The sequence below is a fragment of the Oryzias latipes genome, chromosome 23 (assembly GCF_053564925.1).
Source record: "Oryzias latipes strain Hd-rR chromosome 23, Olatipes_Hd-rR_3.1".
Classification (NCBI taxonomy): Eukaryota; Metazoa; Chordata; class Actinopteri; order Beloniformes; family Adrianichthyidae; genus Oryzias; species Oryzias latipes.
In genome coordinates this window covers 1025845-1096819 of record NC_136259.1, presented here as the reverse complement: position 1 = coordinate 1096819, position 70975 = coordinate 1025845, and the positions used below count along the sequence as shown (strand labels likewise).

General features: G+C 42.9%; 2 protein-coding genes and 2 long non-coding RNA genes across 6 annotated transcripts in view; 1 reads left to right on the top strand and 3 right to left on the bottom strand.

Moving 5' to 3' along the window:
- Positions 1–14955: 14955 nt before the first annotated feature.
- On the top strand, positions 14956–28421 carry LOC105357803 (uncharacterized). Of its 3 annotated transcripts, XR_002872834.2 has the most exons (7): positions 14956–15091; positions 15236–15367; positions 15493–15586; positions 15764–15863; positions 15968–16226; positions 16299–16485; positions 16720–16849. XR_002872834.2 is itself a non-coding variant. In XM_078941891.1 (5 exons), the coding sequence occupies exons 1-5, from the start codon at positions 16155–16157 to the stop codon at positions 28271–28273; spliced, it is 534 nt and encodes a 177-aa protein (XP_078798017.1). In that variant the 5' UTR covers positions 16008–16154; the 3' UTR covers positions 28274–28421. The 3 variants fall into 3 exon arrangements, 2 of the variants coding, with proteins under 2 accessions (XP_078798017.1, XP_078798016.1); XM_078941891.1 differs by lacking the exons at positions 14956–15091; positions 15236–15367; positions 15493–15586; positions 15764–15863 and adding exons at positions 17040–17173; positions 28261–28421 and having other exon boundaries at positions 16008–16226; positions 16720–16847; XM_078941890.1 differs by lacking the exons at positions 14956–15091; positions 15236–15367; positions 15493–15586; positions 15764–15863 and adding an exon at positions 17040–17495 and having other exon boundaries at positions 16008–16226; positions 16720–16847.
- Positions 27420–53777, bottom strand: LOC101175052 (mucin-19). The gene is made up of 29 exons (XM_023952629.2): positions 53608–53777; positions 53284–53328; positions 52180–52408; positions 51331–51460; positions 51170–51233; positions 50365–50432; positions 48001–48199; positions 47733–47852; positions 47510–47630; positions 44241–44376; positions 44083–44160; positions 43924–43993; positions 43702–43839; positions 43417–43584; positions 43150–43241; positions 42924–43056; positions 40249–40492; positions 40124–40164; positions 39905–39993; positions 38714–38868; positions 38488–38626; positions 34559–34651; positions 33629–33823; positions 33486–33558; positions 33238–33407; positions 30660–30816; positions 29622–29732; positions 27578–27707; positions 27420–27500 (listed from the first exon to the last, which is right to left on the bottom strand). The coding sequence occupies exons 1-29, from the start codon at positions 53654–53656 to the stop codon at positions 27437–27439; spliced, it is 3501 nt and encodes a 1166-aa protein (XP_023808397.1). The 5' UTR covers positions 53657–53777; the 3' UTR covers positions 27420–27436.
- Positions 53778–67825: 14048 nt separating this feature from the next.
- On the bottom strand, positions 67826–70069 carry LOC144989434 (uncharacterized). The gene is made up of 4 exons (XR_013653606.1): positions 70016–70069; positions 69873–69934; positions 68197–68237; positions 67826–68120 (listed from the first exon to the last, which is right to left on the bottom strand). It is a non-coding gene; the product is annotated as an uncharacterized LOC144989434 (long non-coding RNA).
- A 50-nt stretch (positions 70070–70119) lies between these two features.
- Positions 70120–70975, bottom strand: part of LOC144989435 (uncharacterized) — a 5303-nt gene continuing 4447 nt past the window's right edge. Inside the window, exons 2-3 of the long non-coding RNA XR_013653607.1 lie at positions 70353–70393; positions 70120–70257 (exon numbers count right to left, since the gene is read on the bottom strand). This is a non-coding gene — a long non-coding RNA (uncharacterized LOC144989435). The remainder of the gene's footprint in view (positions 70258–70352; positions 70394–70975) is intronic.

Genomic DNA, 70975 nt, shown 5'->3' with positions numbered 1-70975 from the left:
GTAAACAGTGTCAAGGAACGAAGACTTGGACACAAGATGCAGGACGACAGAAGTTGTGAAACACAAGGATTTTAATCCTGAGGAAGGCTCTGAGACTCGTACACTAGTAACAGTCATAAGAGAACGATCCGGTGATAAGTGAGGAGGAACACAAGGTATATATACACACAACAGTGATTGACAACAGGTGAGTAAACAGGTGTTGGCGATGAAGAAGTCAAGTCCACAGAAGCACAACAGAACACCGAACCAGAACCTAACAAAATAAAAGCCCCAACCCGGAAGTGAAGGTGAACCTAACCGCCCTGGCCCCCGGTACCCGACAGTACCCCTCCCTCAAGGGGCGCCTCTGGGCACACCACCGGGCCTGTCAGGGTGGCGGCGGTGGAACTCCCGGAGCATGTCTTTGTCCAGCATCCTTGATGTCGGCTCCCAGGACCTCTCCTCGGGCCCGTACCCCTTCCAGTCCACCAGGTACTGCAGACCCCGACCCCGCCGTCTGACGTCCATGATGCGTCTGATGGTCCATGCAGGCTGACCGTCGATGATACGAGGCGGTGGCGGTTGGGAGGGAGAAGGCTGGAGAGGACTCGTAACGTGTGGCTTGAGCTGAGAGTACGAGGAAGGCGCAGTCGGACCGCCACAGGGTTGATGACCCTCTCCACCTCGAAAGGCCCGATGTACTTGGGAGACAGCTTCCTCGACTCCGTCCGCAGCTTGATGTTAGCTGTAGATAGGAGAACCAACTGACCTGGTGTGTAGGTAGGTGCAGGTAACCTATGCCGGTCGGCCAGTCTCTTGTTAGCTGCGGACGAGCAAAGGAGAGCAGCGCGTGCCTCCCTCCAGATGCGCCTGCAGCGGCGGTAGAGGTGTTGAACCGACGGGACCGTCGCCTCCTTCTCCTGCTCCGGAAACAATGGAGGTTGGTAGCCCAGGGAACTCTCAAAGGGGGACATACCTGAAGCAAATGATGTCATAGAGTTGTGGGCATACTCAACCCACGGCAGCAGGGTGCTCCAAGAGGTCTGGTTACGGGAACAGATGCATCGGAGAGCCACCTCAAGGTCCTGATTGGTCCTCTCGGCCTGCCCGTTGGACTGTGGATGGAACCCCGAAGAGAGACTGACCGTGGGACCAAAGGCTGCACAGAAAGTCTTTCATAATTGTGAAATGAACTGAGGGCCGCGTTCAGAGACAATATCCACCGGAATACCGTGCAGCCGGAACACGTGTTCAATGATGAGTTTGGCGGTCTCAACGGCCGAAGGCAGCTTCCTCAGGGGCACGAAGTGGGCTGCCTTGGAAAACCGGTCCACGATCGTCATGATTGCAGTCTTCCCAGAGGAGGATGGCAGACCGGTCACAAAGTCCAGGGCGTTGTTGGACCACGGGCGGCTTGGAACAGGTAAGGGGTGTAACAGACGTGCTGGTGGTCGATTGCTGACCTTGTTCTGGGCGCAGATCGTGCAGGCCGAAACAAACTCTCGGGTGTCCTTCGCCAAGCTGGGCCACCAGAGACAGCGACGCAGGAAGGAGACAGTTCTGTGTACACCGGGGTGACAAGTGAGGCGAGTAGCGTGAGCCCATTGAAGGACCTGACTCCTTACGGCCCTGGGTACATAGAGTCTGTTAGGTGGCCCACTACCAGGGTCAGGTTCCCGGGTCTGGGCAGCTTTGATATCCCTCTCCAGCTGCCAGGAGAGGGCACCCAGAACACAGGAGGCAGGTATCACAGTCTTAGGTTGCTGACTCTCCACCACCGGTTCCTGTTGCCGAGAAAGAGCGTCTGGTTTGACGTTCTTGGAGCCAGGGCGGTAAGACACCACAAAATCAAAACGAGCAAAAAACAGTGACCACCGTGCCTGTCTAGAGTTAAGCCATTTTGCGGTCCGGATATAGGACAAGTTCTTATGATCAGTCCAGACCACAAAAGGCTGACCCGCCCCCTCCAACCAGTGCCTCCACTCCTCCAACGCCAACTTGATGGCCAGAAGCTCCTTGTCACCCACATCATAGTTCGTCTCTGCCGGATTCAGCCGGCGGGAGAAGAAGGCGCAAGGATGAAGCTTGCTGTCCGCACCCTTACGTTGGGACAACACAGCTCCAACCCCAGTGTCAGGTTGGACAAGGACCGGCGCCGTGGTGAAAAAGCGTTTGAGGTCCCAAAAAGCGCCCTCAGCGGCCTCCGTCCAAATAAAAGGCGAGGAGGTGGAGGTCAGACCCGTAAGGGGGGCTGCTACTGAGCTGTAAATCCGGATGAAGCGGCGTAGATAGTTGGCAATCCCCAAAAACCGTTGGAGCTGTTTGCGAGTGGCTGGGGTGGGCCAATCCACCACCGCACTGACCTTAGCCGGATCAGGTCGCACCTCCCCTCCTGTGATTACAAAACCCAAAAACGATACACTAGAGGAGTGGAAATCACATTTCTCGGCCTTCACAAACAATTTATTCTCCAGGAGCCGTTGGAGAACCAGACGAACATGCCGCTTATGTTCGCTGGGGGTCCTGGAGAAGATGAGAATATCATCCAAGTACACAAACACGAAATGATGGATGTAATCTCGTAGCACATCATTAATCATGCCCTGAAAAACAGCTGGAGCGTTGGACAAACCAAACGGCATCACCAGATACTCATAGTGTCCAAGATGTGTGTTGAAGGCGGTCTTCCACTCGTCACCCTCCCTCATACGCACCAAGTGGTACGCATTCCTTAAGTCCAATTTAGTGAAGATCCGGGCCTCCTGCAAAGACTCAAATGCAGTGTTCATTAGGGGAAGAGGATAACGGTTCTTAATAATGATGGCGTTTAACCCACGAAAATCAATGCATGGCCGTAAAGAACCGTCCTCCTTCCCTACAAAGAAAAACCCCGCTCCCACAGGGGACGAAGAGGGTCTGATAAGGCCCGCCCGAAGAGAGTCAGTAACATACTGCTCCATGGCCTCCCTCTCAGGCTTAGACAGACTGTAAAGATGAGTCCTGGGGAGTGTAGCACCGGGCTGCAACTCTATGGAGCAGTCATAAGGCCTGTGAGGAGGTAATGAGAGAGCCCGGGATTTCGAAAACACCTCCCCCAGATCGTGGTATTCAGAGGGCACCTTGGAGAGGTCGGGTGAGAACGGCTGTCCTACTGGGTCAAAGGAATCAGCCCCTGGATGCCGAGCTGAGCGTAAGCAGACCTCGTGACAGTGATTACTCCAACTGTTTATATGGTTGTTAGGCCATCCAATGATTGGATTATGGGCCAAGAGCCAAGGAAACCCCAGAACCACCGGATTATGTGGTGAGTCAAACAGAAAAAAACGAGTATGCTCATGATGGTTCCCAGACAGTATGAGGTGAACGGGCTCAGTAATCTGGTCAATAGTGGCGACAGCCTCTCCATTAAGGGAGATAACCTGCCAAGAACGGGGAAGTAACTCTGTCTTTAATTCAATTCAATTCAATTTTATTTGTATAGCCCAAAATCACAACAACAGTCGTCTCGATGGGCTTCGAAGTAAAACATGAACTTAAAAGGATCACGAATACAAAGAGTTCAATAGGAAAATACTAAAATGAACTAACAAACTGACTAAGCTCTTTAGTCCGACCCGTTTGGCTAGCTCGGCATCCATGAGGTTCTGTTCAGCCCCTGAGTCCAATAAGGCCTGAACAGGAAACCCCCCACCCCTAGACATGACATGACCCTCCAGAAAACAGGAGGTGGATTTTGAACAGGTGGGCGCATGCCCTCCGTTCGTCAGTGTGCCCACTCTTAATGACGAACGTAGACATTTGGGCAGTGCTTACAGAAATGTCCCTGCTGACCACAGTAAAGACACTCACCCGCCGCTATCCGTCGTCTGCGCTCAGAGGGGGATAAACGACCATGACCCAGTTGTATGGGTTCCTCCAACGGAACTACAGGAGAGTCTGTGGAAGCAACCGAAGAAGGATGAGAAGAGGGCGGGTCGTAGTAGTCAGTGTGTCCCCGGGAAAAGGAAGCGTTCGACCGGCGCCCCCGTCGGCGATCCTGCAGTCGATTGTCAATCCTGATGACTAGAGCGATTAGAGGCTCCGGAGACGACGGCAACTCCAATGGAGCTAGGTGGTCTTTCAGCACCTCGGACAGCCCCTTCAGGAAAGCGTCTACGAGCGCGGCGGGATTCCATCCGCTCTCAGCAGCGAGAGTCCGGAACTTGATAGCGTAGTCTGTCACCCGATGATTTCCCTGCGTCAACCGCATCAGCGCCCGGGCTGCCTCTCGACCGGGTTTCGTGTGCTGAAAAACTTTAGTGAAGGCGTCGAGAAAAACAGAAAGAGAAGCACAGGTTGCTCCCCCACATTGCCACTCCGCGGTGGCCCACGCTCCGGCTCTGCCGGTGAGGTGAGAAATAATAAACGCCACTTTGGCACGATCCGTGGGAAAACTGGCAGCCTGCAGCTCGAAATGGAGTTCACACTGTGTGACAAACGCCCGGCAGTCCCCAGAGTCACCAGAAAACCTCTCCGGTCGGGCCAGCTGAACCGCTGGGGCGGGAGACGTCTGGACTGGAACCATCGGTGCGGATTCGGAAGAGGAGGGATGGAGCGGATGAGGTGTTAGCGGCTGCTGAACCTGTCTTGCCAGGGTGTCGATGCGATCGCAGATCGCACACAGTAAATTTTGCAGTGTTAAATATGCAGTGTTAAAGTTCATTTACTCTTTTAGAAATGTTCCAACAATGTAATGAGTAAAACGCCACCTAGTGTTGGTGACAAAATCTGGTGTTAAAAGACGTAGAGTTAACGTAACTCCAGAAGCGCCGCCCACCGCTTCACATTTGAACCAAACCATTCCTGGACTCTGTGGTCAACGTTTCATTTGCCATCGAAAACTACGGTAAGAATATTTATTCTGTATTAACTTTTTTTCCTATTTTAAAAATATATGATGTCAAATAAACAGTGTTGTTGGTTGTTCCCCGCAGTATTTTAGCTAGTTTGGCACCAATCACTAGACGGCTGACGTGGTCGAGTGAAAAAGTAGCTTAAAATGGGCGCCAACTCCGTCAAACTTGAATAAGTTTTTAAATATATATATATTAATGGGGATTTATAGCTTTATTTAATAAATCTAACTTAAAAAATATGGTTAACTCTGGGTCTGTCGTGGATTGAGGAATACAATCCCTGTGTTTGTGAAACAGCGGATAAAATTGACCTATTTGCCTATTGCCTATTTGCCTATTTGACCTATGTGCCTTGTGGCTGTGCGTAATGTCACCCCCTCGCCCCCAATGTTGATCGTATATAGTTTTACTCAATTTTGAGTGCTATCTTGCCGCTATCATAGACTCCTAGACTGCACTAATGGTCATTTTTTTTGTTTTAATTTTTAATTTTTTACTGACTCATCTAATTGAGCCGTTTTGTTACAGAGGTAGGTTATGTCCGTTTTCAGGGAATTGTGGGACGCGACGTCACGATCTCGTTTTGATTGGTCGTATGAGTTCCGGTTCTCATTCTGGTTGTCTTGTAAGAGGTGTAAAGATCTTGGCAGATTCTTTAGTTCTTGGCGCCGATGTTGTGATACTGAGTTACTGGCCATGTGAGTGATTGTTCAGTTTATTTTATTTTGTTGTGGGCTTTGGTCTTCACGTGGTGGGGGATGAGTGTAGCCGATTTTGCTAACTCAGCTGTCGTTCTCCTGCGGTTGCGGAAGATTTGCCGGTATTGCATTTGAATTGAACCAGGCTGGCCACGGTAGAATCGCGTTCAAGCAGCCACTTTCATTGAAAACTCTATGCAAACGCATGACAACCCGAATTCCGGGCTTCCGCGTTCAGATCTCCCGTTCACGCGTCGCTATGCACGTTTTTTGGATCCGGTCGCGGGCTTCACCGGCTGAATGCGCGTTTATGAAACCTCTGCCTACACGGTCGGTGATTGAATGCAGCATCAGAACCCTTTTGGTTTTTGACCATCGATGTTTCACCGGAAAAATGTCGGTAGTTATACTGCACGGTTAAAAAAAATTGGGAAGGATTTAAAAGACAAATACGTCGACTGTGTTTTTAAAAGATTTTTCCAACTTTAGGAAAACTCCCGATAACTTATTTTCGTTCGAAGGGAGACTGTCGCTGCAGCTGCGCGCACATCCATAAAGGAACATATGTACTACGTTAGTTTATGCAATTCGCTATTCATTTAGTGAGGAGAAACAAAGCGTGCATTATAATATTGGTACATTTTCTTTAGTCAGGTGATGGGATTTTTGTTGGCCAGCAGATGTCGCTGTTGTGGTTCTCTTGATGTGAGCTTTGTTTAGAAGTTTTTTGATACATTTTTTGAACATATGATATTCTTCCAGCAGCTATGCTCTATTGTAAAGGACATGTTTGCTCTTTGTATAATTTCCATAACATTGTACCATTTTAACTATGAGAAATTATGTGCTGCAGGAACCATGTTGATTAAGACCAGACTTGGTGATGTCCAAAAATATGTGAGAGTAACGGAGCTTGATCTAAAAGAGTTTTTGATTGCAGGTAACAAATTGATATTACACAACATTTAATTTAAAGCTTTGAATTATAATTGATAGTGTTTTTTTCTCCTTAGTCTTGTTCACGTTGAGTAACTGAGCGTGTGTTTTGGGTAAAAAAACGATTAAGTAAACCTTCATGAGTTGATTTATGAATGTTTGTTGTCCCTGACTTCTTAAATATGTTGGTATTTGAAGAATATTATTTCATAAATCTGATTTAAACAATCATGTTGTTTTTTTTCTTGCAGCATTCGCAAAATTTGGTGTGCCTGCTGTGACAGAAGGTGTAAAGGTTGTTGACAGCTTTGGGACTGAGTTGGATGATGATGTATTTCAGGATGTAGTCAAGGATCCCTCTGTCGGAATGATAACCATCCAATATGCCACTGGTTGGTGCGAATTATATTTTCTATTTTTTCGTAAAAGAACTTGTTTGACGTTTTCTTTCATTCTAATTTTCTTTTTTTTTTTTTTTTTTTTTTTTTTTTTTTAACTTGTCCTGTCCAACAGCTAGGCAAACAGATGAGAGCTGAGGGCCTCTTGTGTTGGACATATTTTATTCTAACAAGAGGGGTTATTCATCTTCAGACAAACCAAAGGTATGTCTGAATAAACCCCTTTTGTAATTGAGGCCAAACTTTATTAATTTCAATCATGTTTGAAAATCTTTGGTGTTGGACCGGACGGAAAAGGAAAGAGGGGAACAAGAGAGAGGGACGTTAGAGAGAGGGGGGGGTAGGAGGGTGATAATAGGAGGGGAAGGGGGGTAAGACCATGAAGCAGCATAGAGCAGGCAGGTTTACTGGTTGTTTATCGTTACGGTACGGTTCAAATGTAGTACAAAAAGGGCGGGGCCTGTTCACACACACTCAAATATTATCAACACACCTGCTAGCCGCAGAAATGTCCACATGTCAACATGCACACAAAGCAGATAGTGTTCACGAACGCATACTTATGCCTTTAAACCAACTAGTGTGAAATCTTTCATTCATTCAATCATGCAAACTATTAGTGCAAAGGTGAGCTAACACCTGTGCTCAGGTGAGTGTTTATGTTCTTCTAAAATGGATGGTGGAATGTGAAAAGAAGGAGGAGGAGCGCCCAGCCACCCCCACACCCATACCCCCGCCGCAGCAGCAGCGGCAGCCGGAATTCCCCCAGCGCCACACGGGAACAGGCAGGGAACAACCGCCCCCCGGGCGACCAAGACCGCCACCCAGGCCAGGGCCAGCAGGACCGCCGCGAGGCCCCCAGAGCCAGAGAGCAGGGAGGCGCAGAGGGAAAGAGAGCGCCGCCCCAGCCCAGCCAGGAAAGCAGCCCCCCGCCGCGCCGGAAGAGCCCAACGCAGGGCCCCACCGGAGAGGGACGCCCACAGCCCCAGACGAGCACCCCACCACCACCCAGGAGTTCCGGGCATCCCCCCGCCCCGACCCCAGGTACGAGCCAGGACCCCCCAAGGGAGACCCGCTCCGCACTCCAGGCAGCCACCCACCCGGCCCACGGTTGGTCCAGGTAGGAGCAAGGCAGGGGCCCGCCGCCCCCGCCCAGGAGGGGGGAACCCCGGGGAAAAAAGGGCGGCCCACAAGGGGTGTTATAAATATGGCCCGACCAGGCTCGGCCATGTTGGAAGTTTGGCGGGGCCCAGCGCCCAGGGGCAAGGACCAGGACCCACCCCCCAGGGACACGAACACCCCCGGCTCAGGTGTAATATGAACCCCCCCACCGTGCGGAGAGAGCACCGCCGGGCCCAGGGAGCCGGCACCCAAGGGACACGGCCGCCATCGCCAAGGGGCCCACACCCCCCACCAGGGACGGGGTAGGGGACAGATGGACCCAGGTCCCACCTTCCTTGTAAAATGTGTGTGCGTGTATGGGTGTTTGAGAGGGTGTTTGTGTGCATGTGTGTGTGTTTATGTTTGAATGTATATATTGAAGGGGGAGGGGTGTGTGTACTAAGGGGGGTGCAGTTAAAATTGGCGAGTAGGGCACTAAGGGGACATCTCCTGATTACTCACAGTGATGTCCCCTCACCCTCCACACCAAGGGGCCCTAAATGTCTAAGGTGCGGTTAAAATTGGCGGGTAGGGTGCCAGGAGGACATCTGCTGCTTGCTGGCAGTGATGTCCAAGCACCCCCCCTACCAAGGACCCTACGTGTCTAAGGTGCAAATAAAACCGAAAGAGGGGGGGCCCACTCCATACGGCAACCATAGGAGGGGGGCCACTCCCAAGTAGCCCCCCCCCAAGGCGCATCGCAGGCTAAACCCCCCACCCCCTCACCCTAATATGAGGTTATATAAGGAAGGGGGTAAGTTGGGGACAGCTGGTAGACTGTCCCCCGGTGGTCAAACAGCCGTCCCACAGCCCACCCCCAGCAAAGGGGCCAGGGCCACCCAGCCCAGGGGCCCACCCCCGGAGGCGCCGACACCCCAGGCCCGGCACCACCCACCCCACACAGAGAGAGAGGAGCCAGAAAGCGTCGCCCCCCCCCGGAGCAAGCCCAGGCCCCCACCCCCAGACGCCGGCCCTAGAAGAGCTCTGGTCAGGCCTCGACGGGACCGAGGAGGCCAACCGGCCGAGGCAACCACTGATTGCCTCAGCGGAGACCCCGACCCGCTAGCCCCCCCGACCCGTACTAATAATGGGCCCCCCCTCCCCCCCAGAACGCCCCCCCACAGGACAGGGCCGACAAGCCCCCCACCCCACCCCACCCCAGACCCCGCAGCCGAAGCGGGTGACACCCAGAGCGACCGGGGGCCCCGAGAGGGTTGTCCCGTCCCGTCCCAGAGCCAGGGAAGGGCCGATCCCAGCCCCAGGTGCAGATGGGCAGCCCATCCGGCGCCGCTGGGCCCCCCCCACCCGAGCAGGGCCCCCCGCCAACCCCCCCCAGCACAGGCAAAGGGACCACCCCCCCAAGCCAAGCCAGACCACCACCCCACCCCCCCACCACGCACCCCCACACCCAAGCCCAGAGGACCACGCAGCGCCCCAGCCCGCCCCACCCAGGCACCGGACCCGACCCCCCGACCAACGGAGCCCCCCACCGCCCCCGCCAGGCACCGGAAGCCCCGACCCCCACCCCAAACCACGGCAGAAGGGCAAGGAGCAGCGACGACCAGGCCCTCCACCCCCTAAGTCATGGAGTCAACCACAGGAGACCAGAGAGACTGAATTCTTTCAAAGTTACTTGAGCTTTGGGCTGACATTTTTTCCAAGCTGATATGATCAAACAGCAGATTTCTGTGTTGACTTATGTTTATATTTTTCTTGTTTTTCCAATTTATTAAAATAGTTTTTTTGGCAATACAAAGAGTTATGAAAATGATAGATGCTAATCCTTCTTCTATATCGATGGCACTCATGTCACCAAGCACACAAAGTGACGGTGAGGCAGTGATTGAAACCTTAAGCCAGACTGATAAATCGGCACATACCTGCTGCCAGAGAGCCCTGACAGGAGTGCAGAACCACAGTGCGTGCATGTAGCTGTCGGGTAGATTATTATCACAGTGCTCGCAAATGTCTGAGTTACTGAGACCCATCTTGAACATCCTCTGTCCAGTGTAGTAAATTCTGTGAAGAGTTTTGAGATGGATTAGCTGCAGATTTGGACTTTTTGTCAGTTTAAAGGTGTTTAGACAAAGTTCTGACCAGAAGCTTTCATCTGTGCTGATGCTCAAATCTGCATCCCATTTTTTTGTTGGAAGGGCAATATTGTTATCTAAATTACATAAAAGTTTGTATATTTTGGAGAGAGTTCTATTCATTGAAAAATTAATCAGAGTGGTAACTACATCTGGTAGCTTTAAATCGTCGTCTTTAATTTTATACTTTTTAGTAATACTTGATTTAAGTTGCTGATATTCCAAGAAGTTATTTATTCCATGTTTGTCTTGAAGTTCCTGGGGGGTTATGAATCTTCTATCAATAATTACGTGCTCTAGTTGTTTTATGCCCCCTGCTTGCCAAGCTGGGAAGTGAATCATTTTTTTGTTAATAAGGATGTCCGGGTTGTTCCAGATGGGTGTCATTTTGCACGGTTGAATTGATGATTTTGATATTTTGAGAAATTCCCACCAGGCTGTTAAGGTGGCATTTATATTAATGCTTTTGAAACAATCCTGTTTTTTAACTGTTTGGCTAATAAATGGTAGCTGTGACAGGTTGATCTTTCCACATAACACCTGTTCCAAGTCTAACCATGAGTTGGTTTCTGGATTATTTTTTAACCATTTTAAGATATATTGTAATCTATTTGCAAGAAAGTATTTGTGGAAATTAGGTAGTTCTAATCCTCCACAGCTTTTTGCAGATTTTAAAGTTTTTAGACTAATTCTTGCAGGTTTGTTGTTCCATAGAAAGCTTGATATGGATGAGTCTAATGTTTTGAACCATTTTAATGGCGGTTGTGTGGGAATCATTGAGAAGAGATAATTAACCTTGGGTAAGATTTTCATTTTAACCGTGGCTACCTTGCCCATAAGGGACAGAGGCAGGTTGGTCCAGCGTGTTAGATCGTCCTGTATGCTTTTCAGTAATGGGGTGTGGTTTAGCTGCACCAGTTCTGATAGTTTGGGGGAAAAGTAGATACCCAGATATTTGATATTTCCTGTTTTAACTGGAATTGTGAGTCTTTGTTCCATATTCCTGTTGAGTGGTAATAAAACAGACTTATTCCAATTAATGGAATAGTCTGATATGGAGGAGAATTCATTTATGATCATTGCTGTTTCATTTACAGAATGTAAATTCCTTAAAAACAGTAATATGTCATCCGCATAAAGACTAATTTTATGATGGCTGTGTTTGGTTTTTATTCCTATAATGCTCTCATTCTGTCTTATTGCTGCAGCTAAAGGCTCAATGAATATAGCAAAAAGAGAAGGAGAGAGTGGGCAGCCCTGTCTGGTTCCTCTTCCAAGAAAAAACCTGTTTGAAGTCTGTTTATTAGTTCTAACTGATGCATTGGGGTTGTGATATAATATTTTGATCCAATTGATGAATGCTTCTCCAAAACCAAACTTATGGAGGGCAGCAATAAGGAACTTCCAATTAACTCTGTCAAAGGCTTTTTCAGCATCCAGCGATAGTACCGTCATTTCCTGTTTTTTAATGGTGGCAAAGTCTATTATATTAACTAGTCTACGGACATTATCATCCGAGTGTCTGCCTTTGATGAATCCAGTCTGGTCGAAGTGAATTATGTGAGGAGTGATTTTTTCTATTCTCTGTGCTAGTGCTTTGCAGATAATTTTTACATCTGCATTGATTAAAGAAATGGGGCGATAGCTTGAAGGACTAGTGGGATCTTTGTCTGGTTTTAGAAGAAGAATTATGTTGGCTGAGTTCATGTTAGGTGGCATTGATTGGCTCTCATTAATAGATGTGACAGTTTTATAAAATGTTGGTGCCAGTTGTTCCCAGAATTCTTTATAAAACTCAGCAGGAAAGCCATCAGGCCCTGGTGCTTTACCATTGGGCATAAGTAACAGAGCTTCATGAAGTTCAGACGGCAAGAGCGGAGAATCTAAGTTTGTGATTTGATCCTCATTTAGCCTGGGTAGGTTTACATTATTAAGAAATGAGTCAATACTTTGCTCTGACGGATTGATCTGCGGTGTGTACAGGTTTTTATAAAAGTTTTCAAATTCGTTATTAATTTTGACCGGGTCATGGGTGACATTTCCTGTTTGGTCCATAATAGAGGTGATTGATGATTTTTCTCTGTTAATTTTAAGCTGATTAGCCAGAAATTTGCCAGATTTATTAGAGTTTTCAAATCTTTCAAGTCGTAGCCTTTGTATTTGAAATTGTGTTTGTTTATTAATGATGTCATTTAACCGCAGCTTTAAATTTTTCAGATCTCCCAGAATGTGTTCCTGTGCAGAAGCAGCATAAGCAGTCTCCAGGGTTTTGATTTTATTTTCTAATTCTAATAAATCTGCTTTCTCTTTGCGTTTTTTGTGCGTTGAATAAGAAATGATTTTCCCTCTCATGACTGCCTTTGCTGTTTCCCAAAGAACGCACGGTGGGATGTCTGGAGTATTGTTGAAGTCTAAGAAGGTTGCCCACTCTTTTTTAAAGAATTCAAGAAATTCCTGGTCCTTTAACAGAGACGTATTAAACCTCCAGGTTGTACCAGAGGGTGTGGATTTTTCCCTAGAAATGTTTACAGAGACTGGTGCATGATCACTGATAATAATTGGATGGATATTGGAGCTTTGAATATTTTTTAAAAGAGAGTTACTGATTAATAAATAGTCTAAACGGGAGTGTGAATAGTGAACTGGAGAAAAAAAGGTGAACCCTTTAGTGCTTGGGTGACATGAGCGCCACGCGTCGCAGAGACCCAGATCATTCATGTACTGCTTTAGAATACTTGCAGATCGCCATGTACGCTGGTTTGCTGCTGTGCTGAGTCTGTCAAGTTCAGGGTCCAAAACAAGGTTGACGTCTCCTCCTATAATGATTGTGGAGTCAGAGTGAACTGAGAGTGAGGTGAAGAATCTGTGAAAGAAGGAAGAGTCGTCAACATTAGGACCATAAATACTCACTATACAATAGTCCTTATTCTGAATGGATATATTAATGATTACAAATCTGCCTTCTGGGTCAGTAACTGTATCCTTATGAGTAAAATTAAGATTTTTATTAATTAAAACAGCAACTCCTCGTTGTTTGGAGTTGTAACTGGCAGAGTATATAACTGGAAATTGTAAGCAGCACATAAGGTGATTCAAAGAATCTGATAAATGGGTCTCCTGCAGTAGAGCTATATCTGCTTTTAGACCATCCAGGTGATTTAACACTTTCAATCTCTTTGGCTCAGAGCCAAGTCCACGCACATTCCAGCTAACGATGTTAAGACTGTTCATAACTGCTCTGACTGAAAAGGTGTAAAGCTAAGTAGTGCTTGTGTACCAGTCCGTGTGCGCGTGCCCGCATTGAGAAGCGCTGTGCGCGTGAACGTTTTCTGGTTATGTGAGCTGCGTGTCGCGTGCGTCCTATGAGAGCCTGTGTGAGGTGATTGCAGTATGTCAGCGTGTGTGTGCGGGATCGCATGTGCACGCCCCTGTGTGCGCTTGTGTGAGCGCGCGCCCGTTCCGTGCATAAATAAATACTTACCGAGGATGAGTTGCTTCCAGGTGATTTACATATAATGAGGGGGGAGAGGGGGGGGGGAGAGTAAAGGAAAGAAAAAAAGAGATAGAAGGGAAAACGAAAACAACAACAAAACAACAATAGAAACATCAGTGGGACTGAAGTGACGAAGAAAAAAAAAAAGACTGTTTTCCTGCGATCGAGGTGTGGATTATTGATGATCCGGTTTTCCATTCATTGAAGTAAGTTTAGCGGGTTTCTTCTGGGCAGCGCAGATGTTCTCAGCGCGGATCTGAAAGCCTTCAGCACAGCCAGGGGGTGATCTCCGGGTCCCGGAACAGCCGTCCGTCCACGTACAGTTTGTCAACGGCCACAATCGCTCTCGAACCAGCAGCAAGATGCTTCCTCCTCAGCGGGAACAGGATCTTCCTTCTACGGAGGATTTCTGCCGGGAACTGGTCATTAACGCTGTAATGCGTGCCTCTCAGTTCCCGTCCGCGGCCCTTCACCAACTCCTTCTGTTTGAAATGTTCGAATTTAGCCACAATAGGACGCGGGCGCTGGTGGTCGGACCTTCTTCCTCCGAGGCGGTGAACCCTGTGGAAGGAGATCTTCTGCACCTCCTCCTTGGGGAGCTTCAGGTGGACCTGTAAAAAGGATCTCACGGTGGCCTCGGGGTCTTCTCCTACCTCCTCTGGAACCCCCGCGACCACTAGATTGTCCCTCATGCTCCTCGACTGAAGATCCAGGAGGGTTTCCTTGATGGATCGGTTCTCCTCGGAGAGACGGGCGGTGTCACTGCTCAGGGTCTTCACGGTCTCTCTGAGGGCCTGGTTCTCCGCTGCGAGCTCCCGCACCTGCTGCTGGCTGAATTCCAGAGACTCCCGCAGACCTTGAAATTCTCTATGGAGGATCTCCAGCAGATTGAGGCGGCCATCAAAGCTGGAGAGCTTTTTGTCAATCGAATCCAGGATATCGCTCATTCCGCTGCCTGGAGAGGACACAGCCCCGGGAGAGTCCTCAGGCCGTTCACGCTTGGCGGAGGGGGTGGTGGTGGCGGTTCTGGGCTTCACCATGTTGCAGGTATTAAAACACTCGTCAATGAAATTCTCCAGGTCCTCCAGGCTGACAGAAGCTTAATACTCTTAACAGGTTATGTTAGTTAGCAGGAAATGTTTTAATATGGCGGAAAAATGAAACAAGATCGAAAATGTTTGTTCAAATGCTTACGCGCCGCCAAGTCGACTCACCACACTCGTCTCGCTGGGTCTCGCGATACTACAGCATCACGCGATCGCGATCGTCCTCATTCATTCTAATTTTCTTCTGTCAATGTTTAGATCCTGTTCCTATGGTACAATCTTCTGACCAATCGGAACCATCCTCCCTTGATTCATCTGATTCTCAAGACACCGTCATCCTTTCGGAGAGTCCATCCAGTAAACGGCTAAGGCTGGACTCAGAGGCCAAGCACGTAAGAATTATTCTAATCAAATGATTATTTTTAAGGATATGAACCCCTAAAATAAATTTTGCTTATTGAATTTAGTCTATTGTCTTATCCTTGTTAAGTTGATTCATTTTTAATATGCTTAAGTTCTTTTCTCTGTGTTTTTAGTTGGTGGAATCCATTCTTACCCAAAAACCTGGAACGCATAATAAATGAATATAATCGAAGCAAGTCTTTATCAGATGAAACTAGAAGAAAAATGGTTAACTTACTGGCTGCTGACATGACAGAGAAGAATGGGTAATATATCATTATGGCTTAGTAAAATCAGTGTATCATTAACATGTAATTCTCATCTTTAACAAAGCATGAAGCAGAGCTTACATTACATACACTAAGAATTTTTTTATTTTTTTGTATTGCAGGACATCACCACCAAGACAGGTGAAAGAAATGTATGCCAGGGGAATTGTGAGCTTCTTTCCCTATCTGAGTGATCCTTTCTCCAGGACCGGTTATGTAAGTCACACCAAAAATTATTACATTAAATGTTTATTAAGACATTTGACCAATAAAAGTTTTGAAAGGTACTTTTTACAAATTAAATAGATAAAAAAAGTAACACATGCTTTGCATACCAAGTTTATCCAAATTGTGAATGTGGAACTACAAATGAGATGTTCCCTGTCTTACCAGGATCATTACTATGATGGCGAGAGTGGCACAGGCTACTTGGCATGGGGGATTAAAACTATTCAGCGATCTGCTGCAAGAGACAGGCGATCATCATATGGAGGTAACACTACTATTCTGAAAGAGTTTAAAAACTTTGGAATTAATTTTCATTAAATATACTTTTCTTGCATGTTTGGCTATCAAAATATGTCCTGTGTTGTAAAGAATCACCTGGAGGAGCATCTTATGATGATCAGCTTGGAGGACCAGCTGCCAGGCGAGAACCCCAGTTAGTTCCAGAAACTGTGCTGAGTGATGATGAGTGTAAAGAGGCCATAGCATTGATTAAACATTCAGCGGATGAAGATGTAATCAAGAGGAAGATGAAGCTGACATTTGACTTCGCCGCAACATGGTCCTTGACCTGCAGCAGTCAAGCAATGTTCTGACAGTCTTTCCACGTTTTAAAGACATCAAAGGCTTGGTAAATAAATAAACCTATTCTTGAACACAGTTTATAATTTCAGAAGGAAATTTAAGTTTCTCTTCAATGTAGGTGGAACAAGATTTTGCTCTGATGTTTGGGGAGGAAATCTCAGGCAAGTTTCTGGAAAAATGGACAACTGCATTCAAGCAGAAAGTTATCCAACAATGCAGGAAGCTGCAAACCACCAGTGAGTTGGAAGATCTCCTCCTGGCAGCTGATAACCCTGACAGTGGAGCCGAAGTGGATGACAGCATTGGTAAGAGTTACACGCAGTTGACACTCTACTAATTTTCTGTAAATTAAAATAAACTTGACAGTTTAAACTACAGTTACAATAGTATAGTTGCAATAGTTACAATTTTTTTCTTTTACTTTGTCCTATTACTGTGTGACATGTTGGCAATAGTTAAAGGGTTAAATGAAAATATTCTATAAGCATGTCTGACTTTTGCTGATGCTCCATTTGAATTAAATGTTTGTGTATTTACAGGGTGGGACAGTGACCTCTCATCGATTCTGCTGCTGTTGCACCTTATTCCTCCCTCTGCCCAAGGTCGTAAAAGACCAGGAAAAGTGTCTGCTTCCCAAGCAGAAAAGCATTTGGTGGTCTTCAAGAAGGTGTGTTTTTATTTTCAGCATTGCGCCTGGTGCTGTCATGTTGGGAATACATGTGCAGATACTATGATTAGCACCAGAAAGTTTTCTTATGCCCAGTTACATTATTTCCCAGCTCTAAATGTAATTTTTTGGAATGAAATATAACTACGGTGTCATTGTAAAAGCCTCAATGTATTTTTCATGTTATTTCAGATAGGAACCAACATTCTAGAACATCTTGATTCCATCAAGACAAGCACTCAACCCTATCTCCTGGCTGTTGGACGAAATAGGAAAGAAATCCATCAGTTCTTTATCATCCTTGACAAAAATGCCATCGCTTGCAGGTCGGCTTCCTCACTCAGTGCCTTTGATGAACTATTCAAGGCACATTTTGTTTTTGCCACGAAATACAATCCAATGCTACACAACATGTTCACATTCATCCAGACAACTGTGTACAATATAGATGCTGGGAAAGTGAAGGAGAGCCCCCGTGTTGCAGAAGTTCGGGCCAGGCTGCTTCATTAGCACTTGAACTTGTCTATTTAAGATGAGGTGTTTTGTTTGTCACTCTGAGTTAACTTGTTCAAATACTCTTGTTAGGCATTTACGAGTAGTTCATGGTTACATAGATGGGAAAAATCTACGACTTAAATGTGCTCAGACTGGATGTGGTCGTGTACTTGGGACTTTTTCTGGATTTAGAAAACATTTAAACACCAAACACATGGACACAATTGAGCAACAAGGCCAGAACGATGTCAGTTCAAGCAGGCCAAACCTCGGTGATGCAAGAGACCTTGTTACTGTTGATGTAGAGGCAGCAGAATCAACAGCTACCCAATTAACAAAGTCCAGCCTGACAAGGACCACAGAATGGCGAAGACTCAGATGCAGAGTTCTTGGAAAAACTTTTATTCCTGAGAACCTGAGATAGGCGTAGGGTTTGGTAAACATCTACACATGATAATCAGGGACAGGACAGAGGGAGACACAGACCATAAATACATATGAGGAGGGACAGCACAGGTGGGAACGATCAGGGATGATTAGGTCTACAGCTGTGGGGAAAACAGACATGAACAGGAAAGGGAGGAACTTTCAAAAGAAAACAGGAAGCGACACACAAGGACACAAATGTCAGACAGGAACTTGACGAAACATGACAGTACCCCCTCCCTAAGGACCGACACCAGACGGTCCAGGAGCCCCGGACCTGAAGAAGTCCGTCAGGAGGGATCTGTCCTCGATGAAACGCTCCGGAATCCACTGGCGGTCCTCTGGACCATAGCCCAGCCAGTCCACCAGTAACTGCCGACCACGACTCCGTTTCCTGACGGCCAGGATCTTCCGCACCGTGTACACCGGTCCACCCCCACCATCCTGGGCGGCGGCGGGGGCTCTGAGGGAGGCACCAGAGGACTGTCCACCACCGGCTTCACCTTGCTGACATGGAACGTAGGATGAACCCGGAGGGACCGGGGCAGACGAAGACAAACCGCAGCTGGGTTGATGACCTTGGCGACGGGAAACGGCCCCACAAACCGGGGAGCCAGTTTTCTACACGGAACGTGTAGGTTGAGATCCCTGGTCTCCTTTGCTTTTCATAACTCGCCACAGGAATGGACTAGAAACTTGCTTTTTTTTTTAAACATCCTTATAATTTTTACTCTTCATGACGGTGCCGTATTAAACCATCTGATGGCCTGGTACGGCCCGCGGGTCGTGTGACACCCCTGCTCTAAAAGAATGAGCTAAACTGGGAAAGATGAACTGTGACGTAGAAAGGGAAGAATGTCTTCTCTTTGACGGGAATTTTAGAGGTTTCAGATCAGGACACAGACTGCAGAAGAATTGAAGAAAATGTCTTGATCATGTGGCCAGATAGAAAATAAAAACATGGGTCTGTTCCATGGGCGGGACCAAACATGGAGGCGGGCTGGATCCAGCCCACGGGCCGTTGTTTTCCTACCCCTTTTCTAACTCTGCAGAAACTATGTTCTAATTAAACACCAGTGGGAATACTTTGAGAATGGATCAAAAAAGGATGGGAGAGGGTCTTTAATGATGTCATCCATTCCTTTTTTGATGACTTGTTGGAGTTTAGACATATTTTGTTTCCAAACTTGCTTTGTAGTATTTTTATATTCTTCCCCTATTATTTATGCATTGAATTTTGTGATTAAACTTACATACTTTATGCTAATTAATGACCTTTTCTCTCTCTGCCATAAACAAACTGACAGCTGTTTGCTATCAAGACGAAGCTGAAGGGACTTTTATTGTTTTACCAGCAAATGACAAAAAAAGACACAAAAAGCTGCTCCATGTGATGCTTAAAGAACAGATTTATTGAAAGGAAAGAACAATCAACTTCAGTATTTGATTAGGAGGAAGAACATTTGAAGTTATCAACATCTCCATTTGATTCTGAGAAGGACAGGTTTCAAGGTCAGATTGGAAAACAAATTGCAGCCGTTTTACTTATCGTTGCAAATTTTACAGCTGCAGGTTTTAATGTACTCATAGTTGTAACTCTTGGTGGTTTTGTCTTGGCATTTTAGATTCACCGTTTTGTTCGCATGGTCGTCCTTCTGACAGCATTTGCAATCCTGATGCAAGACTCCATTTCCCATCATGCTGTTGGAGAATAAAAGCATTTGGATTAAAAGAGAGGAGGCGACGATTAAATCACCACAAAAACCTGAATAAACATGAAAAGTCAGGAGTCTTCTCACCTGGCCTGAGTGAAGCACTGACCCTTGCAGACAGGGACTTCTATAACAGCAGTGCAATTGTCTACAGTGGCGGTTATGTTAGTCAGTGAGGGAGAGCAGGTCTGTTTGCTGGATGTGCCTGAACAAAAAAAACAGCAAACAAAACGTAAGAAGAACGCTTTAAAGGTTTCATAATTAAATATAAAAAGCTAAAGAATGAAACTAAAGAGATTATAGTACAAAGTAAAAGGTCTGTAGATGCATTGAGGTTTGCAGGAATTGATCTTACATGTGAAACAGCATTTCTGGTCATCCCAAACCCTGTTCTCCTAGAAAGGTTAAAAAACATATTTAATTGTCACTCATTTTGTTAAAAAACAGAAAATACATCACTTTTTTACTAAAAGACTTGATTAGTGTAAAAAACTCATCAAATTCATACCTCAGAGCAGTTCTGTTCAGAACAAACTTGTTTCTGTGTCTGGACGCCCTCTAGTGTGCAGCTGAGGGACATGCAGGGATAGTTGGTGTCCTTCCAATGCTCTCCCACCTACACAAACACACAATCATCAATGTCTGCAAGACAACTGAACATCATGGTGAATAAAAAGAAAAATAATTATTAAATGAACAATGATGAACAGAATTAACTTACCTTGTATGTCTTTCCCTGATAAATGCAAGTCCTCTCAACTGAAAAGATAAAGTGGAACAAATTATAAAATGCAGCTTCCTGCTCATATTTATTTATACATTATAAATAAAATTACAATTATAGAAAATGCATATTTAATTGTAATTAAAATGACAATTATACTCCTGCAACTTTTGTCTTAAATTGTCCAGTCCAACTAAAAATGGATTCATCTCTACCACATTACATCTGGTGAAACTATATCATTTTGATGGAGGACGACACATTTATAAAATAAAAGAATCACTATTGGTAAGAATCAGATTTACAATCTTCTTATTTTTCACCCTTAAGAAAACTGAAGAACCTTTTAGTGGGGACATTGAGTATTGTTGTTAACAGTAGGTTTAAATAATATAATACTTTAATATTACTGTTATTCCAAGTTTAAATAATGCATAAAAACATAAAGGAAACAGAAGTTTCAGTTCTTACCACAAATGTAGCAGCAAGACTCGTTCACCAGAATCTCATTGGGTTTACAGATTGGGGGGGCTTTATTTATTTCATGACACTTTTCTGTTAGAGTTTGGTTATCACATTCACAGAGGAAACAGTTGGCCACCCATGTTTCACCAGGCTACAAAGTAAAAAGAGTAAAAAGCAACAACAGTTATTTTAAAGTATTTGTGCATCAAACCATTGACCATTCTTCATGAACAAACAGGAATTCACTTGTTTGGGTTCTCCGTAGGGTCCTGTGCAAACTGAGAAGAAAAAAGAAAACAGAAGATGTTTCTCTTGAAGACTTTAAGCAAAGATCCAACACCCCGTAGGACAGAATACTCACATTTACAATCTTTCACACATTCATTGCTGTGTGGGCCTGATCTAATAAAGCCTTCAGGGCAGAAGCAGCCAGCACTGACGCTAAGAAGGGGGCCTCCTTTGTGACGCACTCTGAGTAAACCAAAGAGCAGAAAAGTACAGATAAAACTGACTGACTGGCAATGGATTTAGCAGAATGATTAAGATTTCTAACCCTCCAACGCAGTAGTCATCCAAATTTTGTCGGCACTCTTCGTAAACCAATCCTTCTGGACAACTGGAATTTGAAGCTTGACCACCAAGAACGTTAAGGTTTTTACCTAATATAATGACCAAAAGTTATTGTCTATGGGTTTTTAGAATTATAGAGTGAAGTGGAAAAAAAAACACTTACGACACATTCCATTGGTGAAGTCTCTCCAGTTCACACAAAAACCTGCATTTTTACAGTCCTCAGCAGCTTTCTCCAGGGCAGAGCAAGAAGCGTTTTTGTTTTTGCAGCCGTCAAACCTGCAGTTCTCCTCTATAGTCGTCAAAGAGACATGTTTTCTGCACTCTGCAAAGACTCTGGGAAAGAAGATTCAATTAATACAAAAAATGACAACTTTGCTTTGCCCCTTAGCAAAAAAGTAGTGTAATTAAATACTGATTTTAGTGATCCAACTGTGTTGTGTCTCCATTGTGTTCACACACCACAAAAATGAAACATTCATTTATTAATCAGAATGTTTACATCTATCCGTTTATTAGCGAGAATAAGCAAGAACATGTTAGTAAAAGCTAAACCAAGAATGATTATTCTGACAAATATAATGACTGATTATTTTCTATAGAAATCTGTTGAATCTTGGCTTCTTAGAGCTGCCAGGTATTTCCTTTTTGGAACGCCAGGGGGAGGGGTCACTCAGTCCAATTCTCTTATACAGTCAATGGTCAGTTAAAGTGTCAATTTTCTTTGCACAAAGCTGCAAAAAATGAAAAACAGATCCGGATTTCAAATGAAAAACGTGTGTTGTACTTTGTAGTTTCCAAATAAAAACATCATCTATGACACAAATAATGCATTTTACAAGGACTTGGTGAGGAAGGAGAAAGAAGAGGGCATGGGGCCTGATTGCTAAAGTTTTGGATGTTGATGACATGGGGGTGGCAGGACAAACCACACCCAATCAGAAAGCCGGGGGGGGGGGGTTATAGACGCAATAGAGATAATGTAAAACTAAATGACGGTGGTGAAGCTGACTCCTCACGCAACCTATAGTCTCTCTATTCTGAACGTGCTATATATAAATTTAAGTATTGATTAAATACATTTCCAGTGTACTACTTTTTGCTAAGGGACATCTCACATCTTTGTGTTTTTATCTCAGTCACAAAATTATATCTAGAACGTTTGAAGCTTACTGCTGTTGAAGAAGATCACAAAGTTGGTTTGGGCAAGGTGTAGGGGTGACAGGGGTTATTGTTGGGGTTGTTGTTGGCTCAAAACAAGATATGTTCTTCAGTGGACAGGCTGGTTTCTGAGGGTCATCATTATACACCCAGCTGTATGAAGTTTTTTCACAGCAGTCATCATTCTCAACTTTACCTCCTCTACGAACACATGAGGCAGCCCCACACTCACCTAAAAAGAGATTGAATAGGGTTACTCAGCATAAATATAGCAAAATATTTTGGACTGTTTTATTTAGAATGACCTTTTACAACAAAGTACAACATAACGAATGATTAAACAGAAATGTTGCACTGGAAAATGACTAAAATCTTACCGCACTGTCCCTGGGTTTTGTTTTGGAATTCCTCAAAAGCCAAACTGACAACCAAAGTGCTATAAGGAGTAAGAGAGATAAAGGAACGAATCTCTGGAAGATGGACGAATACTTTTATTTCTGTGGTCTCAAACTTTAACCCATCCTGTTCATAAGGTGGCTGAATCTCAACACTGTTGAGGGTGACCTAAGACGGATAAAAAAACCATGCTTTTTTCATTGGCAAACTAATATGTACATAAAAAAGTAAAGAAGAGTTTTATTTTTTACCTTTACTGCCTCTTCTCCATTTTCTTCAACTATATTTAGTTTAACAGTGTTCATTTTATATTTCAGGATAATGCCCTTAACACAGGAGCCTCTGATATCAGGCATACAATAGTAGTTGTCCACGGCAATGGTCAAATTATGAACTGGATGCAGTTCCTCAACCAAAACATAGGTGCAGTTTTCCATAAAATTAAATTTTATACCTCCAAAAGATATGTAATGGGGATCCCCATATAACTCACAGACACCTGTAGGAATTGCAGAGAAAGGATCAGTATAATTGTATGAGCTGAAAGAATTCTTCAAATAGAAATTATAACATTTACAAAAACACATTTAATTAGAAAAAGAAAATTTTGTACACTTACAGTCACATTCCCACTTTTCACAGCATCCATCTGTGACTTTTGTCATCTTGTCCTTTCTAGGACAGCTGGGAACTTTAAGCTCCGGACAAGTAATTGGAACTGAAACAATCTTCCCTTCTTCACATGTGTTGTTACGACAGTCCTCCGTCCAATTCGTACCACAAGGCCAGATTTTGTTCTTTTTAATGCCGCTACATTCACAAGGTTTAGTAGTTGGTATATATGGGCTGCTTGGTGTAGGTGTAGTTGTTGGCGTCAAGGTAGTGTTGGTTGTAGTAGTTGTGGATGTAGTTGTAGTTGTTGGCGAAGTAATTGATGGTGTTAAAGTAGTGGTTGTTGTTGGTGTTGTTGTTGGTGTCACTGTGGTGGTTGTAATAGTTGTGGATGTAGTTGTGGTTGATGGCGAAGTAGTTGATGGTGTTAAAGTAGTTGTTGTTTTTGGTGTAGTTGTGGGTGTCACTGTGGTGGTTGTAGTAGTTGTGGATGCAGTTGTTGGTGCTGAAGTAGTGGTTGTTGTTGGTGTCACTGTGGTGGTTGTAATAGTTGTGGATGTAGCTGTAATTGTTGGCGAAGGAGTTGATGGTGTTAAAGTAGTGGTTGTTGTTGGCGTTGTTGCAGGTGTCAAGGTAGTTGTGGTAGTAGTAAATGTGGATGTAGTTGTTGGCGGAGTAGTTGATGGTGTTGAAGTAGTGGTTGTTGTTGGTGTCACTGTGGTGGCTGTAGTAATTGTGGATGTAGTTGTAGTTGATGGTGTTAAAGTAGTGGTTGTTGTTGGTGTAGTTGGTAGTGTCACTGTGGTGGTTGTAGTAGTTGTGGGTGTAGTTGTAGATGTTGGCGGAGTAGTTGATGGTGTTAAAGTGGTGGTTGTTGTTGGCGTTGTTGTTGCTGTCACTGTGGTGGTTGTAGTAGTTGTGGATGTAGTAGTTGTTGTTGGCGAAGAAGTTGATGGTGTTAAAGTAGTGGTTGTTGTTGGTGTAGTTGTTGGTGTCACTGTGGTTGTTGTAGTAGTTGTGGATGTAGACGTAGTTGATGGTGTTAAAGTAGTGGTTGTTGTTGGTGTAGTTGTTGGTGTCACTGTGGTGGTTGTAGTAGTTGTTGATGTAGTTGATGGTGTTAAAGTAGTGGTTGTTGTTGGTGTAGTTGTTGGTGTCACTGTGGTGGTTGTAGTAGTTGTGGATGTAGTTGTAGTTGATGGTGTTAAAGTAGTGGTTGTTGTTGGTGTAGTTGTTGGTGTCACTGTGGTGGTTGTAGTAGTTGTGGATGTAGTCGTAGTTGTTGGCGAAGTAGTTGATGGTGTTAAAGTAGTGGTTGTTGTTGGTGTAGTTGTTGGTGTCACTGTGGTGATTGTAGTAGTTGTGGATGTAGTTGATGGTGTTAAAGTAGTGATTGTTGTTGGTGTAGTTGTTGGTGTCACTGTGGTGGTTGTAGTAGTTGTAGTTGATGGTGTTAAAGTAGTGGTTGTTGTTGGTGTAGTTGTTGGTGTCACTGTGGTGGTTGTAGTAGTTGTGGATGTAGTCGTAGTTGTTGGCGAAGTAGTTGATGGTGTTAAAGTAGTGGTTGTTGTTGGTGTAGTTGTTGGTGTCACTGTAGTGATTGTAGTAGTTGTGGATGTAGTTGTAGTTGATGGTGTTAAAGTAGTGGTTGTTGTTGGTGTAGTTGTTGGTGTCACTGTGGTGGTTGTAGTAGTTGTGGATGTAGTTGATGGTGTTAAAGTAGTGATTGTTGTTGGTGTAGTTGTTGGTGTCACTGTGGTGGTTGTAGTAGTTGTGGATGTAGTTGTAGTTGATGGTGTTAAAGTAGTGGTTGTTGTTGGTGTAGTTGTTGGTGTCACTGTGGTGGTTGTAGTAGTTGTGGATGTAGTCGTAGTTGTTGGCGGAGTAGTTGGTGGAGTTAAAGTAGTGGTTGTTGTTGGCGTTGTTGTTGGTGTCACTGTGGTGGTTGTAGTAGTTGTGGATGTAGTTGTAGTTGATGGTGTTAAAGTAGTGGTTGTTGTTGGTGTAGTTGTTGGTGTCACTGTGGTGGTTGTAGTAGTTGTGGATGTAGTCGTAGTTGTTGGCGAAGTAGTTGATGGTGTTAAAGTAGTGGTTGTTGTTGGTGTAGTTGTTGGTGTCACTGTAGTGGTTGTAGTAGTTGTGGATGTAGTTGTAGATGTTGGCGGAGTAGTTGGTAGAGTTAAAGTAGTGGTTGTTGTTGGCGTTGTTGTTGGTGTCACTGTGGTGGTTGTAGTAGTTGTGGATGTAGTTGTGGTTGATGGTGTTAAAGTAGTGGTTGTTGTTGGTGTAGTTGTTGGTGTCACTGTGGTGGTTGTAATAGTTGTGGATGTAGTTGTAGTTGATGGTGTTAAAGTAGTGGTTGTTGTTGGTGTAGTTGTTGGTGTCACTGTAGTGGTTGTAGTAGTTGTGGATGTAGTTGTAGATGTTGGCGGAGTAGTTGGTGGAGTTAAAGTAGTGGTTGTTGTAGGTGTTGTTGTTGGTGTCACTGTGGTGGTTGTAATAGTTGTGGATGTAGTTGTAGTTGATGGTGTCAAAGTAGTGGTTGTTGTTGGTGTAGTTGTTGGTGTCACTGTAGTGGTTGTAGTAGTTGTGGATGTAGTTGTAGATGTTGGCGGAGTAGTTGGTGGAGTTAAAGTAGTGGTTGTTGTTGGTGTTGTTGTTGGTGTCACTGTGGTGGTTGTAGTAGTTGTGGATGTAGTTGTAGTTGATGGGGTTAAAGTAGTGGTTGTTGTTGGTGTAGTTGTTGGTGTCACTGTGGTGGTTGTAGTAGTTGTGGATGTAGTCGTAGTTGTTGGCGAAGTAGTTGATGGTGTTAAAGTAGTGGTTGTTGTTGGTGTAGTTGTTGGTGTCACTGTAGTGGTTGTAGTAGTTGTGGATGTAGTTGTAGATGTTGGCGGAGTAGTTGGTGGAGTTAAAGTAGTGGTTGTTGTTGGTGTAGTTGTTGGTGTCACTGTGGTGGTTGTAGTAGTTGTGGATGTAGTCGTAGTTGTTGGCGAAGTAGTTGATGGTGTTAAAGTAGTGGTTGTTGTTGGTGTAGTTGTTGGTGTCACTGTGGTGGTTGTAGTAGTTGTGGATGTAGTCGTAGTTGTTGGCGAAGTAGTTGATGGTGTTAAAGTAGTGGTTGTTGTTGGTGTAGTTGTTGGTGTCACTGTGGTGGTTGTAGTAGTTGTGGATGTAGTTGTAGTTGATGGTGTTAAAGTAGTGGTTGTTGTTGGTGTCACTGTGGTGGTTGTAGTAGTTGTGGATGTAGTTGTAGTTGATGGTGTTAAAGTAGTGGTTGTTGTTGGTGTAGTTGTTGGTGTCACTGTGCTGGTTGTAGTAGTTGTGGATGTAGTTGATGGTGTTAAAGTAGTGATTGTTGTTGGTGTAGTTGTTGGTGTCACTGTGGTGGTTGTAGAAGTTGTGGATGTAGTTGTAGTTGATGGTGTTAAAGTAGTGGTTGTTGTTGGTGTTGTTGTTGGTGTCACTGTGGTGTTTGTAGTAGTTGTGGATGTAGTCGTAGTTGTTGGCGAAGTAGTTGATGGTGTTAAAGTAGTGGTTGTTGTTGGTGTAGTTGTTGATGTCACTGTGGTGGTTGTAGTAGTTGTGGATGTAGTCGTAGTTGTTGGCGAAGTAGTTGATGGTGTTAAAGTAGTGGTTTTTGTTGGTGTAGTTGTTGGTGTCACTGTAGTGGTTGTAGTAGTTGTGGATGTAGTTGTAGATGTTGGCGGAGTTAAAGTAGTGGTTGTTGTTGGCGTTGTTGTTGGTGTCACTGTGGTGGTTGTAGTAGTTGTGGATGTAGTTGTAGTTGATGGTGGTAAAGTAGTGGTTGTTGTTGGTGTAGTTGTTGGTGTCACTGTGGTGGTTGTAGTAGTTGTGGATGTAGTTGTAGTTGGTGGTGGTAAAGTAGTGGTTGTTGTTGGTGTAGTTGTTGGTGTCAAGGTAGTGGTCGTTGTAGTAGTAGTGGATGTAGTTGTAGTTGTTGGAGGTGTAGTTGTTGGAGGTGGATGTGCTGTGGACAGTAAAAATTTTCATGTTTTTCATACAATTTAAAGAGAGAATTTTGAAATAATTGAATACTTACAACAGTTAATGTTTCCATGTACACAGTTGCTGTTTGAATAGGGAAAAAAGAAGAGAAGATATCTATGATTTGGTTTTCCAAATTCATTTAGCAGCTGTTAACTTACCAATCTATAGTTATTGGTCCAGGTGGAACAATAGTGTCATTGAAATAACAGCTGCAGTTCCTAAGTTCAGTGCATTTGCTTGTATTTTCATCATAGTATGGCGTTTCCTCTGGACATCTTGGGTAGCAACCTTCACAAGCATAGACAATATATTTTATTTATTTTTTTAAATTGATTTTAGACTGAAATGAAATCTACAAAAAGCTTCAAATGCGTTTTACCTGTTGTGCTCAGTCTAACTATATTCTTATAAACTGGTATTTGGAACATCAATAGCAACTGTGAGATTAAAACTGCAAAATACGAAAACCTTCAAACCCAAACTCTAAATCTTTTAAGAGTTTTTCTCTTTCTTTATAGATGAAAGATTTTAAGAGAATTGCATAGATTTGACCAACATTTGTTGTGATGGTAACAACTCAAGAGAATTCCTAAATGTAAATAATTTATAAAAGTCACTCAGCCTGTTTTCACTTGATTTAAGACTAAGGCACGTTCGAAAAATTATGCAAATGATTGTTTCTAGGTTATATTCACGGAAATCCAAAGCTATTCCAATCAAAAACATCTTCATAAGTTAAGTTCCATTTGAATAGAGGACCCCTTAATTTGCTCCTGCTTTACAATTCTTGCATCCATTGAACGTTTGAGTTTTTAGAGTTTCTGCTTGAATTTCTTTGCAGGATGTCAGAATAGCCCCCCATCTGCTGGCTGGATGTGAACTGGCCCCCACCCTCAGAGATATTCTGACTGAGGATGCTCCCAAGGTTCTCAATAGAGGTTGAGGTCAGGGGAGGATGGGGGCCACAGCATCAGTTTATCTCCTTCTATGCCCAAAGCAGCCAATAATGTAGAGGCAGTCTTTGCAGCATGAGATGGTGCATCTTCAGGCATGAAGAGGATTTTAGACAGACGGTTCTTCTTTTTATACCACAGAAGAAGGTGGTCGGTCAGAAACTCCGCCTACTTTTCAGAGGTCATTTTCATACCTTCAGGGACCCTGAAAGTGCCAACCAGCTCTCTCTCCATATGATTCCAGCCTAAACCATGACTCCACCACCTCCTTGTTGACGTCACAGCCTTGATGTGACATGGTGGCCATCCACCAACCACCCACTACTCCATCCATCTGGACCATCCAGGGCTGAACAAGCTCTCATCAGTGAACCAGACTGTTCAAAAAGTAGTCTACATGTCCATCTGGGTCCACTGCAGCCGTTTCTGCTTGTGAGTGTCGTTTAGGGGGACTGAAGAGGTTTACATTTTGCTGTTTTCCTAATCCAAAGTATTTGTTCTTCCTTGTTATGCCTTTATCTGCATGAACCTCTGTCTCTGAATCAGCCTTAAATCTCTTAACAGTGTGATGATCATGCTTTCATGTTTTCCTGAAATATCCAAGCTTTTCATACTTTGTCTATGTCATTGAACTATTTCATGCTTTTCTTTCCCACATTAGTTGAAAATGTTAGTCTGCTTAATAACATGGAACGTCCTTCTTTAGTCTTTCCTTTAGTTTAACTCACCTATCAAATAATGATCACAGGTGTCTGAGATTGAGTTCACTGATCCAGAGACACAATATTATCCATGAGTTTAAGTGTAAAATAAATAATTTAATATTTATTGATACTTGAAAAGACTTTGCATAATAATTTGTAATGTGCTGATTCTCCACTTGACATTGTTAATGTGCATTGTAAAAGAAGAGGATGGAGATGGGAAGATCAAGAAGGAAGGTCAAAAGGTCAATGTGAGTTGGTTATTTTCTAAAAAGATGTTTGCAGAATCTTTTAATTCTGTCAAAAAATGTTTTCATTTAAAACATGATAGAATTTCTTTTGTTTGATTGAAACAAATACTACCTAGTCATACACATTTATATCCAGATAGCTATTTAGAACATACAATCTCACATTAGGTGAGACATGAAGTCTACCTACTTAAGATGGGACAGAAACACTCACGGCTTCAATAAAAAACAGAGAAACAATTGTTTCCTGAAAATAAGACATTTAACTTTTAGATTTAAAAAAAGTTTGATTACCTTCCAGCTTGTTTGTGAAACTGCTGTCCTTGCCACAAGTCAGCGTTGTACCGCAGGGTTCATAGTGCCAGCTACACTCACCCGGTTTATTGTAATAATCACAGAAGACCGCTAAAGAGTAAACAGTGTTTAGTTAGAAATATTAGTAGATACACAAATGCAGGAACTAAAGAAACTGCAAAAAGTTAACCTCTAAGTGTTTATATCTTTGTAGAAAATAATAAATATTGTTTAGTCAAAAGAATGTATACTAAAATGTAAAAGTATTTTAGTTGTTCAGGTATAGTCAGGAAGACGATCTGGGGATGGTCTTGATCCCTTCCTGAAGAATTCACTATGATTTACTTTGTAGCCATAATGACCAAAAAACTGAAGTAGTAAGAAATAACAGACTGTTTAGCCATCAATCTAGCCTCTCGATCCAAAACCAGCATTTGAAACAGCAACACTTTTCTTTAGGTTAATTGAACTCATTGACACTAATGGCATGTTTAATGCTGCATTCAAACCACCCTCAGCAACACGCTTTCAAGTAGCGGCTTTCAAAGAAAAGTCTATGTTAATGCCTGTAAATGCATGTTATCAAATCGTTCATGTTCACATGTCGTTACATGTGTTTTTCAGAGCAGTTTATGGATCTACGTATGAAAACAAGCAGCCATCAAACAGGCATTGAAGGTTGAAGTTTGACCGCCTGAGACTTGAATTTGATAGCGACACATGGATGACGTCCTCTTTAATTCAACCATTGCCAACCGCTTAAAACTTGATCATGAATGAGAAATTAATAAATGTGGTTTGGACAGAATGATATGACACCAAGTTTTTTATATATATATTGGAATAGAGCTGTGAAAAAAAGCCTAGAGCAAGAAATGCCAGATTTGCACCACTTTGACATTTCTTACCAAGCCTCTTCCAGCTGTGGGGGGCAGAGATGCTCTAGTATGTGGTAGTGACAGTTCAAGAACACACGGCTTGTGGTGTGAACACAGCATGAGAAATGAAGAAATTACAGAAAATAGTTGTGTAACTTACGACACAAATCAGGTGTTCTCCAGTTTATGCAGACATTCTGGTCACTGCAGGCTTCTGCATATGCTGACACAGCAGTGCAGAAGCCCAAGAACTTCCCTTCAAACTCACAAGAGCAGGACTCCATCACACAGGCCTCATAGTAGGCCTTAGGGTCAACCTGAGGGTTGATACATACGTACAACAAATTTCAGACTGATTTGACCTTCACTACACAAATGTGTGAAAATTAAGCATCAGAAAGAAATGTTTAAGGTGATGGCACGAGTTTACAAGGTCCCTGCTGGCTCACGCCTGACTTTATTTCTAATGATATAAACAGTATATTCATCAATGTTTTATCCTTTAACCCTTGTGCTATCCTAGGCACTTTAACGTTGGGAGTTGGGTCATCTAGACCCTCTAGACCAGGGGTCTCAAACTCAATTTGCCTGGGGGCCACTGAAGGCAGGGTCTAGCTGAGGGAGGGCCGCAACTTCAACGCACACACACACTCAACTAGTGAGTGTCTGAGAGCCAATAAATTTGTATGGAACATGTACTATACTATTACTATACTCTATTATTAACTGTTTTCTGCACAAAATGTACTTATAAAACTCTCATTCAAATAAAATACGTAAATAAAAAAAATCAATAAGTAAATAAATCAGTAATACATTTCTTTTCATTTAGTCTTCTATATCTGCTGTTTTCTCATTTAAACATCCTTATTAACACAGTTCAGTTAACACTGTTGAATTCTAACTATTAAACACTAAAGAAGACTTAAATTCTACAGTTCTGTAAATCCATCAATGGTTCTTCTGAACACGGCTTCTCTTGTCTTCTTCTCACTGATGGACACTTGGCAGCACTTCGTCCCAAACTGAGACCATCAGTGTGGTTGAAGATGATTTTCATTAAGTCTGGACTGGACTTATTGAAATTGAAGGTGGAGACGTCAGAGAGGATCTGCTCCCTATTCTGAGTCCGTGTTGAATGTTTTTTTTTCTTCTAAATTTTACTATTTAAACCACAAATCAGTAAAGGAGAAACAAAATTCAGTAACCATTTTGGGATTTTCAATCTTATGACCTTTTGCACATTTAAACCCCGGTCACAAGTTATTGTGGAGCAGCCGGTCAGACACTCCTATATTTTTTATAAAAAACGGATGGAAATTCATGTTGTTGACACTAAATATGTGCAGCCAAGATGCACAATAAGCCTGTTTGAGATCACTCAGGTGGACGAAACGCGGCAACAGATCACCTGGTGTGTGACGGATGTTTCTGCTTTTCCTCCAACATCACCTACATACATTACAAAACATTAAAATCAATATAAAAGACATAACACAGATCATACTGAGGGGAGAGGCAGATTAAAACTAAATTGAATTTTAAGGACAACTCCAACTTCCTGTCCTCCTTCAGTCTCACTGCAGATTCGCCTTCACTCCCCCCCCCCCCCCCCCCCCGCGCCTGGTCTCCCCAACATACAGGCGCGGCGCTGGTTCATCTCAAACACGTCTACCGTTGCATTTACACACGTCACACGTATTTTCAGTGTGTCTGAGACTAGATCGTGTTGGTTTGTAGCACGTGTTTAATTTTAAAGCCCCGTTAGGTGTCACGCATGTACGTGTGGGACATTTTTCTGCGCAGCGATCCGACTCCTGGCTGCGGGAGCGGAGAGACCCGTTTGGTTGCGTTGAACGCCGCCGCGCGCCTAACTGTAACCATAACCCTCCTCCGGGTCCATGCGAGCCAGAAACAAGTTCAGCAAATAAATACATTCTAAGGAAAGTAAGGAACTCCTTAATGTGGTCCGGGGAGGGTGTGTGTGTGTGTGTGTCAGGTTTCTTGTCTTAAATGTTTTCCTGCTTTCAAGACCGGTAAATGTCCCGCCCCCAAGAGTCATTTACCCCACGGTGATTGGTTGGTTGTCAGCTGCGCGAACACTGAAAAGGTGTCATTCACACAGACTGGCGGGCCGCATTTACATTAGACTTTCATAATGTGGCGGGGGCCGCAAAATATCCTCTTGGGGGCCGCAAATAGCCCGCGGGCCGTGAGTTTGAGACCCCTGCTCTAGACAGAGCTCTGAAACTTTTTTCTTCAATGATTTGTGATCTTCACTGGTGTCCATTGATTGATTACATGAAATCTTTCCACCTTTATCCACCTTTGTCATGGGAGGGAGAACACGTCAATGGAAGGGGGGGGGGGGGGGTCATCTAAGATAAGACAAGGGTTACGGTGATGCTGAGTTAAGTGAAGACCTGGATTGAATAGAACATTGCGAAGTAGTGACATATGGCAATCAAGGGTTTAAAATCAAACAGGGTAAATGAGAATCTCCTTTATCCATTTAGGTCCTAAATTTCTATCCTGAATAAACATTAAGTCAGGACTATGCCATATCAGTGGTTGGACAATAAACCAAACTGTGTTGGTTTCTTTATCTATTGACTAATGTAAGAAAAAAGGAAAATAAAACAGAACAGGTGAGTGAGAAAAAGAATTATAAAACAAGAAGATGAGATTAGGAGAGTAGAATGAAGGAGTGGGTCGACAGTAAGAGGATACAACCATACCTTTGAGTGACAGCTCTGAAACTTGTCTCCAGTAATGATCAAACAGCGCCGCTCAGCCCAGTTTTTACAGTAGCTGTTGTGAACACATGGAAATACCTCATTGGTCACATCTGAACAAGGAGGAGTGGAAATCTTCCAACTGTTACCAAAGGTCAGAGCACTGCTTATCTCTGTAAAAGAATAAATAAATATGTATTCCTATTTTACCCAACAATAACAGCAAAGGTTAAGCATAAAAAACACCTCACCTACTGAACCTTTTATCTGTAGATCATTGTTCTCATTGGAATCAAAGTTCCCACAAAGACCACGGACTTTGTTCTACAGAAGTGAAGGAATGCATTTACTTTGGTATAAGTTCGTTCAAACTCGGATGATTCTCATCACTCACCTTCCACTTTCTGTCTAGTTCAATATTGATCCTTGTGTGTTTGTCCCAAATCAAGGTGATACCTTGACTTGGCACTAAAATGATGAAATACATTCCCACACTGTGGATAGTCACTAGGGAATTTTTGTCTGGACTCCAGCCATATTTGTACTCTTTGGTTATGTTCATGTCTCTTAACGTCAGGGTGACTCCGCCCTTAAAGTGGAAAAATGTTGACACATTTAAACATACACATATTTTCTGGTGTTTAATGACCTAGATTGCAAAGTTGTACCCTGGTAATTATTGATACACAAAGACGATTTGATGCTATGAACACACTGAGCATGTGCGGTGCAGAATGTGCTGAACGTGGCTTTTTGAATGTGCTTTTAGCGTGTGATGTTCACACTGGACTGTAGCTACTCGATCCCAGCACATTTACTGACAGTTGGAATAGGGTTGGTGCAAAATGTCGAAGCAGTGCAAAGCTCACAAATCTTGGTAAAGGCTGTTTCTTTGACAGATCTGTGCCGATATGCGAAAGTCTTGGTGTTGTATAATTCCGCCAGGCACAAACCGCAATAATTAAGTTCTCCTTCATGATCAATTTTTGAATATTTGGTACTTCTGCGTTTTGATCCCAAACATCACTACCAAATCCTTGGTTGGTCAAAGTTCAACTGGTTTAAACTTATGGACTTGCACAATCGCCACAGATTTTGTTCATAGAGCCATAGAACTGACTTAAGAATTTCGTAGTGACAAATGGAGGTGAGAGTTTTAAACACGGAGGCTGAAAACATGCATGTACCTGCGTATATTTAGACTTTTCATTGAAAGTGGTCACTCAAACACACGTTTCTGAGCCCATTGTGAACATAGCATTGCTAAAACGCCAGACTAAAGAAGATGAACAGATCATGAAATTGATGATTATGGTTTATTTACCTTGAGGTCCATAATGATGGAACGAGAGCAGGTGAGTTCTTTTTCACAGCAAGGTACAGTTTCCACTCTGATAGAGAAAGTCTTGTCTTCATCCTTCAAAACGGAGGTGGGGGTGGGGGGGGGTTACATTCAGTTATGCCAAGTACAATGTGGCAAACTGCAGGCTTATATACTTTCACACATATATATATATATACTCTAAGGAGCAACGGCACTGGATTAAATAATTCAGACTCTTGTTCTGTTGTATAAATAAAGAGTTTTACATTTGCATGCTTGATTTGGAATGTTAGTGTTGGTTAAAGTACCAGCAATGGACAAAAAGCTCCAATTACACTTTTTAGTCATATTATGTACGTTAGTCACATGCACCCTTACTGATACGGACCACCCATACTGCAGATTACCCACATCCACCCGTAAAGGCGGTTGTGACCAAGGCTTCAATCCTTTAACACCGAAGCTTTAGCTCTAGTGTTGTCATGTTTTCGACAACTGTAACTCAACCGTTTATGCAATTAATGTAATTCCAGCGGATTCTGTAACTGTAACTGAAGTAACTGAAGACAAATTCTCTGTACATGCGCTGTACTTGGCAAATAAAGTGATTCTGCAGCAAAGAAAAACAGCCTTATGATGGGTCTCAGTAAGTCAGACATTTGCGAGCACTGTGATAATAATCTACCCGACAGCTACATGCACCCACTGTGGTTCTGCACGCCTGTCCAGGCTCTCTGGCAGCAGGTATGTGCCGATTTATCAGTCTGGCTTAAGGTTTCAATCACTGCCTCACCGTCACTTTGTGTGCTTGGTGACATGAGTGCCATCGATATAGAAGAAGGATTAGCATCTATCATTTTCATAACTCTCTGTATTGCCAAAAAAACTATTTTAATAAATTGGAAAAACAAGAAAAATATAAATATAAGTCAACACAGAAATCTGCTGTTTGATCATATCAGCTTGGAAAAAATGTCAGCCCAAAGCTCAAGTAACTTTGAAAGAATTCAGTCTCTCTGGTCTCCCATAGCTAACTCCATGACTTAGGGGGTGGGGGGCTTGGTCGTCGTTGCTCCTTGCCCTTCTGCCGTGGTTTGGGGTGGGGGTCGGGGCCTCCGGTGCCTGGCGGGGGCGGTGGGTGCTCCGTTGGTCGGGGGGTCGGGTCCGGTGCCTGGGTGGGGCGGGCTGGGGTGCTGCGGGGTCCTCGGGGCTTGGGTGTGGGGGTGCGTGGTGGGGGTGTGGGGTGGTGGTCTGGCTTGGCTTGGGGGGGTGGTCCCTTTGCCTGTGCTGGGGGGTGTTGGCTGGGGGCCCTGCTCGGGGGGGGGGGGGCCCAGCGGCGCTGGATGGGCTGCCCATCTGCACCTGGGGCTGGGATCGGCCCTTCCCTGGCTCTGGGACGGGACAACCCTCTTGGGGCCCCCGGTCGCTCTGGGTGTCATCCGCTTGGCTGCGGTGTCTGGGGTGGGGTGGGGTGGGGGGCTTGTCAGCCCTGTCCTGTGGGGGGGCGTTCTGGGGGGGAGGGGGGGCCCACTATTGGTATGGGGCGGGGGGGCTGACCGGTCGGGGTCTCCGCTGAGGCAATCGGTGGTTGCCCCGGCCGGTTGGCTGCCTCGGTCCCGTCAAGGCCTGACCAGAGCTCTTCTAGGGCCGACGTTTGGGGGTGGGGGCCTGGGCTTGCCCCGGGGGGGCGACGCTTTCTGGCTCCTCTCTCTCTGTGTGGGGTGGGTGGTGCCGGGCCTGGGGTGTCGGCGCCTCCGGGGGTGGGGCCCCTGGGCTGGGTGGGCCTGGCCCCTTTGCTGGGGGGGGGGCGGGGGGACAGCTGTTTGACCACCGGGGGACAGTCTACCAGCTGTCCCCAACTTACCCCCTTCCTCATATAACCTCATATTAGGGTGAGGGGGTGGGGGGTCTAGCCTGCGATGCGCCTTGGGGGGGAGCTACTTGTCAGTGGCCCCCCTCCTATGGTTGCCGTATGGAGTGGGCCCCCCCTCTTTCGGTTTTATTTGCACCTTAGACATGTAGGGTCCTTGGTAGGGGGGGTGCTTGGACATCACTGCCAGCAAGCAGCAGATGTCCTCCTAGAACCCTACCCGCCAATTTTAACCACACCTTAGACATTTAGGGCCCCTTGGTGGGGAGGGTGAGGGGACATCACTGTGAGTAATCAGGAGATGTCCCCTTAGTGCCCTACTTTCCAATTTTAACTGCACCCCCCTTAGTACACACACCCCTCCCCCTTCAATATATACATTCCAACATAAACACACACACATGCACACACACACCCTCTCAAACACACATACACGCACACACATTTTGCAAGGAAGGTGGGACCTGGGTCCATCTGTCCCCTACCCCTTCCCTGGTGGGGGGTGCGGGCCCCTTGGCGACGGCGGCCGTGTCCCCTGGGTGCCGGCTTCCTGGGCCCGGCGGTGCTCTCTCCGCGCGGTGGGGGGGTTCACATTACACCTGAGCCGGGGGTGTTCGTGTCCCTGGGGGGTGGGTCCTGGTCCTTGCCCCTGAGCGCTGGGCCCTGCCAAACTTCCAACAGTGGCCGAGCCTGGTCGGGCCATATTTACAACACCCCTTGTGGGCCCCTTTTTTTTCCCCCCGGGGTTCCCCCCTCCTGGGCGGGGGCGGCGGGCCCCTGCCTTGCTCCTCCCTGGACCAACCGTGGGCCGGGTGGGTGGCTGCCTGGAGCGCGGAGCAGGTCTCCCTTGGGGGGTCCTGGCTCGTACCTGGGGTTGGGGCGGGGGGATGCCCGGAACTCATGGGTGGTGGTGGGGTGCTCGTCTGGGGCTGTGGGCGTCCTTCTCCGGTGGGGCCCTGCGTTGGGCTCTCCCGGCGCGGCGGGGGGCTGCTTTCCTGGTTGGGCTGGGGCGGTGCCCTCTTTCCCTCCGTGCCTCCCTGCTCTCTGGCTCTGGGGGCCTCGCGGCGGTCCTGCTGGCCCTGGCCTGGGTGGCGGTCTTGGTCGCCCGGGGGGCGGTTGCTCCCTGCCTGTTACCGTGTGGCGTTGGGGGGATTCCGGCTGCCGCTGCTGCTGCTTTTGTATTGTCAGAATCAACTGCTTCACGTTGATCACGTAAACAGTGAAAGAGTTCCGAAATTTCAAAAAGTGTGTTTTATTCAGGTGTCACCTGCAACATCTCAGCAAAACGGCCCCTTAAAGAGTTTTTGATGGTTCAAATTCAGGAGATATTATCTTTATTTTATTTAAACAAAATAGCAGTTTAATGTGCTTTGAATGACACCACATCTGGCATATATGTACCTTAGGATCCTCACTTTCATAAAAGTTTGTTAGCCACTAGAAATTCCAAGATTTTTAAATATATCTACTGTATCTACTTCACTGATCACCACAGATGACACACATTCTTCACAGACATTACAGTTTGTTTCCTTCAGGCTGCAGATTCAGATCATTACCATTCAGGTTTTACTTTTTTCATTCCTCATTTTACTTTATTTTTAAACACTTAGGTATGTTTTAGGCTTTGATTATGTTTTAGAAACAGAATAATGACCAGAGAGCATTTTAAATGTTGTACTTGTGACAATGACAACAATAGATCTCATCTCCTCTCTAATAGTATTCTGGAGGAGTCCCTCAGCCCATGTTGTTGAGACTGGGCTGAAAAGATAAAGAATATTTTTGAAACAACTGATTGTTTGGCCGCCATCTTTACAGATTGGCCACTATTTTGGATTTTTCTTGTGGGTTCCTAAGGTACATTCAAAGCAAATATGGTGCTTGTACCACTAAATTCACAATTTGTTTAAAAGATCGACCCAACCGGCTCCGCTACAGTGCTTATCTGGACATGCAGGTTCTAGTGTTTGACACAACAGAATTCACTTTAATTTACATTGAATGACCTTTCCGCTGTTTATACTGAACATTCAGGAGTTCTTTCTGTTCCTCTCACCTCAACAAGTGTGTACTGACAGTGTCCATCAAAGCTGTACCATTTCAAATCAAATGTCTGGAAATGTCCATTGCCGTAAACTTGACATCTTCCAGGTTGGGGGTTGTCGGTGCAGTTCCAGACCCCTTCAATGCAGACACTTAAAGCAGAAACAGAGCAGTGATCATGAATGAACATGTGGGACATTGTTACTAAGCAGCTAATGAAAGAACCACTGAGACTTCACCATGTTTGCCGTGCGGTCTGGAGTTTCTCTCCAGCCCCAAACACTTTGTCCTCGTGTCTGCATGTACACTTGTCTCTGGAAACACAGTTTTTATGGTGATCCTCATAAAGGTGGAGTGGGCAGTAACAGCCACTCACACATGTATAACTTGAATCCTGAAAAATCAAACCACACAAAACAATGTTTGGTCAGAAATGTGTAGTTACATCTGTGACAGACATTTTTTTAGTAGCCAGTTGTTTTTCTTGTAAGTCAGTAAAGTTTAGTTATACAGCATTTTTTACCAGAAAGAATCACAGAGTGCTTTTCAATGCAGGTCAAACCTACTTAAAAGACGGGATAAAACAGCATTTGGCAGTAGTTTGAGCAGGAGGCACACAAATATTCTGACGTCCAGATAATAACTGTCTTAAACTGAGCGTCTCTTGTTTTGTTTTTTTTAATTTAAAATATTATTTATCTTCTTCTTCCACTTTCGGCTTCTCCCATCAGGGGGCTGCCACAGCGAACAAGTCGCATGGTAAACTTGGCAATGTTTTACGCCGGATGCCCTTCCTGACGCAACCTTCTCAAACCGGGCTTGGAACCGGCAGAGGTAGAGAAGGGAACAGGGAGCAGCCTGGAGTCGAATCCTGGTTGCACGGACGGAAGGCGCCGCAAACCAGCACGAGCTAAACCGGCTTAAAATATTATTTATAATATATATAATATATTATATATAATATATATAATATATAATATATATTTCTAGTTCATAAATGAACTATTCTTAATTGTTCAATTTAATTAACCAAAGTTCTTTGTTAAAGGAAGGTTTCATAAAATAAAAATGGTAGAAATCCTGGATCTGTTTATATAATGTGTTAATTTTTTAAATTTATGTGTCATAAAACCCAATATCGGAAGATACTCAAAATCAAATCACTCAGAATCAGATAGGGACCCAAAAAAAAAACCTGATTGGGAGTTCCATGGTAAATTCATGGAAAACACTGTAAAATAAAGTATAAAAAAAGAATTATTAGAAAGCAAATTTTAAAAAGATAGGTTTTTTTTAGCTGATTTAAAAAAAAACTGAGTCTGCAGGTCTGACTAAAAACTGTGTTAAAAACCTGTTAATATCTAGAAATTACCAGACAGTAAAACAATAGAACAGCTTATACAAATTGTGAAAAACTGTATTTCACTTACAACTGCCTTGAGGAGACTTTCACATGTTTTCTGAGCGGTGCTCATCCATCCTTGTGAGCAGTGATAGCAGACTTTCCCCTTAGTGCATCCTGACAGAGATCAGTAGAGTTCTTATGTTATTCTTAAAAAACACTTAAAACAGTTTTATAAACATTTTTAAAAGTTTTATTCAAATTTCAGTCTAAAAAGGTTGAATAATACACAAAAGAATCTACTAACCACAATCTTTGCTGCACTCCAATTCACCATTTTCACAATTGCTTGTAACAAAACAGAAAACAGGTTATGAAGCAGATACTCCAATATTTTCCTTTGCCTGAGAGACACATTCCTGTCAAACGTACCATAGCAGACCGTCAATAACTTTTTGTCCTGGTGGAGTTGTACCGCCAAGGTAATGACACGGACATTCAGCTTTTGAGATGCAGACGTTTGTGTCACCCAGGTGTGTCCCCTCTGGACAGCCGCATCCCTCCACTGGATCGTCCTTGACTTCACAGCGGGGGTCATTGCCAGACAGGGAGCTGCAGGTACTGTTGCAGATCACGTTGTTGTACGAGAACACTTGGTTCGTCTGACAGCTGATGGCTTTGACAGACAAATGGGAATCACATTAAACAACAGTCATGACATATCAATGAACAATGTTGGGTTTATCCAAATCACACTTTCTAATGTACTTTCAAAGGTTGAGTCCAAATGAGCCAGGCTTATAACACAGACCAGGGGAGTCCAAACCTTCTGCAAAGAGGCCCAGATTTGGTGAGATTGGAATGTGTGCTGACCAACATTTCTTTTAACTATTTTAATAACATCCAATTTAAGAGAACTAATGAGTTTAGTTAACAAGTTATTTCAGTGGCATACTTTTAATTTATTTCTATAGAATAAATACATCTAAACACAATTTTGCTAAAATCCCAATTTGTCAATTTTTTAACTGTTCATTCCCAGTTAGCTTGTCGTAGATAGCATGTCTTACTGCCTCTTTATGGTAAATATGAAAATGTGATTCAGCCAACCATAATCAAGAAATTGCACACACAGTATTTAGAAAGGGCTGGGGGGCACATATTATTGATTTGATGAAATAAGCCTGTAGGCCGTTAGAAATTTGATCATGGGCTGCATTTGGCCCAAAGGCCGGACTTTGGACATGCATGTTGGCATAGGAATTTACTTGCAATACCAAACAGCATGCAGAAAATGTCAGAAGGCAAGGTGGGAGCTAAAGGAAATGTCAAAAAGAGAAGACTTTTCAACTCGAGTCCTTAAAGCTACAGTCGTTACCAGAAGGACATAAAATTAGAGAAGACAGGACTAACTTCCTACTCAAATGTGTTCTGAGAGAAGATCTAGAACTATGTAGTTCTCGCTCCTTGTGACTTAGTCCTTGTAACTAAAGGCCCTTTCACACCGGGACGAATTTCGCCGGCGATTTTCGCCGACGTTTAACGCCTCGTGACTAAACAAAGGGCACCAACGAGAGTGTGCACACCGACGCGAAAAAACGCCACGCGTCAAAGCGTCAAAAAAAAACCCCGCCTCGGGTTCGGTTTTTTTTTTCGACGCGTCGCGTCGAAATCTACTCGACCAATGAGAATGGCGCTTTTGCACACGTGTCTGGAGCTTCTGAAGTTACAGTAAAACACAACTTGGGGGCGCTCAAACACAAAACTGCCTTGCTGAGCACACATACCAGCGAAGAAGATAGACGCCAAGTAGCGTCAACACTGCCGCGAAGCAATAATGACGGACATTCAAAAATATCCCCGAACCAAGCACCAGTTGGAGCTACTGATGCTTGAAATATTCATGTTTTCTTTGTTTGATTCTGACAAGCGTGTAAATACTTGCTCTCTTCTTCTGAGTGAAAAGCGACTTTAAGAAGCGTAAAGTTGCGCAGCGCCACCTTGTGTACAGGAGTATTTCTGTTTTACATTAAGCGCCATCTAATGTCAGGGAATGAAATTGCATGTTCACTCCGCTCATCGTCAGCGAAAATCGCCTGGGTGTGAACACAAAAAACGTGGCGAAAAACGCTGGCGAATAACGCCTGGCGAATATTCGTCCCGGTGTGTACGGGCCTTAAGGTTCAAATCCTTGGATCCATCTTAGTGTCAGTACATTGACTGTATATGAGAACTGGACTGAGTGAATGCCCCTCACAGAAAATTGCTCCAATTAAATGAAGTAAATTCAGTCGCCATTATTTTTGCAACTTGGATGCTGCCACACTGGAGACAGACAACGTCATAAGTAGTTATGGATTCTAGTCAGTCTGAGTCAAGATTGCTATGGCAACCACTTTAGCCAATGGGGAGTGAGCAAGTTGGATGTCTACACCCCTACTACTCTGAGGAAGGCTATGCGAAATCTGTTAATTAAACTTTCCAAACGTTATACATGAAACCGCATACTTTTATTGAGACATCTGATTGGCTAGTTCATAACATTAAAAACTTTCACTACAGAAAAAACTATCAAATCAAAGAAAAGTTAAAAATCTTATAAATATTTCAAAAAAGGTTTCAGAGCTAGAATGGTTGTTCTGACTAATAGAATAACAAAATAAGAGTTGTTTATTACTCTGTAGAGGTCTATGAAGTTTTGGCTTCTTGGAGCTACTTCCTGTTTGGATTGCAAGGGGAGGGGGGTAATTCAGTCCAGTTGTCATGTACAGTAACCGGTATATCAGCTCATTGTACACAAAAAACATTTTCTGGCCCTTTCTGAAGCAAACAAGGTCCTTTGAATACATAAAAATCGATCCATAAGTGTTTTTTTTAAATATATATTCATAATTTTGTTGTTTTACATGAAATAGAAAATGCAAACAATTCAATAGTCTATAATAGTTGTTTACATCTATTTTTATTTAATCTTCTTTATAATGTCAGAACATTTACTGTCATCTTGTGAAAAGCAGACTTACAAAATATTAGCATTAGCATTAGCAGTGTGACTCATCTCTTGTGATTATTGTCAAAGCAGCATATTTACTAAAATGTGAACCTACTGCAGTTGGTCGATGACCTCCAATCTCCAAGTTTAATACCCAGACCAGTGCAGGCTTTAGCGTAGTTTCCCAGAGCCGTGCACACACAATCCTCCTTGTTGCTGCCGCATGTACAGGTTGTTTTTATGCAATCCTGGAAACAGCAGTTCAGAAAAGATGAATTTATGCTACATATTTAAATACCATTCATATCAACTGTTTGGTTGGTACGTGTAAACGTTCTTACTGCTTGATACGCTTCAGGTGAGATGTAGCTATGGCATTCAGCAAATACTTTATTATTAATTAATGCAGCACATCTGTCAGCTGCAAATATTTCTGCAAAAAACATCAAAAGACAATAAAGTTATTTGGAAAACCCTTTTAGTCTGAATCATTCTTTTCTCATAGCAAAGCTGGACTGGAACAGAAATTATATGATGTCTTTAAAATTCTCCATGTTTTATAAAAATATTCAGTATTTTAGCAGGTGTTAATAAAAGCTGGTTATTACCAGCAGCAGAGTTCACACAGACAGTAGGTATGTCCTCTGTGGTGCACTGAGAACCTCCCGTTAGACCATAAGCCCAAGACAAAGCAAAAGGCCCAGATGAGCTCTCTCTAATGTTGTTGCTCGAAGTGAAATCGTCTGTTGTGTCGTTGTTGCCGTTGCCGCAAAGACCTGCAGAGAGTTTTCATATTAGAAATATTTAAAGGATTCACATGATGGACAATGTATACTCTCTTATTCTTGTGATGATGTTGGTATCTTGGATCATTTAGGATGATGTTGGCCTACCTGACAGAGTTTCAATGTTGTTTCCAGGCAAAGTGATGTATAGCTGCATAATAGGAGACATCTGAACCTGAATCTTCATATCAAAAGATGTTTGGACAAGAACAAACATCGAGGACTGCCAGAAAACCAGAGCTTGATCTGGTAGAAGAAAGATTTATGCGGTTTATTGATACGTAAAATGTTACAGGTTAAAAAAATGCAGAGTTTTTAATATATTTTTACCAGATTTATGGAACTCTGTAATCTCCTTTTCCTTCAATTTAACTTTGTTGTCTTCAAATGTATATGTTTCCTGCAAATGTTAAATATATGAACATCGATCAAACGTTTATAGAAAACTGACAGTTTTTTTGATCAGTCAACTTGGAAACGTTTCGGTACCTCGAAAAGTTCTATTACAACTTTGGTCACTTCTATTTCTGAAGCTGAAAAGTCGGCTTTTATTGTCCAGTTGGAGCCCTGCATTTGATCAAGGAAAGTTTAGGAAAACATGAGAAACTGAATTATGACAATAAATGTAAATAGTTGCATTATTTTACCTTTGAGACTACATATCTGCATTTTCTAGGCAGTGTGTAGGGCTTTCCATCAAATGTCTCAACAAACTGTCCTTCAACGGTGCACTTTGGAGGGCAGATGTTTGCTGAGCATACCCAATTCCCACCGTTACAAGAGCTGAGGACAGAAGACATCAGAGGAAAAACGTAAATGTCTTTGGTTTGGTCTCACATTGGAAATCCTAAAACTACAGACACACCGGGTGTGTGACACGCGTTCTAGACTGTGCTAAATAGGCTTTATTGAATACACATTTAGCCTATGGAGTTCACACTGGACAGGCAGGGAGGGGCTTCTTCTTCTTATGTAGCGCATGTCTGCCACCTACTGTTGGAAGACATGTTTGGTATGAAATGCCAAAGTAGCGTATATCCAGTAAATCTTGCAGCAGGTTTTTTCTTTTACAGCTCTATTCCGATGAATAGAACGACTTGGGGTCATTTAATTCCGGCCAGACACAAACCACAGTTAAAATATTCTCCTCCAGGATTTTCAATCAGGAAGGATTGATTAAAATGATAATAAAAATAATAATGATAATAATAGTAATAATAATAATAATAAACATTACTTGTATAGCACCTGTCAAGATAAAAATCACAAAGTGCTTTACAGTAAAACACGATAAAACGCAGCAAAATACAGTAAAACACACAAATATAAAAAAAGGCTTAAGAAAATGCTATTTTAAAAATATGTTTTTAGCTGCTTTATAAAAGAAAACACAGAGTCTGTAGATCTGAGGCTGAGAGGAAGAGAGTTCCAGAGTGATGGAGCCACTGCAGCAAAGACTCTGTCACCTTTAGTTTTTAACAACCAGCAGACCCTGGTCACATGACGTCAGGGACCTGTTGGGAGTGGACGGCTGCAAAAGGCCTATTTTGTAGACTGGTGCTTGGCTATGCAGAGCTGTGTGTGTTAGAACCAGGATTTTAAAATGCACTCGGTAGCGGATGTGGAGCCAGTGTAGCTGGATTAACAACGGGGTGACGTGTGAAAACTTGGATGAATTAGTTAAAATCCTAGCAGCAGCGTTCTGGACAATCTGGAGCCACGGATGAGCATCTCCAACTCAGAACGCGAATAATTGGACTCAGTTTTCATGTTTTTAAGATGATAAAAACAAGAGCGAACAAGTGACCCGACATGAGATTCCAGGGATAAAACCGGGTCTAAAGTCACCCCAAGGTTCCTGGCCGAAGTGGACCGAACCACTGGGCTATCTGGGGGGGGGGGCAGCTGTCAGGAGCAGAGACTAGAACCTCAGTTTTGGCTTCATTTAGTTGGAGAAAGTTATCATTTATCTAACTCTTGACTGAATCCAGAGACCTGCATAAACTCTGTATTTTAAAAACATCCTGGGGTTTAAAAGACACGTAAAGCTGAATATCATCAGCATAAAAATGATAAAAAATATCAATAAAAGAACTTAAAATATGCTGATATAAAATGAACAATAAAGGTTCCAAAACTGAGCCTTGTGGGACACCAGAAGTGAGGGATGCAGAAGAGGACTTAAACATGGAAAAAAACAACAGAAAAAGATCCAACAGTCAAAGAACCGGATACCCCAACCCAGTTTTTCAGCATGTCTAGGTGGACATAGTGGTCAACAGTGTCAAAGGCTGCGGTCAAGTCCAGTAGCAGTAACACAGAGCATTTTCCTGCATCCAGATGTCATTAGTGACTCTGAGAAGGTCTGTTTCAGTGGAGTGAGCTCCGGTTAAACCTGATTGAAACTGATCAAAAATGACATGACTGTCTAGAGCAGTTGTAAGTTGTTTAGCAACAACCTTTTCTAAAATTCTGGACATGAATGGGAGATTAGAAATAGGTCTACGAGCTGGAACCAAGTAGAAAAAGTAAAAGGGAAAAATCTACAGTTTGCTGGCATTTAAATTTCTAGCCACATTTCAACAAGTGCTCCCACTTTTCTAGTCTGCCTGCAAAACATTATCATTTTTCTTGATTTGTTCTCAAACCAAAAAGAATTTGTTCAAATGCAGTCTGACACATAGCTGAAGAAATTGGAAAGGAGTAATTTGGTATAAATGGTTATTGTAGCTAATTGTATTTGAAATATATATTTAACAACCTATAATTATTGTGTTTTCTGCACTACAGGGTCCACCGAAATATAAGGGGCATGAACCAAATCACAGAGTCACAGATAAATTTATCAGTCGGACTTTAACTGTGTTTACAGTAACTCTAGAAGTTATTTGTAACAGGCTATCTGTTAGCAATGTTAGCAAATTTACAATAACTCTACCTGTTACTCCCAACCTTGTTGCAACACAAACATTGTGATACCTTTAAGACAACTGATACTGATTCTACGCTAACTCCCTACCTTGTTAGTAAGACGTACTAAAACACAGTCCAACACCACTACACATTAGCAACATTAGCTTATTCACAGTACCTTTAACTCCCAACAGTTCTACACTTTGGCCACGTTCGCAATTTACAACAACAGTCAACCATGTTTGCAACTTGGACAGAAAGAGACGGACATTTGGACAGCGCACCGTATGGGGCGGCGTTTCTGAAGTGACAGAGTCAAATATTACCAGCAATATTTTTGATTCTTTAGTCTGTTTTAGGACAAAAAACAGGTTTCATTTTTAAATGCATATTGTCACCTTTTAATCAATGTATCTACAAATGCTACATTTACTAGCTAAATATTTAATTTAAATTTAAATATAATTTAAATTTAAATATAAATAGAAATGCTGAGCATTTATATGGAAGAACTCCACAAAGCTGTTTGTAAACTACTCAGTGTGAAATCTGGGTCTTTTATGATGAACACGGAGCTTTTATTCTGGTGATGGGAAATGTTTTTAGACCAGTGAAAAATAATATTTTCTCACGCCACAACAATCATCTGTGACGGCACACCAGTGTTCACTGGTTACAAACTGCATTAAACTGCTGAGGCTGAAGTAATGGAATACCTAAAGTCAGCTAAAATGAACATGGTGGAAATTTAATAGTTCTTTGTATTTTGAAAAGACTGGCTTAGTTTTAGATTTCATGTTCAATATATGAATCTAAGACCATAGATATTGGGATAGCAGTTTGTTTCCACATCTCACTTTGAGCATGAATAAAGTCTCTAAAAGCAAAACTGGAATGATTAAAGTTAGAACTTTGTTAAGATTTGAAATTCAACGTAAGAAAGTTTATAAAAGAAGATTACTGTTTACTTTGAAAACCAAAAGCAAATGTGCCGTTCCCTTACCAAGACTGACACCTCGTGTTTCGGCTAGTCCCAGGTTGGTAAATCTTCCCAGCAAACACACACGGGCAGTCGGAGCTCCTCACGCATTGTGATGCATTTACACGATCATTACGCACTTTTCCTGCAAAAGAGTTTGGAAAAACACTCACAAACTAGAATTTGGAATTGTCAAATACTGAATTTGATGGTGAAATGATGAATTCTACAGCTTCTCACAGCTTACCGTCTGTACAGACGCAGGTTTGGACCGTCTCACTGGAGGACGGGTTTGGATTGGAACAGCTTGGTGCAAAAGGAGAACCCGTTTCGTTAAATTTCAGTTCCCCGGGACAGGTAGGTTCTTCTACATGACCCACCACCAAAAATACAAAGAAAGTGGTTGAAAATGACAAGAATCTTAAAAAAAAGCCGATAACATTACAGCCAAAAAGTATTTAACTTTTATATACAATAAATCTACAAAAAATATATATTTCTAAAAGATCACCCACCACACAGTTTGGATTCAATCCACCAGGTCCAGAAATTATCGTCTTTTCTACACAGAGATTTTGCGATTTCGTTAAAAAAGCTGCATTTGACCTCCTTGCTTGCTTTGTGGTTGTTCTTTGGACAGATATTTTGATATATCTTCTTTTTATTTCCAAGGCATCCAATAGCTGGTGATATAAATGTACCACACTCCAGCACCTGAAGTAAAGAGAATAATTTAAAACTTCCATTACAAGACGTCCAGAAGACAAACAAGACCTGCTCAGGATTCTCCAGGGTTTGATCTGGAAAAAACACTGAATTCATTCAAATACACTGACCAAAAATCGAAACGCAACACTTTTGTTATTGCTCCCATTTTTTATGGTATGAACTCAAAGATGTGAAACATTTTCCACATACACTCAATAACCAGTTCTCTGAAATATTGTTCACAAATCTGTCTAAATCTGTGATAGTGAGCACCTCTCCTTTGCCAAGACAATCCGTCCCACCTCACAGGTGTGCCATATCAAGATGCTGATTAGACAGCATGATTATTGCACAGGTGTGCCTTAGACAGGCCACAAGAAAAGGCCACTCTGAAATCTTCAGTTGTATCACACAGCACAATGCCACAGATGACGCAAGTTTTGAGGGAGCGTGCAATTGGCATGCTGATAGCAGGAATGTCCACCAGAGCTGTTGCTAGGGAATTGAATGTCCATTTCTCCACCATAAACCGTCTCCAAAGGCGTTTCCGAGAATTTGGCAGCACATCCAACCGGCCGCACAACCAAAGACCACGTGTAACCACACCAGCCCAAGACCTCCACATCCAGCATGTCCACCTCCAAGATCGTCTGAGACCAGCCACTCGGACAGCTGCTGAAACAATCAGTTTGCATAACCACAAAATTTCTGCACAAACTTTCAGAAACCGTCTCAGGGAAGCTAATCTGCATTCTCGTCGTCCTCATCGAGGTCTCGACCTCCCTCCAGTTCGTAGTTGTAACCGACTTGAGTGGGCAAATGCTCACATGCGATGGCGTCTGGCACGTTGGAGAGGTGTTCTCTTAACGGATGAATCCCGGTTTACACTGTTCAGGGCAGATGGCAGACTGCGTGTGTGGCGTCGTGTGGGTGAGCGGTTTTCTGATGTCAATGTTGTGGATCGAGTAGCCCATGGTGGTGGTGGGGTCGTGGTATGGGCAGGTGTATGTTATGGGCGAAGAACACAGGTGCATTTCATTGATGGCATTTTGAATGCACAGAGATACCGTGACGAGATCCTGGGGCCCATTGTTGTGCCGTACATCCAACAACATCACCTCATGTTGCAGCATGATAATGCACGGCCCCATGTTGCAAGGATCTGGACACACTTCTTGGAAGCTGAAAACATCCCAGTTCTTGCATGGCCAGCATACTCACCGGACATGTCACCCATTGAGCATGTTTGGGATGCTCTGGATCAGCGTATACGGATGTTCCAGTTCCTGCCAATATCCAGCAACTTGGCACAGCCATTGAAGAAGAGTGGACCAACATTCCACAGGCCACAATAGACAACCTGATCAACTCTATGCCAAGGAGATGTTTCGCTCCTCATGAGGCAAATGGTGGTCACACCAGATACTGACTGGTTGTCTGGGTCCCCTGACCCCTCAATAAAACAAAACTGAAGATTTCAGAGTGGCCTTTTCTTGTGGCCAGTCTAAGGCACACCTGTGCAGTAATCATGCTGTCTAATCAGCATCTTGATATGGCACACCTGTGAGGTGGGATGGATTGTCTTGGCAAAGGAGAAGTGCTGACTATCACAGATTTAGACAGATTGGGGGGCGGCCGTGGTGCAGCGGTAGGAAGGTCGACCCGTGATCGTAAGATTGCAGGTTCGATTCCCGCCTTGCACGCCCATGAGTCGAAGTGTCGTTGGGCAAGACACTGAACCCCAGCTTGCCTTTGGTGGTAGGTGGGCGCAGGTGTGTTTGGCAGCGGAGCCGCCACCAGTGTCTGAATGTGTGAGTGAATGTGTGTGTGACTGGGTGAATGGGTCTGTGACTGTAAAGCGCTTTGTCCTTGTAGGAAGAAGTATAAGTATATAAGTATACGCCATCTACCATTTTTTGAAAAATATTTCAGAGAACTGGTTATTGAGTGTATGTGGAAAATGTTTCACAGCTTTGAGTTCATACCATAAAAAATGGGAGCAATAACAAAAGTGTTGCGTTTCTATTTTTGGTCAGTGTACTTTTAATGTTGAGAAAGAAAAATCTACTGGGGATACATTTACACAAAACAGAGAAACTGAAGTACAAGAAAAGTTGTTTTTAATAGATTTATATTTTACGAGTAAAATACTGATTAGAAAATTTACTTACTTCATTATAGTCTGGAGAAACATCTGGAGTCTCACAAAAATCACCAGGAGAAACACGAAGCTTCTCCACTAGATTCACAGAATTAAAGACAAAACACTGTCAATAATCAACATTTGAACAAATTCATCACAAGTATAGCATAATATGAATGCGCACCTAATTTACATGTTTTGAAACTAATATCAGAAAGACCTTGAGAAAATTGCTCTATTTTCTATTTTTGTTATTACAAAACATTGTAATGTGATTTATTTTAACAGCTTGACAGAGAAACCAACCCTATATATTATTATTAATTCATACTCCCCATATTCCTTTTGCATTCAAAATTCCAAATAAACCTGTTTATTATATTATATTATATTATATTATATTATATTATATTATATTATATTATATTATATTATATTATATTATATTATATTATATTATATTATATTATATTATGCTAGAAACGCTTTTTTTGCACTAGTCCTAAGGCTTTTTTATTTATAACTTGTTTTTTGTTTAATAGAGTGGCTCCCAAACTTTGAACTGCTCTTCTATTGGTTTATATGCTTATCAGTTTTATTATTTATTTTGTTAGGGAGCTGTTTGTTTTGTTTAATGGTCCTTTATGGTAACATGTTTTTCTTTCAAATATTTGTCAAATATTTTCTCCAAACAAGCTTTGCATTAGGAAGTTTTTTCAATTACTATCACATTTGAATACAATTAGGATCAAATTTCATAAAACTTCTCTCAAAGATAGGTCATTATTTTATTGAAATGCAAAAGCCATTTTATTTCTTTATGTTTTAAATACCTTGGCTTCCATTATTGCTGCAGAGTCCTGTTGTGTCAGGTTTAAGTTCTTGCTCTATCTCCACCTTAAAATGTAAAAAAAATAAAGAGAAATATATTTACATATACTTCACATCTATTGGTGCTTTTATTTTGATAGGTGCAGCCTCTGGAACTTCATACCCAAAGAGTTTCAATTCCTCCAGTAACGTTGTTCCAAGTGACAGTGAGAGGAATCAACGAGCTCGTCAATCTTTTGTAGACACCGTAATCGAATATTTTCAGATACGTTTGGTCATAAGGCAGAGAAACACTGCAGAGAGAGAAAAAAACAAGTGCTGGGATTTCATCGTTCAGTGATCTCAAATCTTCATACTTCTTCATCAACAGTCTAAATGAGTAAAATAAGGTTTTCTGTGATGATTGCAGCATGCCATAGCTTTAACGCTTATGACGTTCTTAGACAAAATCAGAAAAACCTGTGTCCATTTCTAGGACATAGTTTCTGTAGAGCAGGAAGAGTTCATTAGAGATTTGCCTCTGAGTTGTGGGTGGGCTCATTGGCATGGAGTGGGTCTGCCCCACTACCCAACATCCTTCTGTTTACACCCTCTTCTGCTAGCTTATAGCCCCTCACAACCCCAACCTCGTCTAGATCCTGTATGGATCTAGACACATCAGAATGGAGCGGAGCAGGGAGCTACTTTTTTATGCCTACACCTGGTTCCCAATTAAAAAAAAAAAACAATCTCAGAAAAGCAATTTCAAGCTTTATTTTCTTTCTATATTTCCTCTGTCGTCAAGAAATGACACAAGGAACACGTTAAAAAACAACAACACAATAAATAACCTTTATGTAAAACAATAAAAGCTACTTAAAACAATCAAGGATTCTATTAAACTTTTCATTTGTAGATTATTAAAGTATCTTTGTGTACAATTTATCTATTAGGTTTATCATTGAAATTTGTTAGTGATGACAAATTGTCCAATAAATGTGTAAACACAGCAGGTTAGGCAGGAATATCAAACCTTTCAGATTTCACCGTGATGCTCTTGGCCTCCAGAACTGTTATAAGTCCGTTGATTATAATCTCAACCCGAGACATTAACAAAGAATCTTTGTCCCGCTGTACGATGATGCTGCATTCAAAGTTGTCGTGAGTGAAGTGGGTCAGGTAGTAGCGGCAGGAGGAACGCATGTAGTAAGCGCTGCCATTGAAGTTCTGGAAAACTCCACTGCCAAAGGTCTTGCAGGTGTCTGATCACAGAGGAAACAGGATGTAAATATCTTTCCTCGCTCAGAAATGTAGCAGATAAAAAAAGATGAACAGTTAAAATAAATTTCTGTATAGCTGGAAATGAACTACCACATCATTTGATGTTAATGCACTATTTTCCTATGTGTGTAGCGTCATCCCTAATATTATTCATATTTGAATAATCTGTTCAGTTAAGTTTAAGAAAACACAGTAGAGATGATGTACTTATATCCAAAACTAGATGAGTAACAATTAATCTATACGATTTATATTGCTATGATCAACCAGATCCATCTGCAAGTTGTCAAATAGACCTTTTTGAAATGGTTTTAAAATAACATAAAATGATTAAAATTGATATTGGAAAATATCATTTGGATTGAGGCACGATAGGTTTATTTTACTATAACTTACAAATGACCTTCAAGACATTCAAGGAATCTGGAAAAGTTCTGTCCCTCTTTGAGTCGCACTGCTTGACTTTTGGCTAAAGATCCTCTGGATCAGTTTTAGATCAGTGAATCGGATCAGACCAGGTCAACCAAATGAACCAATATTGACTGAAATCATATCGTCATCCAAAAATGTTGTTAAAATTATCAGTACACCCCTATTCAAAACACATTAAAAGGGGGATCAGTTGGACTTTTTGCAAAGTGTTCAAAGATTTTTCATGTACTTACGTACCCAGGAATTGGTCATGAAAATTAATCTCAATGGTAGCACCTCATTTTACAATACAGTACTTAGAGGGTATTTTAGTGATGTTAACATGGTACTTTTGTTGCATCTACTGGGTATTTACATAGTACTTTCTCTGTATTTATGTCCTACTATGAGATATGTGATAATGAGAGTATTTTCCCATACTTACATTTTTTAGAAGGAGTGGCTCCCATAGACTCCCCTGTCCCAATGACTAAAAAAAGTAAAGACAAATATAGTTGTTACCTTAATGGATAAATACATTTAAAATGAGTAAAATGGTGGAAAAGTCATTATTACAAATATGACATTTGATTAAGATTAGAGTTTAAAATATGTCTCAACTGGGTACATCAAAAAATTAAAAGATCTTTGAATAACAATGCATCACAATTAGAAAAAAAATCAGCATTTTATGGTAAACGACATTAAATGAACTACAATAAAATATGTATATAATTTCAAAGTAAGAGTTTTAATGCGTTTATATTACCTGAGACAAAGAATAAGCAGACTGCCAGTACGCGGCGCCGTGATGTCATGTTTCCAGATGTTCGTGCTGCGACCACGCAGCTCAAACCCCAAACGTACAGAGAGCCCCACCGATCCACTTATATATGCAAAGCATCACGCAGGTCACCACCCTGTGTACATAGATGCACCCATTTGTTTACTTCTTGCTCCTTCCAAAGAAAGTCATGCAGAATTATGACCAACCAAATCCTGGTTTGCTGGTTTCCTGTAGACACATCCTGATGATCATGTTACGTTTTAAAGAAATGCAGAAAAGAACAACAGACAGAGGACTTTAAATAAACGTCACAGTAGAGAAATACACACATGGCTGTACAAATACTATGAAAGACAACTAAGTGTTGGTGTAGAATTTAAAACATGAGCCTTCATCTGATGTTCCTCATTTGATTTATCTGGAAAGAATCACATCTAGAGTTCTGATGAGAATTGCAGAAAAACATTTCTAAAATGTACAATAAAATAAAACAGAAAACATAAAAAGCCTGGAAGATGAAAACCTTTAAAAAATTTATGTTTTTATTTAAAGACCATCTCCACAAAAAATGGGTTTTTGGTGTTTCTGACATGTTATTCAGAATCAGAAATCCTCTTATTATCACTGTAACACAAGAAGCTTGTAACAATGAAATTCCTGGTGCTCTCCAGCTGCTTGAACAATATAAATAAAGTAAAATACATAAATAGAATAAAATAGATGTTAAAAAATCTGTGGAACTATGGATGTATACATTTATACAAACCTACATACATGTATTGCTCATAACTGTTATTGCACTTCCAGAGTGTTAAATATTGCAAATAACTGGTATACAGTTGTTACAGTGTTTTTCTTTTGTTTGCCTTTTTGTTTTTGTTTTTTTAAAAGGTTCACATTTTGTTCAGGACATTGACAGCTCTGGGGAAAACCTATTCTTTATTCTTTTGGTGCGAGCTCTGTGTGTTCTGTACCGTCGGCCTGACGGTAGCAGTTGGGACAGGTGGTGGTTGGGATGGTGGGAGTCCTCGATAGTTTCTTTGGCTATGCTTGTGTAGCGAGAGCTAGCAATGTCCTCTAGGCTGGGCAGGGGGGAGTCAGTGATTTCCTGGGCTGAGTTGATCACCCTCTGCAGCGCCTTCCTGTCTGCGGCTGAGCATCCTGCATACCAGGCTGTGATGCAGGACGTCAGGAGGCTCTCTATGGTGGCTCTGTAGAAGGTCACTAGCAGCTTCTTCTCCAGGTTGTTCCTCCTGAGTATTCTCAGGAAGTGGAGGTGCTGCTGAGCCTTCTCTACTGCCGCTGAGGTGTTTTCAGTCCAGTTGAGGTCTTCAGTGATCTGCACACCTAGGTAGCTGACCCCATTTATGTATAGTGGGTGAGGGTCCACTCTCCCCTTCCTGAAGTCCAGGATTATTTCTTTAGTCTTTGTGGTGTTCAGATGGAGGCTGTTTCCTGAGCACCACTTTTCCAGTCTCCTGACCTCATGCCTGTACTAAGTCTCATTTTCCCCTGAGATGAGCCCGACCACAGCGGTGTCGTCAGCAAATTTGATGATGGAGTAGCACGGGTAGTGTCCTTTTTGTTATAATTGCAGATGTATACTATATTACCAAAAGTATTGGTTCTCCCATCCAAATGGTCAGAATCAGGTGTCACAATCACTTGTCCTAATCAACAGCTTCCTGTGATGACAAAGATGACTCCACCAGGGGAGTTTCCTGCACTCCAGTGTGTGACAACTGCAACCCAGGACACTGCAGACTTCAGGAAACTGTTCAGAAGCTTTGACTGGAGCTCAGTCTAAGACTGGATCTGTCCTGAGGTCCGCGCACCACATCCTCCGTTTCAACAACCTCAGAGGATTCACCCTCCACAATAAATCCGAGACTTCACATTGGATTGATGTCTGTCAGGAAACATCACACTGGAGCTCCCATTTCTCCACCTGAGCCTGCTGGAGCGGAGGTTGCTGCTCCTGTGGACACCCGTCATGCCTGATATATCATTCTCTGCCATTCAGCGTCATATAGCAGTCCACATCACCAATAGATATTCAAATCATCTTTGTCTTTGCCAACACTAGCTGAGATCCAGCAACCCCCATGGGGAGGTCCCACATTCCCCCAAACTCATCCTGTCTTTGTTCGAGCATCACCAAGAACTAGTGTCTATGGGCAGAAAACAGAAGAAACGCAACTCACCAAGCCCACTTACTAATGAGCACTGGAGTATTTTGTATAAAGTAGCTGGAGTGCCCCCAGTGCAAATTTCACAGCCTGTTTTTCCCTGTAACACCGGAGCTGTCACAGATGACAGAAAAAAAACACCACATTGTTTAAAAATTGTAATTATTCAGACAGGAAAAAACGTTGATCCAGACCTAGTCCACTTATTTGGCCGGGATCGAGTCTTGAACCTTGCATTTGGTCTGTGTTCAAACTGTGGTCAAGGGTATTTTCTTGTTCTAGACCAAAGCTTACAAAACAACATGGCCTAAAATGTCTTTACTCACTGTCCAGGAATTACGAGGGCGGGGCAAAGCAACGAGGCAATGACCAATGGAAGTCATGAGCTTTGTCTGGATAGTTTTAATGGCGTTTCATCGCTGGCATAAATTGAACGAGCAGGTGTATTCAGGGACTGAGTGAGCGAACCTTACAACAGTGCAGGCGCATTTCTAACCAAGCGACCCCACATTTTACAACTGCACGGCTGCAATCCTAACTGAGCAGTGATCTTGTGAGCTCAATACGCTCCTGTGCGCGCAGGGTTTGCGCGCAGTGTTAAGGGAGCGTTTTTGTTTATGTCTTCCACTGTAATAAAATGGTCAAATTTGGTTTATTTATCAAAATGTTTAGCACTGCAATTATATCTCATATAAAAGTTGTGTTTTCCAAAGCAAATTCATAGTGCTTTTATTTTGGTCAGTTAAAATATAGAAAGGGAACAGTCAACATTGTCTGATTTAAAATATATATATTTTTTTAAGTGTAAGAAAAAACAAAGAATGAATGAGCCTTAACCAATAAGTTTTTATTGGGTAAATAAAATGCTGTTTATTTTCAGCATTAATGTAGCTTCTCTAGTGCTTTTAAACAGTTCAGGAGCCGGAATGGTGCTTTAAAAAATAAAGGGTGGGGGAAACACTGATTCTTTTCAGAAAAAATAAAGTGTGATGATGAGGCAGCATGACAGAACGAAGGAAATTTGCTTTAATGTGACAAAAAAGGGGCTTTGTTCACATATCTGCTCTGTTGCACCTTTGCAGCCACGCTTCTCACACACGGAAGTAAACTGGTAACGCTGATCACCACAACGTCAGCCTTTTTCAGAGCATTGTACACATCCCTCTGATCCATCAGGCCCCTAAACTAGAATCCATTACTTTGAGGTTCTGCAGAACTTTAGCCCGCTTTGCTAGCATGTGAGCAGATGCTAAGCGCATTAGCCTATTAGCTGCTGCCATGCTTCATTGTTTATCTTATTTATCTGAGCCGCTAAAAAGCACATAAATCCAAGTTTTCATATCTTACTGGCAGCAACATGGCTCAGAGTTTCTGTTTGGTATCCATTCCAAGTAAAAACTAAATAGTTCATGTCTCATAACAACAGAACAAGCTGCCTCTGGCTGCAGTCTTCCTGTTGTCTTGTGCAGAGTAGAGCTGCTAAGAGGCTCCATGTTCTCTGCTGCCAACTAGCGGTCAGAGGGTGAAGTGGACAACAAGAGTCTGACACTGAAGGACGCTCAGAAATAATTAAATAAATATCGATCTGGCAGCATTTTGAATCGATACAAGTATTGCCAAATGATATATTGCCGAATCGATTTTTTCTTACACCCCTAGATTTTACTGAATTGAAAATGAAAATTGAAAGTTCTCATAATGCTAGATTTTAAGTTAATTCAAACTTTGGTTACAGTTGTTTCAACTTCAAAAATTAAGTCTTTACATTTTAACCTAAATTGGGAAAGGTTAAGATTTAGAGTTTGGATTACGTGACATTTTAGGTCACTGTAATTTACATCTGAGTTGGTCAAAATTAGGATTCAAAGTTAATCCAACTTCAACTTTTAAGTTCATACAACTTACAACTGAGTTAGAATAAGTTAGATAAATGAGTATGCAAACTCCAACACAAAACTTTAAATGTTAAGTTTAGGTCCTTAACTCAAAATTTTGTGGAAGTTTGTTGCCTTACAATTTTAGGTTCTACGACCTTTTCTTTTTTTGCAGTGCACCCACCCGGCCCACAGTTGGTCCAGGAAGGAGCAAGGCAGGGCCCAGGAAGAGGGCACAACACAGGGACAGGGACCCCCAGGCTCAGATGTGATGTGATCCCCGGCTCTTGGTCTTGCCAGAGAACTCAGGGATCCCTCTCCCTGCGTGGAAAGAGGGCTGGCAAAGGGCCCGGTACCCCCTACCAGGGATGGGGTGGGGAAAGATGAACCTGTCCAATCACCCTCCCAACCAAGGGGCTCTAAATGTCTACGGTGCGGTTAAAATTGGCGGGTAGGGCGCTAAGAGAACATCAGCTGCTTGCTGGCAGTGATGTCAAAGCACCCCCCTTACCAAGGGCCCCTTCATGTCTAAGGTGCATATAAAACAGAGGGTGGGGGGCCTTTTTCATACGACAACCATGGGAGGGGGACCACTGCCAAGTAGCTCCTCCCCCCAAGGTGCATCGCAGGCTAACCCCCCCTCATTTCCCTAATAAGAGATTATATGAGGAAGGGGGTAATTCGGTGACAGCTGGTAGACTGTCCCCCGGTGGTCAAACAGCAATTCTCTCCCCAGCATAGGGCCCAGGCCTCCTCAGGCCAGGGGTCCCATCCCCCGAAGCTCTGCCCCCCCCAGGCCCCGCACCACCCACCCCAAACAGAGAGAGGAGCCAGAAAGCGCAATTCCCATGAGTCTTAGGGGTTTAAGGCGGGGCTAACCCCCGGTTCGCCACACTGATTTGTAAATTGAGGATGTATATGTGCTGAAACCGTGTGATTGTTTAATAAGGAGCGGGGAGCTGCAGCGGAACGTGAGAGCAGCTCTCCCATCCTTCCACCTGTAATACGACAACAATGTAGAAATAACAGGGCTGGTTGAAAAAACATACCAGTAAAAGAGAGCAGCAGTGACTTATAAGCGCGCGCTCTACGCGCCTGTGTGCGCTCCACCCGGCTCTGAATCATTGAATTAGCGGCTTATAGTCCGGAAAATACGGTATTTATTATTTTATGCATTTAATCTTATTCTCAGTTTTATGTTTTTATAAACATCTTATGTCTTTAATTTAGAATCTTATCATGATCTTAGCCCCAGTGTTTCTTGTAGGGATCATTTATTCCAGGGATTGCCGGCTTGGTCGGTGGTTGTTGCTGCAGTTGTCGCCCTCGCTGGGGCAGCTGGAGTTTAACTTCACAGCCGTGGATCCCGTTGTTGTCCCAGTCTGGGTGGGCGCTGTGGCGATGCTCCCATGGCCAAGCTGGCTCCTGGTATGAAGAGATTCCCAAATACTGTTTCCTCACAGCAGAGCCAAGCCTTACATTTCTGTTAGAAGTTACATAGTCATTATTCATTGTACGTGGGGGTCATGAGTCATGTTTTAATGGAGGGGAGTGGGAAGGGTGAAGGGTGGGTTGGGTTGTTACTGTAATATTGTGTTTTTTGTTTTTAGTGCTAAAGCGTTTCGAGGTGCACAAATGCACGAGAAGCACAATTTTATAAATAAAGTTTGATTTGATGAATTAAAGCAGACATGAGGGGAGAACATAAAGCAGGCCTCAACAGTTCAATCAAATACCTTAAGTCAGGGGTGTCAAACTCATTTTGGTTCGGGGGCCACATTCAGCCCGTCTGATCTGAAGTGGGCCGGACAAGTAACGTAAAAGCAATTTAACAGTTTTGTTTTTTACTCAGTTGGAAAAAAATGCCTCAACCAACATGGTAGCCTGATCACTTGGGGCCAATGAATCTGAAATAAAATTAATTTCACTTAAAGAAAAAGTTGGTCTATTCAATTTTATACAGACTGAATATTTGACACCTGAAACTGAAGCAATCCCGATAGTAAACTAAAAGGGGCTACAGAAAAAAACGAAACAACGTGCCTAAAATGTAAATGTCCAAACCATTCAAAATTAAACTAAATTAAACCTGCTAACATTTGTGAACATAAGAATTTAACCTCCCTTTCTCTCCTTAAACTTCACCCGACCATCAAAATCAGGATTCAAATACTGTGCAGAAACACATTTACTGTCATTCAAGGAAGAAAAACACAATGAAATTTCCAAGAATCTTTTCCTGGTTTTTGCCTGAATTTTGTGGCAACACCAGCCTCCTTCCTGACCTTTGATGGGTGCCATCAATGACCAGACTGACATCATGTGACCACTTCACTTCAACATCATCTGGCGCAGTAACCAGAGAGCTGACTCTGTCATCAGCTGTTGTTGTGTCCATCAACTCAAGAAACTCAGCTGTGACGGTCTCTTTAACATCTCTAATAGATATGCACAGCTGTATATATCTGTGGTTGGTGTTTTCATAAATAGCAACCGAAAATGCAATAAATGACTGGATTCCTTCATTTGGCGTCCAAGTATCCTCAGAGATGTTGGATCTGTAATCGTAATACTTGACAGGCTCATGATGGCAAAGTTCGACCGCTTTTGGGGCACAACTTCACCTCTGAAAAGGGTTTGGATGTTTGCTCCAACTTGTCTGCAATCCGGTGTCTGGCACTGCTCCATCACTGACGTCATGGCTGCAGTAAATGCAGACGTTTGTTTTTTCAGTCCAGCTAATAGTTGCTAATTCTTCTCCTTTCTAAACTGCAAATGGTAATACCTTTCTTTATGGTGAGACTCATAGTGGTGCTGAATGTTGTATTCTTTGAATACTGCAAACTGTTGATGACATACCAGGCATGGGGGTTCTGCATTTAGATTTGTGTGTGTGGGGGGGGGGGGACTTTTTTTTTCCTGGTGAGCTCTTCGGTCCACTTCCCTTTTTGACAACATTTTGGTCTTTAGGCCTCATTAGGCTGAGGCCTCAGCAACTGACCTGAAAGACAAGATCATGTCTAGAATAAACACCGGGCAACCCCGACACCAGCTACAACGGTTAAGTGATGTACCGCCTGAAGGTCTCCTGGAAGGTCTTCTACCACAACCATCACAGAAACCAATGAACTGGTTTACACTTCAGCAGCAGTGATCCTTGAGATGCTTGGCTATAAGAGCAATCATGGAAGAAAACAGTACCCACCATGGAAGCAACGGTTAGAGGCTAAAATCAAGGCAACTCGGAAGGATGTGAGTAAACTGACAGAGGCTCAAAGAGGTACAATGAGAAAGCAAGTACCTAAGAGATACAGCCAGATGCCCATACCTGAAGCACTGGAAACTGCCAAACAAAGGCTCCTAGCCTTGAGCAGCCGCCTAAAGAGGTACACAAGAGACAATGAAGCCAGACAAATAAACAGGCTCTTCGCAACTAAACCTGCGAAAGTGTACGCTCAGTGGCAGGGTCAAAACAGCCGAGCAGACCCACCAAGGCTGGAAACTGAACAGTACTGGAAAAGTATATGGGAGAAAGAGACACCACATAACAGCAATACCCAGTAGCTGGTCTCTCTGAGAATATATATATATATATATATATATATATAGTCACTGTAAACCTTATAAGTCTAAAGGTGCCGTTTGTGCTATTTTGGAACTATGGAACTCTAGATTCTAATAGTCATTCATGAGCAAAGCTATGAATGACTCAGACTCTGCATGGCAACAGCGCTGAGACGAAACTTTCTTCCTGTGAAACTGTTCTAGCAAAGACTCATCAGAGACCTCTTTGTTTCCAGCTGACTCCCTTTAAAGTAATTACAGTTTCTGCAAACTGCCATTAAGTAAATAAAGGTGAAGTATGCAAATAATTGTATTAGATATTCAGACAAGCTAGTTTACTTTAGTGTACTTACTTCCTGATGATGTTTCTGTTGGAATGGATCTCACCAACATAACTCAGCAACGAAAGACGCAGAAGATGATTATGTCTTCAAAATCTTTATCAAATTAATTTTACTGTGCAGTAAAACATCCGTTTGTCTAAATCAGGGCTTACTCTATAGTTTCATCATTCTGACTCTCTCTTATTCTGAAAGTCTGCTTTTCAGGCCTTTCTTTCCTTTGGCTTCCTTTTCAGAGTCTCTTACTAGAGAGGATAAAACTACAAGGCTTCCTGAAAGTCCCTTAAAAAAAGCAATTCTAATTAACATTTTGTCTGATTCTACTAAACAAAGTCATGTGTTTTTAAAAAAAATGTTTTGATGGCAATCATGCTGTACTTTTTAGTTTAAAATTTTATTCTCTGCGAATTTGTCTTTTATAAACTGCAAAACAGAATCCACCTCCATCCAAACTCAGATGTTTTGTTTCGTTAAGAAGACTTTCTTTTTTATTTGGAAAAATAAGTTGACACCAATAAGACAAAACTCTTGTTATTGTTTTCTTTTAGCTTTTTGAGATAAAGAAAAAAAGATCAGAAAAACATAAATCTTAGCCAATTTCTGTCATTTTGTTAGATTATCTGAAGATTTTATTTTTTTTCAGTTGTTCCTTATATCCCTCCATCCATCTTCTGAAACAACATCCACCAGGGTCCATTTAGAATCACCATTTTCTGGACTGTGAGAGGAGACTGGAGAATACCCCCCCACCACCACCCACACATAAGGAGAAGGAGCTCCACACAGAAAGCTCCCTTATGAGGTTTAAACCAGGGGCTTTTTGCTAAAAGGCAAGAGTGCTAACCACTACAACACTATGCCCCCCTGCTCCTTACATCTTATAAAATGTTTTAAACATATTAAAGTGAATGTATGTTTGGTTCATAGCAGTTTTTATGGCATTTCTGCAGAATAAGGTCACTTTTTGGATCAGTGAATGTGTTCACTGCAGTTACTTCATTCAGTATTTTACAGAATAAGCTAAATATGTTTCTACACACAAGTCACTCAAATATAAACACAAAACCCTAACACATATAGACACAAAACTAGGGGTGATGGAAATAATTGTTTCGACGTTTTATTGCAATAGTTTTTACTTATATACTTATATCCATACTTGTATGGATTCATAATGCTGTCATGATGATATTTATTTAATTATTTCTGAGCGTCCTTCAGCGTCTGACTCTTGTTTTCCACTTTAACCTCCAACCACTAGTTGGCAGCAGAGAACACTCAGCCTCTTTGAGCAGCTCTATTCTGCACAAAACTACAATATCTCAGCGAGAAGCAGCTGGTTTTGTTGTTCTGAGACATTAACTACTTTTTACTTAGGATGATACCGAAGGGAAACTCTGTTCCATGTTGCTGCCAGTAACATAAAAAAACGTGGATTGTTGTTCTTTTTAGCGGCTCAGATCAGAACCAGTGTAGCTCTGCAGCTGCACAGCGGCTAATGCACGGAGACAAAATGCTGTCAGCAAAGTGGGCCAAAGTTCTGTAGAACCTCCCGGCAATAGATCCAACACTGTGGCGATGAGCGGTGAAATCCATGTTTACTTCCAAGTGTGAGAAAAACTGCAGCTGCAGAGCAGACTGTCATGGAAATAAAGCATCTTAGCTGCTGCCTCATCATCAAACTTTCTGGAAAAAATTTGTGATGTTCCACTTTATTTTTCAAGAATCGTTCAGACTCTTGAACCGTTTAAAAGTTCTGGAGAATCTACATTAAGCAAAATAGAAAATAGACAGCACTTTCTTTCCCCATTCATACTTTTAGAACGTTATTGCTTAAGGAACATTCATTCCATTTTTTTCTTATACCGAAATATATTTTCTTGTGGAAATCAGACAATGTAGACTGTTCCCTTTCTATAGTTTAAGTCACCAAAATAAAAGCATAATTCTTAAGAAGTCTGAAGATCCTTCTCCCAAAGAGACACACTCGTCAAGACTGTATAGTTCCTTTGTGGAGAACTGCCTTCAGCCAGAGCGCCTTCTCCGTAACAGCAGTCAAGAGTGGAACTCGGTTCCACACATGATTATAGACCTCACCACACACACTCTGTTCAAAAAGCACCTAAAAAACGGGTTCATATCACAACAAACATGTCTACATGGAGCGATAATGCTTGCCCCTCCTTGTCTGATCTGTCACATTTGTGTCTTTTATATTTGTTTTTATGTTTCTCACTGTGTGCATGTTGTATGACTGTCTATTGTAAATGTATATTTTCTATTTATGTATATAACTGATGCTTTGAGGTTTTTAGGTTGACAATTTTAACACCTGTCTGGGGACTACAGATGAAAAACAGCCTTTGGGCTCATTCTGGCGCATTGCAGCCAAGCTTTTAATATGCACTGTCCCTGTTAAATTAATTAATAAATAAACAAACAAATAAATAAATACATATATAAATATATATATATAAATTTGCTTTGGTAAAAGCAACTTATATATGAGATAAAGTTGCAGTGCTTAACATTGTGATCATTAAATGAATTGAATTTTACAATTTTACTACAATTGAAGACGTATTGACATTCAAGTCAAGTAATACTTAAAAAAAGAAAAAGGAAGAAAATGTGTTCCGGTACAATATCGGGCTTTGTAATGTATCGCCAGACTCTTGCCAATTACCCCCCCCTCTAAAAAAAAATCAGAATGTATACACAGACCACTCAAATATACACACAAAACTCTAAAATATACACACAAGACGCTGAAATATAGACACCACCAACATACACACACAAAATGCTAAACTATTGACAAAAAACACAATAATAAACACACTGAACCCTAAGAAATACACACAAAACACTGAAATACAGACACAAACTTGTCAGGTTTTGAATAAGCTGGACCCAAATCCAGACTGGAAAAGGATTTATTGAGGAGAGGATTGAATCTTCAAGAGAGGAAACTGGCAGATGATCCGGAAGGCGAGGCTTGACAGCCTAGTTTTCGAGACAGACTTGGCTTGGAAAGGCTGAGAAAAGGTCTTGGTTTGCTTGACTGGAAGTGGTTACGCTTGGCTTGGGTTTGAGCTGCTTGGCTTGGCTTGGCTTAGCTAGGCTTGGTGTGGTGCTGCTTAGCTTGACTGGGCTTTGCTTGGTTTGGAGCTGCTTGGTTCGGCTTAGCTTTAACCAGCAGGGATCAGTGGTCTTTTCCATAGAGGAGAACAGACGAAACGACAATGGCCGGAGGGAGTGAAGGACTTATAAAGGCAGACTAATTAGATGTAGAACAGGTGCGGGAACCAGCGGCAGGTGTGCGGGGGCGTCCTCGACACCTGACAGTACCCCCTCCACAAGGGACGCCACCCAGCGGCCGAAACCGGTCAGGGTGCAGACGGCGAAAGTCCCGCACCAGGGCACCATCCAAAATGAACAAACGGGGCACCCAACACCGCTCCTCAGGGCCATAGCTCTCCCAGGCAACCAAAAACTGGAAACCACGTCCAGGATGCGACGGACAGAAAAGGCAGGATGGCCACCCACAAGCCGGGCGGGCAGAAGGGGCTCGGGCGGAGGGCACAGCGGACTGGACACCGCTGGCTTAAGACGGGAGACGTGGAAGACAGGGTGGACTCTCATGGAACGGGGAAGACGAAGCTTGACGGAAGCAGGATTAATAACAGAGTCGATCACAAAAGGGCCAACGTAACGGGGTGACAGTTTCCGTGATTCAGTGAGCAGGGGAAAGTCCTTGGTTGAAAGCCAAACTTTTTGGCCAATAGAAAAGGCCGGGGCTGTGGTGCGAGAATGGTCCGCTGCGGCCTTAGTGCGTTGAGAAGCACGGAGTACAGACTGTCTGGTAGCAGTCCAGACCTTACGACAACGGCGGATATGGGCCGCAACAGACAGAACCGCCAAATCCTGCTCCTCAGATGGGAAGAGGGGAGGCTGATAACCCAAGGAGGCCTCAAATGGAGAACGGCCCGTGGCGGAAGAAACTAGAGAATTATGTGAATACTCCACCCTGAGGAGAAAATCAGACCAAGTCGTGGGATTCTGAGAGCAGACACAATGAAGAGTGGATTCCAAGTCCTGGTTAGTGCGTTCTGTCTGACCATTGGTTTGTGGATGGAAGCCAGAAGATAAACTGGCTGTAGCCCCTAAAGCCTGACAGAAACATCTCCACTCCTGGGAGGTGAATTGGGGCCCTCGGTCAGAGACCATGTCAGAGGGGATGCCGTGTAGACGGAACACATGGTGAGAAAGAGCACTGGCAGTTTCAGCTGGGGTAGGGAGTTTAGGCATAGCAACAAAGTGTGCTGCTTTGGAAAAGCAGTCGACGATGGTAAGTATGACCGTGTTTCCCTTAGAAGCAGGGAGACCAGTTACAAAGTCTACAGCGATGTGAGACCATGGCCGAGAGGGAATAGGTAGGGGCTGGAGAAGACCAACGGATGCTCGATGTGTGGACTTGTTGGTGGCACAAACTGTACAGGCGGCCACAAAGGCCATAGTGTCTGCAGCCATGGTGGGCCACCAGAAACGGCGTTGAATCTGGGAGAGGGTGCGGTAAAAGCCTGGGTGGCAAGAGAAACGAGACGTGTGAATCCAAGTCAACACCTGGGGCCGGACTGTTGCAGGGACGTATTGGCGGTTGGGCGGTCCACCTCCCGGGTCAGGGTCAGTGACCAGAGCACCACGTATTGCTGCTTCAATTTCCCAAGTGAGGCTGGCCACCACACATGAGGAAGGAAGAATGGAAACTGCCAAGAAGTCAGGGCCGTTAAAGGTATGTAAACGAGAGAGGGTGTCAGGCTTCTGATTACGTGATCCAGGACGGAAAGAAACTGTAAAGTTAAATCGACTGAAAAACAAGGCCCAACGAGCTTGACGTGGATTGAGTCTTTTAGCATCACTGAGAAATGGATGTTCAGCCCTCTCCAACCAGTGCCGCCACTCCTCCAAGGCCAATTTAATGGCCAACAGCTCCCGATTTCCCACATCAAAGTTCCGTTCAGAGGCTGAAAGCTTACGGGAGAAAAAGGCACAAGGGTGGAGTTTCCCATCATCAGCCCGTTGAGAGAGGACAGCCTCCACCCCTGTATCGAAAGCGTCTACCTCGACCACAAACTGACGGGTGGGATCAGCGTGAGCTAAAACAGGAGCAGTGGTAAACAAGTCATTGAGATGGTTAAAGGCATCCTCTGCCTCCTGGGTCCACCGGAATGAGGTTTTACTAGATGTTAAATTGGTCAGGGGATTAGCGATGCAGCTATAGTTGTGCACGAAGCGCCGGTAAAAGTTGGCACAACCAAGAAAGCGTTGCAGATCTTTGCGGGAAGTCGGTCGGGGCCAGTCTTTTATTGCAGCGACTTTGGTTGGGTCCATATTCATACTCCCCTTCTCAATGATGAAGCCCAGGAAGGACACTCTGGGGACGTGGAATTCACATTTCTCTGCTTTTACGAAAAGTTTGTTTTCGAGAAGTCTCTGAAGAACTAGGCGAACATGCTGACAATGTGTCTCAAGAGAAGGGGAAGAAATGAGAATGTCGTCCAAGTAGACGAATACAAATCGGTTCAGAAAGTCTCTTAAGATGTCATTAACGAGAGCCTGGAACACAGCTGGAGCATTAGTCAAGCCAAAGGGCATGACCAGGTACTCAAAATGACCCGCTTCGCTTGGTTTTGAGCTGCTTGGAAATAAAGTTTAACTGTACTTGTATTTTATTGATCAATGGTTTATTGTTATATGTTAAATTATCTTACAATATAAAATATATAATTTATCACACCCAGGTTCCACAGATATTGTGTAATAACTTGTGTATTTATGCTCAGTCTCACAACTCAAGGAGTGTGTAGTCTCAGGTGGGTTAAACATGGAAAGTAAAACCCCTGACCTCATACTAGACGTGCATGTGTGGGTTTTCTCTGAGCCTTCCTCCCAGCGTCCAAAAACATGCTTCATAGGTAAATTGGTCACTCTTAAAGTGTCCATAGGTGTGATGTGAGAGTGTGTGGGTGTATAATTGTGGTCCTGCGACACGCTGGCGAGCTGTCCAGGATGTCCCCTGCCTTCACTAGCAAGTGGCAGGGATAGGCTCCAGCAGCCCCGTGACCCCAAAAGGAATAAAAGATGAATGAATGTAATACTACAGTCATGGAGCATTATACATATATAAATTTAGACCAAAAAAACGGGGAAAAAACAGCAGACACTGAGATTTACTGTTCTTCAAAATACACATACACCTTTAATTTTTGATTATCCATAATTTCTGTGCAAAATGCTTCACAGTCGCTGAAAAACTGCAATGAAAAGACGAAAAGCTCCCTCAGTTCCATCACTTTCTTGTCATCTTCACTCATGAGGGAGCAGTTTTGGAGCTCTTTAAGAATCTCCTTCTGTTCTCCTTCATCCACCTTCATAACATCAGGCAGGGAACATCTTCCTTTAAAGGACTGCATTTTGCACCATTTGGCTGCCTCAATGGTGCCGTGTAGTAAGGCATCTTCTTCCTGCACAGAAAAAAAGGTCATTCTTTGAGTAAATGCTAGAGATGGCAACGAACGGTGAGTTCAGAAGGATCCATACATTCCTTCCTGTCCCACTGCTGGTTGTAATGTCACCTTCCCCTACAAAGAGAATAGAATGAAAATGAAAAGATTACACTAAAAAAAACATCCTGGACATCCCATCTTCTAAACTTTTATAATACAGCGGGGAAAATAAGTATTGAACACGTCAACATTTCTCTCAAAAAACATATTTCTAATCGAGCTATTGACACGAAATTTTCACCAGATGTCGGCATCAACCCAAGTAATGCACACATAGAAAGAAATCCAAACATTTATGTCCATTAATGAAGTTATGTGTAATAAAGTGAAATGGCACAGGGAATAAGTATTGAACACGCTTACTGAAATTGATTTAATACTTAGTGCAAAAACCTTTGTTGGTGATTCCAGCCTCAAGACGCCTCCTGTATGGAGAAACCAGTGGAATACATTGCTCAGGTGTGATTTTGGCCCATTCATCCACACAAACTGCCTTCAAATCTTCAAGGTTCCGGGGGTCTCTTCTGTGAACCCGGATCTTCAGTTCTTTCCAAAGATTTTCAATTGGATTCAAGTCTGGTGATGGACTGGGCCATTCTAGCACATGCTGAAAAACAGCCCCACGCCATGATGCTCCCACCTCCAAACGTTACTGTTGGTATGGTGTTTTGGGGGTGATGAGCGGTGCCATTTTCCCTCCAAACATGTTGTGTCCTATGACATCCGAAGAGTTCAATTTTGGTCTCATCTGACCAGAGTATCTTCTCCCAGAATGTCACGGGTTTATCCAAATGTTGTGTGGCAAACTCCAAACGAGCTTCAACATGCTTCTTCTTCAAAAATGGAGTCTTGCGTGGTGTGCGTGCATGGAGGCCATGGCGGTTGAGTGCATTACTTATTGTTTTCTTTGAAACAACGGTACCTGCTGATTCCAGGTCTTTCTGAAGCTCTCCACGAGTGGTCCTGGGCTGTTGGAGAACCCTTCTGATGATTGTTGTGACTCTTCTGTCTGAAATCTTGCGAGGAGCACCTGGCCGTGGCAGGTTTATGGTAATGCCGTGTTCTTTCCACTTCCGGATGATGGCCCCAATGGTACTCACTGGAACTTTCAGAAGTTTAGAAATGCGCCTGTAACCAATGCCTTCAGTGTGTTTTGCAACAATAAGGTTGCGTAGGTCTTTGGACAGCTCTTTGCTTTTACCCATCATGCAATGCTTCTTGTCTAACACCTTGCTGGTGAGAAACCTTTTTAAAAGCCATCAATCAGGACTATTCCAGCTGATATTACTTTGCACTAATAGGGGGCAGGTTAACCTTCTGAATACTGACAAACTCCAGCTGCTTTCTTGGCTTGCCAGACCTTTTTACCCCTCCTTTTCTTCATGTGTTCAATACTTATTCCCTGTGCCATTTCACTTTATTACACATAACTTCATTTATGGACATAAATGTTTGGATTTCTTTCTATGTGTGCATTACTTGGGTTGATGCCGACCTCTGGTGAAAATTTCGTGTCAATAGCTAAATTAGAAATATGTTTTTTGAGAGAAATGTTGACGTGTTCAATACTTATTTTTCCCCGCTGTAAATACAATATTCTATTATATTTGAACGGGCATCTCAGGTCACCTAAATAATCTATCAGAGACTGAGTGCAGGCAGAGAAAAACTATGTCTGTGTGTGTCCAACAGCTCTAGATTCAATAGTACCTTCTGAGATGGATTCAGATCGCATCTTTTTCAGTGAAGCATCATCCTCATGCATCTTCATCCTGAAAGTGGCAGAGGGATTAACAACAGCCGCAAAGAAGAGCTTCAATATGTACCTCATTAATTAAATTAACTCCTCTCACCTGGAGTTTCTGCTCCTCCTTTTTCTGGCTGCATTCTTTCTTCTACTAACATTTTGGTGGTGAACATTCATTTTCATTGATTCACCAAGGTTTGAAGAAGGTCAATCCACAGACTTTTCAGTAAAATATGTTATAATAAAATAAAGATTTTAAAAGTAGGATCATATAAAGAGCACTTAAGGCATTGGAAAGTTCGTTATTAGGTGAAGACACCACCATCTCCTAATTTGCTTCATGTTCTCCTTTGGAGAAATAAATACAGAGTATGTCAGTTTGATCCACAACCCAAAAGTTTCTTGAATTCACTAAACACAAACTCACCAGAATTTACACACACCTGAAATCACATTTAGTCCCAGTGACAATGTACAGAGCGTACTGAAAGTCAAAAAGTACATGTTAATATATAGAATCCATGTGACATTTCTGAATGTTATCTTTATATACCATGGTCCCTTACAAAATAAATAAATATGAACCAGTTTTTAGTCCTCCATTCTTGTTTTCACTTAATGCACACACAGCAGCCAATCAGAATAGAGTTTTCACCCCGGTGCATGGTATAATTAATGTTATAAAATCATGTTAAAATCCAGGGCAAAGCTCAACACCAAATGCGGGGTCAACATGGTCGGAGGTCGTCGTATGTGGCTATCAAAAAGGTCCAAGCCGTTCCCTCTCAACTCAAGCTCCTGGATTAAACCTTGTCAATCGTTTTGCTGCGCTGGCGGATGACAACCAGGCTGGGGAATCCCCACAGCGTCCTCCCCTGAATCCGAAGTTGTCAGCTGTGACGCATGAGGCCGAGCCCTCGGCAACCCCACAAAACATGGATCCGAATTCCTCGGCGTCTGTGATCCCCCGTCGGCCAGGAGTGGAGAGGCAAATCAAGATGGATACGGAAATCAACATCTCCAGAAAGTCTCCCGTAATTTCCCATCGCAGCTCCACCTCTTCTTC

Bases quoted from the DNA above. Each gene is read 5' to 3' on its own strand.
- LOC105357803 (XM_078941890.1), top strand. From the start codon at position 16,155: ATGGTCCTTGACCTGCAGCAGTCAAGCAATGTTCTGACAGTCTTTCCA. The intron at 16,227-16,298 runs GTAAATAAATAA...TCTTCAATGTAG, and splicing joins TTAAAGACATCAAAGGCTTG to GTGGAACAAGATTTTGCTCT. The intron at 16,848-17,039 runs GTGTGTTTTTAT...ATGTTATTTCAG, and splicing joins ATTTGGTGGTCTTCAAGAAG to ATAGGAACCAACATTCTAGA.
- LOC101175052 (XM_023952629.2), bottom strand. From the start codon at position 53,656: ATGACATCACGGCGCCGCGTACTGGCAGTCTGCTTATTCTTTGTCTCA. The intron at 43,840-43,923 runs GTAAAAATATAT...TTCTTCTACCAG, and splicing joins TACAGAGTTCCATAAATCTG to ATCAAGCTCTGGTTTTCTGG. The intron at 39,994-40,123 runs GTTAGTAGATTC...GATCTCTGTCAG, and splicing joins GGAGTGCAGCAAAGATTGTG to GATGCACTAAGGGGAAAGTC.